This window comes from Eleutherodactylus coqui, chromosome 13 (assembly GCF_035609145.1).
Source record: "Eleutherodactylus coqui strain aEleCoq1 chromosome 13, aEleCoq1.hap1, whole genome shotgun sequence".
Taxonomy (NCBI): domain Eukaryota; kingdom Metazoa; phylum Chordata; class Amphibia; order Anura; family Eleutherodactylidae; genus Eleutherodactylus; species Eleutherodactylus coqui.
This window is the reverse complement of record NC_089849.1, coordinates 54188659-54260747: the sequence shown is the minus strand read 5'-3', so window position 1 is coordinate 54260747 and position 72089 is coordinate 54188659. Positions and strand designations below refer to the sequence as shown.

The 72089-nt window shown below is 44.8% G+C and overlaps 1 protein-coding gene across 3 annotated transcripts; it reads left to right on the top strand.

Moving 5' to 3' along the window:
- The first annotated feature begins 28998 nt into the window (after nucleotides 1–28998).
- On the top strand, nucleotides 28999–56383 carry TP53INP2 (tumor protein p53 inducible nuclear protein 2). Of its 3 annotated transcripts, none has more exons than XM_066588166.1 (4): nucleotides 28999–29123; nucleotides 44944–45163; nucleotides 49062–49371; nucleotides 51570–56383. In XM_066588166.1, exons 2-4 carry the CDS (start codon nucleotides 45046–45048, stop codon nucleotides 51817–51819), a joined length of 678 nt encoding a protein of 225 aa, XP_066444263.1. In that variant the 5' UTR covers nucleotides 28999–29123; nucleotides 44944–45045; the 3' UTR covers nucleotides 51820–56383. The 3 variants fall into 3 exon arrangements, with proteins under 3 accessions (XP_066444263.1, XP_066444262.1, XP_066444264.1); XM_066588165.1 differs by having other exon boundaries at nucleotides 44894–45163; XM_066588167.1 differs by lacking the exon at nucleotides 28999–29123 and adding an exon at nucleotides 35718–35760.
- Nucleotides 56384–72089: the final 15706 nt, after the last annotated feature.

Here is a 72089-nt window from a genome sequence, read left to right as displayed (position 1 = left end):
CTGCAGAGCCCAAGATGAAAAAAAAAAAATTGGAAAACTGCTCCCAGCTGCCACAACAGTAATGCACCCAGTCAGAAGCAGCCCTAAGAAGGACCGTTGGGGTACTTGTTGACAGGATTGTACACTACCACTGTCCCTGGCTGACCAGTACTGCCCCTATACTCTGTATAATTGACTGCAGACTGAGAATGCTATAGCTGTAATAGCCTGCACAGCCCGAGATGAAAAAATGGCAGGCAGCCAGAGGGAGGTTGATGCTAGTAAGTTGTAGGACCTGTGAGCTGTGGGTGGCGCTACAGTGCTGGCCGGGAGACAAGCTCTATGCATGCTGGGAGTTGTAAGTAACAGTCTGGTGCTGTGTTTACTGCAGAAGTGATGCATGTAAACCCAGCAGCAGATCGGCGGCTGCACGGGACGAAGAAGAGGGTCCAGCACAGCAGATAAAAGATGCAGATTGCCGCTACTTAGCAGTACCTCCTAGATTTCAGCATTTTTTGAATTTCCATTTTGTGCCCGAAAAAACCCTTTCAGCTACTCATAATGTTTAGATCAGAGCTGCAACCAAAATCCACAGCGGCAGGTCAGCTTATCATTGCTTTACTGTACATGCAGGGTGTTTCTTAGCTGCATTGCTCTCTGGGCAAAACCTGTTTGCATTTAAGCAATCTGCAAATACGGTAACTCTGCAACGTGTGTTGTATTTTGTTGTCTTGGAGAAGATGGGAGGGGCGGACTGAAGGAATGCGGCAGACTTCACAGACGTTTGTATGAACCCATTGACTTCAACTACTTGGCGAGAAACCAGAAATTTGCATTGGATTATAAAATGTCTCAATATTTCATTATTCTAAGAGCATGATTACACGGCAGAATTTGCACGCCTAATTTGGCACATATTTTGTGTCCTTATCCTCGGGTCCCGTTGATTTCAAAGGGAGATTCATAAATTAATTCACATGGCTGTAGATTTTCCACTGTGAATTTGAAATTTGCAGTACAGAAAAGAAGAGAACGGACATGAAACCATGGCAGGCGGCTGGCTACATATGGTTTAGCCACCTTGAATTGAGTTAAACTCGCGCTGAAATTTTTAGCATGTCAATCTGTCGGGTCGGCCTCGGATCTCTGCTACAACTTCTGCGGCAGATTTTTCCACCGGATTCTTTCAACATCCTCACATGGTCATAGACTACATTACTTGCCAATTTCTTTCTAAGTTAACCCTTTGCAATCCAATTTTGGATTCAGATTTTCCTAGGGGGTTTTCTCTTTCTGCCATTATACAATGGCACCATCTGCTGGCTAGAGCCAGTACTGCGGTATCGGACATGCTGGAGAGGCCCCCCGACAACAGAGCGGACAGTAATCTACAGTAAGAATACCCTGCCTGACGTCTTCCGACATCACAGCTGTACAGCCTTCAATCAGAATGTCTTCAGACGTCAGACAGTGGATTGGAAAGGGTTAAAGGGGTTGTCTCGCGGCAGCAAGTGGGGTTATACACTTCCGTATGGCCATATTAATGCACTTTGTAATATACATTGTGCATTAAATATGAGCCATACAGAAGTTATTCACTTACCTGCTCCGTTGCTAGCTTCCCCGTCGCCATGGTGCCGTCTAATTCTGCTGTCTTCTGGCGTTTTTAGACGCGCTTGCGCAGAAGGGTCTTCTGGCTTCTCTTCGGTCCGGCACGAGCGGCGTTCTGGCTCCGCCCCCTTTTACGCGTCATCGCGTAGCTCCGTCCCGTCACGTGTGCCGATTCCAGCCAATCAGGAGGCTGGAATCGGCAATGGAACGCACAGAGCCCATGGTGCACCATGGGAGAAGACCCGCGGTGCACCATGGGAGAAAACAGCAGTGCATCCCTGGGAAAGGACCGGCGGCCATCTTAGGCAGAAGATTTTTTAAAGTTCATATTTCGTCGGATCGGTGAGTAGCAAGCGGCTTAAAAACCGCTTTAAATTGCTATTTTATGCCAGGGGGGTGACAGGGGGAATGGGGTAATGTAAAATTTTAATGTTTGCCGCGAGACAACCCCTTTAAGATCAGTCATGTCCTAAATGTGGGCTGAGAGGAACTCATGATCTATGTCTATGCTGGATATGTCTCAAGATCCAGACGTTTTGTGAAGATGTTGTTAACAGTACATTGGTCTACCAAAAGTAATTGGACACCTCAGCAAGAATAAAAAGTAGTATATGTTCACCTATGTTAATACTTAGTGGGGCTCCTTTGGCCCTAAAGACATCAGATACTCTCCATGGCATACTTTCTACGAAGGTCTGATACACTTCAAAGTGGTAATACTCTGGATATGGGCAGTAATACCTCCAACAAGGCAACGCGCCTTGTCACAAATCGAATGCTGTTTTACGATTGGACTGGCTGCACTGAATCCGACTTAAAGGGGTGGTCTCGCGAAACCAAGTGGGGTTATACACTTCCGTATGGCCATATTAATGCACTTTGTAATATACATCGTGCATTAAATATGAGCCATACAGAAGTTATTCACTTACCTGCTCCGTTGCTAGCGTCCTCGTCTCCATGGTTCCGTCTAAATTCGCTGGCAGCTTGCTTTTTTAGACGCGCTTGCGCAGTCCGGTCTTCTCCTTTCAGCACGAGCCGATTCAGTGTGCTCCCCGCTACAGCTCTTCTGCGCATGCGCAGACGAGCTGTCACTGCTCGGGAGCGCGCTGGAGCGGCCATTCTGTACCATCCTTTGTTAGAGGAAGGTGCAGAAACTGGAGCTGCCGTCCCGAGAAGCCGCCCAGGTGTCCAGCTGTCCCGAGAAGCCGCCCAGGTAAGTGATGGGTCGGGGGTGATGTTCACTGACAGGTGAAGGCCCCGGAGCCCAGCGCTGGGCTCCGGGGCCTTCACCTGGGCTCCGGAACCTAGCGCTGGGCTCCGGGGCCTTCACCTGGGCTCCGGAACCTAGCGCGGGGCTCCGGGGCCTTCACCTGGGCTCCGGAACCTAGCGCTGGGCTCCGGGGCCTTCACCTGGGCTCTGGAACCTAGCGCGGGGCTCCGGGGCCTTCACCTGGGCTCCGGAACCTAGCGCGGGGCTCCGGGGCCTTCACCTGGGCTCCGGAACCTAGCGCGGGGCTCCGGGGCCTTCACCTGGGCTGAGGGTCTAGCGCTGGGGAGCCTGGAGCATAGCGCTGGGGAGCCGGGAGCGTAGCGCTGGGGAGCCGGGGGCTAGCGCTGGTTACCTGCTGCCTGGCGGTGGGTGACTGGTCGGCGGCTGCGGTGGGTCCGGTCGGCGGCTGCGGGGCGTCCGGTTGCCATGGAGACACAGCTGGCAGCGTCTCGGGAGCGCGCACGTCGGGCTGCAGCGAGCGACGGGGAAAGAGCCGGCGGCCATCTTGGGGAAACTTTTATAAGTTGCTGAAACGCTGGAACGGTAAGTACAAACCAGCTAGGAAAGTCATTTACAGGGGTAATTAGTAATGTATGTTTAATTAGGGGGACTGGGCAAAAAAAAAAAATCACTGCTTCCTCGAGACATCTCCTTTAAATACTACCGAACATCTCTGCAATTAACTGAAACATCAAGTCAGGAAATATGAACAGTATCCATCTTCTTTGAGGGCTCAGTCACACGGGCGTTTGTAACGGTCGTTTTTCTGCACGTCAAAAAATTTGCACTAGATAGAACCAATGCTTTTCCATGGCAGCGGTCACATGTGCGAATTTTACATGCCTGCGGCGAAAATTATAGGACACCAGTTTGCAGAACGCATCTAACTGCGCGTCCAGGGGTTTCACCTTGCGGTCAATGGGGCCGGCGGCAGCAGCGCCGACCCCATTGAGAACATATAGTGAAGATCATGATCCTCTGCCACAGCTGTCACAGCTGTGGTAGAGGAGAACAATGTTCTCCCATTGATTTCAATGGAGCCGGCAATACAGCCAGCTCCATTGAAAGCAATGGGCTGCCGGCAAGTGCTGCAGTGATTTTCGGGGAAGGACTTAAAATATAAGCCCTTCCCTGAAAACCATCCTAAAAATGAAATATTATCTATACTCACCTCTCTGCAGCTGCTGGGGCTCAGTCGCGTCCAGCCGGCTCTTCTCCTGCACTGCTCTGAGGAGTATTCAGCACGCGGGGATTTCAAAACCCCTGTCAGACGTTTGTGGGATGAATAGAGGGAAATACTAATGAACCCTAGTGAACATCTTTGGGACAAACTGGAACGCTGTGTCGTGAAATATGCATCCATCTTCTGTGAACTCCACCAGACATTTGGAGGATGAATGGAGGGAAATACCAGCTGATGTGTATCAGATATTAGTAGAAAGTATGCCACAGAGAGTATTTGATGTCAGTGGGGCCAAAGGAGCTTCACTAAGTTGTCCAATTACTTTTGGTAGTATAGTGTACATACAAAACATGCCCTATTAAGAGTCTTACTTGATCCCACAAATCTGTTGTATCCTTGGGGTAGTCTCATGGAAGGACATTTCAAAAAATATAAGTTTTCTACTATGCAAGGACATTTTATATTGAAAGACTGGATAATATAGGCTGCAACAACACAACAAATGTGGATAAAATATTCCAACTGTTATATGCTATTAGCAAAGGTGGTGTATATTAAGAGACAAGACCTTGGTGTACATGAAGACTATAAAATATATTGTTTATGGATTTTACAAATGACTAAAGTGATATACCAGTAAGGAAAAAAGAAAGGCACGAACCCACTGACTTCAGCGACTTGGCAGCAGCCAGACATTTGCACTGTACTTCTGCATGTGTACCACTTGTCGGTATTCGTACAGCAGTGGAATGTCCGCGGCCTCTGGCTTCAGTCTCCAGCTGCCTGTGGCCTTCCTAATGCTCGGGCTTTATTAAGCTGTTTCATTTCTTACTTAATCCTCCCAGTATTATGACTTGGTTTCAATTTTAACAAATGTCTTGCTGCGAGCTACATTTAGTAAAAAAATAGCAGTGAACGTCAAGAAGAGTCTGACAGAAGCTCTAGCAAATACAGTAAAGGTTACTTTTATTACACAGCATAATAATAATTAGTAAAAAAAACAAAAAAACTTTTACTAAAATCTGCTATAAAACAAGTAAGCGACTTTTCAGTGATCGGTTTCAATGTAAATCAACATTAGAATGGGAAAATTGTGTGATTTCAATGACTTTTAATAAGGCCTGGTCATCGGTGTTAGACTAGCCGGGGCCGAGATTTCTTAACATTGCCCACCTTGTGGGTTTTTCTTGTGCAATGATTTGGAGAGAATACCAAGAATAGTGTGATCCTATGGACGTAAACAACTCATGCGTCAGAGGAGGATGTTAGGAATCGTTCTGACAAACGTTCCGATGAACAGTTAAGCAAATTGCAGCCAAATGCAACGCTGGTGCTCCAACTGAGTCCAAATGTACAACTCATTGTTTTCTTAGTGCAGATGGGCCATAACAGCAGATAATCAATTTGAGTGCCATTGCTATCAAAGAAAAAGAGATAGACAAGACTCCAGTGGGCAAAAGAATGCTAACATTGGATCACGGAGCAGTGAAAAACCATCGCTTGGTGAAAACAATCCAGATATCTCATGCACTATTCTGATAGGAGAGGCAGAATTTGGTGCAAGCAGCATGAATTGATGAACCCTTCCTGTCAAGTTGTAGGGGTATCAATCCACCATCCAAAAGCAAATTCTAACAATCTTTATGTTACGACGCATTGCTGCATTCGCCACCTTGGCTTTATGAAATTGTCCCCAACCTATTCCCTGTCACCTCTGGCTATATTAGACATCCCCCTCCCCGTAAGGAGGATGTCAAAGCAATTTGGTTCTACCTGTTGTGAAAGCCTAATCAGTAGTTTGTTTGCTCTAATGGTTTCGTGGCTTCTGCTTGTTCCTGACTATTCTGACTTCTCCATCCCTGACCTCGACTGTTTATTAGACTATTTTCTCTGCCAGCTGTTGACTCTGACTCAGACAAGTTTATTATATTGCACCTCTTCTGCCAACCCTGACCTCTTGCTTGACTCCCATACTGAAGTTTATGCTGCCTACCCTGACCTCAGCTTGTCCACTGCTACGTCTCTGTTCACATCCTCGGGTACCGTGTCTTGATCTTGTGTATGGTCGTTGGCCACATAACTGAGACTACTAATGTGAAAAATTGCTTGGGGACCCTGCAGCAAAGACCAGATTCCAGTTGGAGGGGTAACGCGTGAATACCAGGGCATCCCTGGTGCTGCCTTCAAATTTAACCCAAAGCCAAATCAGTGTATTTCATAGTTTTTTCCGTATCTATTTTCTGACACTTTAGCATAGCATCGTAGTAACTTTAAGCTGCAAACGGGAATTAACAGTGCAAACACTTTAGGTAGTAGATGGAATTCAATGCTACAGGCACTTGACCTCGCTTTATGCTTTCACAATACAGGTAACTTGAAATGTCTTTCATACTTCAACATCACAGGTAATTCCAATAGCTTACAGGTTGCAGAATGTTGGAACAGTTTTGAATACTGAGGTCTCATAGTCTAGAACGCTCAGCGACACGGACTTGGAAATCTCTAACACTGTATCAGTTTGCTGGTCTTTTCAGAATCAAGTTCAATCTCACAACTACCTTATAAAGTGTTCTTGGTGAACAGTCTTGGTAAAGCAATTTTAAGTTTGTCACTTGCAACACACTTCCAACTCAACCGCCCTTACGGAATACAAGACTGTCATTTGAATTCTTGTACGCAGTCTCTTTAGTTGCTCTTAGCCCCTCAGTTTCTGGTTATTCTGTCTCTTTGGTGACTTTCCTGCTTTAATACTCCATGGATAAACAACTCGTCTCCCACTGGTTCGCTCTCACAGTCTCAATGTTGCTATTCTCTCTCTAGGACCTGGCAATCCAACAGGTTCCCGACCAACACCACTTCCACACTTCATAGTGCAAACAGTCCAAGCACACTTCGCTCTAGACAGGAGGCTCTAAGAATTTCTTCAGCTACTTTCTCAAGTTGGACCCAGCCTCTTCACATTCGGTAGGCATCACAGGGTTCCTCTCACAGCTCATGACTAGGCCGCACCCAATCCTCTTCTGGGACCTTGCACACAAACTTGTGCTCTTCACTCATGTGAGAAACAATAATCTTGCTTCTGCATCACACCCTACTTCTTATACCTTCACAGACATCTCCCTGAGGGGTTAAACAGATTTGTCATAAACAAGGCTACTGTGTCCATGTTTTGTAAGAGGGGTAGTGTTGTACTGCTGTTGCCAATTTTTTATTTTTTTGTTAAGATGAACAAACAGGTTTGTGTCTGTTGCTTTAAGATTGGGAGAGAGTGTAGCAAGCTGATCTCTGAGCAGGAACAAGAAAGAAGTGAGGCAAAGTGTGCGCGAGCAAGGAGGGGAAAGAACAGCAATGCTGTTGGTCCTGGAGCAGGGGATGTTCCCCAGAGTAGCCCTGTGCAGAAGGCTGCAGTCCTAGGGGCATAGAGCTCCTAGAAAAGAAATCTTACATAGTAACATATGCAGTGTCCCATAGGGTGACAAGGCACACGTTGAAGAGCTGGGAGGGTAGAGTGGTCACTTGTCATGGTGGCACTTACCACTCTCCCTCCTGGAGGGACACATGTAGCCTCGACCAGAGCAGTGCTGAGCCTCTTCTGGACAGCGCTAGGATAGGGATTCCTAATAAAAAGGGATAGCAGATTTCACGGGTGATGCCACCGTTCCGTTTCCCACCGGTATGATCCTCGGTGGTAAATAATGGAGCCGCAGATAAAAGTTACGTACCGTATATACCGGCGTATAAGGCGACGGGGCGTATAAGACGACCCCCCAACTGTCACCTTATACGCCGGTATTCAGTGGAGAAAAAAAAAAAAATTCATTACTCACCTGCCCCGGTGTTCTGTCGCGCTCCGGCAGGATGTCGCTCGCTCCGGCAGGCTGTCGCTCGCTCCTCGTCCCGGCGCAGCATAGCTTTCTGAATGCGGGGCTTGAAATCCCCGCTTCCAGAAAGCTAATACACACGCCGGCAGCCATGATAGCATTGAATGGCTGTGATTGGCTGAAGGCGCACGTGGCTTCAGCCAATCACACTATTCAATGATGTCATTGAATAGTGTGATTGGCTGAAGCCACGTGCGCTTTAGCCAATCACAGCCATTCAATGATGTCATGGCTGCCGGCGTGTGTATTAGCTTTCTGGAAGCGGGGATTTCAAGCCCCGCATTCAGAAAGCTATGCTGCGCCGGGACGAGGAGCGAGCGACAGCCTGCCGGAGCGAGCGACATCCTGCCGGAGCGCGACAGAACGCCGGGGCAGGTGAGTAATGAATTTTTTTTTTTTACACTTTTTTTTTTTTTGAATTACCGGCGTATAAGACGACCCCCGACTGCAGAGCAGATTTTTCGGGGTTCAAAAGTCGTCTTATACGCCGGTATATACGGTACCTCAGCTCCCTGGGAATGGTCAGGGCCTGGCAAAACTTTACTTAACATTTGTTCCAGCAAATGGTACAATTTACACAAATTGGCAGTGCAGGTAAAGAAGCAGACTTGAGTGTACCTCCACCCAGTGATCCCAGATTTCATGGCGGCCGGATGTGAAAAACAAATGGGTGTACTTCTATGCAGTGATCCCCTAGACCAGGATGGCTGCATAGGAAAAATAAGCACTGAGTACCTCTGCACTATGCCTGGCTGTATGCACCTGCTCTTGCTCATTCTCTCTCTCTCAAGGAACTCAGTCTGCCATGGTTGCGGTCACACAGGTAGCCGGGAACCGCTCTTCCTCCTCTATTCTTAACCACATGGGAGTTAAAGGTACCCCCATGTGGCAGGCACTTAGGAACCCAGAAGAATAGATAAATCTCTCTACAAAAAGCCCTTTCCCGCTCTCACACACTCCTATTTATATTCTCACTCATGCCATGTGACAAGACAAGTTGATATATCGCAAGCTTCACACACACTTTTGCAGACACTTAACTCTTCATTTACTGCAGCTGTGCAATACACATAACAGAATGAGAAGACACTTTTGCACAGTGCACCCACACAAGACACTGCGTGTATGACATTTATGGAGGGGTCCAGAATAGATTTACTGGGCCACTACACATACATAGTAACATAGTATGTTAGGCTGAAAGAAGACAATGTCCATCTAGTTCAGCCTGTTTCTACCCCCTTTGTTGATCCAGAGAAAGGCAAAAAAAACTCGCAATGAGGCGGAAGCCAGTTTAGCCTATTTGGGGTAAAAAATTCCTTCCCAACTCAATAATGGCAGTCAGAATAATCCGTGGATCAACGTTTAGCCGTCAGTTATCACAGCAGGAGGCACAGAGGAAAGTACAACCATGCAGAAACCTGTTTTGCTGTTCTCCCCACTCTCCATTGAGCCTACGAGGTATTTACCTCTGCAGAAGAAACTGCAGCGATATTTACCCGAGAAACGGGTAACGAGAAATAGATTAAAAGGACTAATTAATAATCCCCGGCAAATGTGTTATTCACAGACTTAACAATCGCTTAATGGGCCTAATCGCAACCTGGTAAACAGGAAGGACTTTATTCTACACGTTTTGGGACTCTAGTTGTTTGTTTCATAAAACCTGGGACTATAAAACAGGTTCTCTGAGATTCTTGATATACGGGAGTTCGAAAGACATTTACTGGCCCGATTTGGCCTTGTTTGTCTACACCATTATCTGGTGGGTACCTGCAGAGTTGGGGGAAGTACCCAGCCTTCACCCCTGTCATCCACTTCAGTTGGGATCAAACTATACAATGTCCAGTCAGGCTACAGAGATGCTATCTATTTGAGGTTAAAGGGAATGTGCCAAGTTATAAAGTTATCCCCTTTCCACATGGACCAACTGCTGGGATCCCCACCAATCCCAAGAACTGGGTTCCAGTTGGACAACTGTGGATGGACGTCATGATAAATTACTGTGATTACATATTTAGTAATGTCCATCTTTTTTTGCTATATGCACTGTAAACATATTATCGGACCCCTGCCAACTGTGGATGGACGCCATAACGAATTACTGTGGTTACTAGTTTAGTGGTGCTCAACTTTCTTTGTTATATGCATTGTAAACACATCATCGATCTTGCACTATATTCCAGATATCATATTATAAGATGCCCACATTGCGTCCTCTTATGCTTACTGACCGTCCTTCTTGTGTAACAGCACATTCCTAGCTCTATTTATCTCAGACAGACACAGGATATTTATCATGACTGATCCATGTAACATGAAGCTGCGTCTACATGCCCAGCTGGGCGGTAAGTTTGGGGTCACACCAACTTTACTATCAGTATAATGGTTAAACTGACAAAAACAGGGTGTGAAGAAGCAGTAAAGAGGAAGGAAAATGTCCTTTATACGTGTTTCTTCAGATATAATCTGTGATCACAGCCTGATGAAGAGGCCTAAGCAGTCTTGAAAGTTTCAGATATACTTTTTTCTGGTTAGATATCACCACTATAATACTTTAGTTTTTTTAATATAGGAGTAATAGTCTACCCCACTACTTCTGCTTAATTCCTATTAACTAATAAAAGTAAAATGTTTAAACTTGTTTTTTGGTATTAGCTGTTATCGTACGTCTCTTCAATAAGACTGCTCTATGGATATACGGTATCTGTGAACATTGAACAGCTGGTAAACAAAACTAATCCCCCTCCATCCCCAATCACTGTCCTCAAGATAAGTTCTCAAGGACTGAATTGTTACACCTTCAGTGTGACCCGCTATCTGTATAATTCCATTGGAAAACAAACTGAAATCTTTTAGGGTGGAATACCCACACCCTATCCAAATAAAACAACTAAATAATGTAGTTGCATAAATATGTACACCCTAGAACTAATACTTTGTTGGTGTACCCTTTGACAGCATTCAGTCTTTTTGGGTAGGTGTCTATCAGCATGGCACATCTTGACTTGGCAATCTTTGCCTACCTTTCCTTGCAAAAGCCCTCCAAATCTGTAAGATTGGGAGGGCCTCTCATGTGTAGCGCCCTCTTCAGGTCAACCCACAGATTTTCAATGTGATTCAGGCCTAGGCTCCATCTGAGCTATTCCAAAACTTTGATCTTCTTCTGGTGAAGCCATTCGTTCGTTGATTTGGAGGTATGCTTTGGGTTGTCCTACTGAAAGGTGAAATTCCTCTTCATCTTCAGCTTTTTAGCAGAGGTCTGAAGGTTTTTTGCCAAAATGGACTGATATCTGGAACTGTTCATAATTCCCTCCACCTTGACTAAAGGCTCAGTTCCAGCAGCAGAAAAACAACCCAAAGCATAATGCTGCCTCCACCATCTTCACTGCGGGTATGGTGGTCATTTGGTGATATGCAGTGTGCTTTGCGCCAAATATACCTTTTAGAATTATGGTCACAAAGTTTCCCCTTGGTCTCATCAGACCATAACATGTTCTCCCACATACTTTTGGCAGACTTGATGTAGGTTTTGGCAAAATAAAGCTGGGTTTGGATGCTTTTCTCTGTTAGAACAGGCTTCCGTCTTGCCCCCTACCCTACAGCCCAGACATATGAAGAATACGGGAGATGGTTGTCACATTCTCTACACCAGGGGCCCCGAACCACCGGGCCGCGGATCGGGGCCGGGCCGTTGGGTGTTTAGCGCCTGTCCGCGCCACCGCCGGGAACTTTTGCTCTAAACACAAGGCCCGCGGGCCGATTCCGACCCGCTGCCTTGTGTTATGTGTGCGGACGCCGCTCACCACTGAAGCGATTACCAGCAGGGGCGCCGCAGCTCCCCGCTGGTAATCGTGCTGATCCTGGTGCACACTGATGTGTGCAGCCCGGAACGCTTCCTCCCCGAGTCCCCTGTTCATTAGTTCCGCAGGAGAGGACTCGGGGTGGAAGCGTTCCGGGCTACACACTGACGTCAGGGCAAGCAGAGAGAGAGCGACGCTGACAGCAGGGAGGAGGTAAGTATATGGGTTGGGGGGCTGCTTATTACTGGGGGTGGGGGCTGCCTATTACTGGGGGTGGGGGCTGCCTATTACTGGGGGTGGGGGCTGCCTATTACTGGGGAAGGGGCTGCCTATTACTGCCGGGGGCTGGTTATTACTGGGGGGGACCTGCTTATTACTGGGGGGGTTGCTTACTGGGGGGGATATTTATTACAGGGGAAGGGGCTTCTTATTACTGGGGGGGTTGGTTATTACTGGGGGTGAGGGGTGGGGGCTACTTATTACAGGGGAAGGGGCTGCCTATCACTGGGGGGGGGCTGCCTATTACTGGGGGGCTGCCTATTACTGGGGGGGCCTGCTTATTACTGGGGGGGCTGGTTATTACTGGGGGGGCTGCCTATTACTGGGGGGACCTGCTTATTACTGGGGGGGGGGGCTGGTTATTACTGGGGGGGCTGCCTATTACTGGGGGGGACCTGCCTACTACTGGGGGGGTTGCTTACTGGGGTGGCTGCTTATTAGTGGGGGGGGGATATTTATCACAGGGGAAGGGGCTTCCTATTACTGGGGGGGTTGGTTATTACTGGGGGTGAGGGGTAGGGGCTACTTATTACAGGGGAAGGAGCTGCCTATTACTGGGGGGGGGCTGCCTATTATGCAGGGCTGGTTATTACAGGGGGGGTGCCTATTACAGGGGCAGGGGCTGCCTATTACAGGGGCAGGGGCTGCCTATTACAGGGGAAGGGGCTGCCTATTACTGGGGAAGGGGCTGCCTATTACTGCCGGGGGCTGGTTATTACTGGGGGGGACCTGCTTATTACTGGGGGGGTTGCTTACTGGGGGGGGGATATTTATTACAGGGGAAGGGGCTTATTACTGGGGGGGTTGGTTATTACTGGGGGTGAGGGGTGGGGGCTACTTATTACAGGGGAAGGGGCTGCCTATCACTGGGGGGGGCTGCCTATTATGCGGGGCTGCCTATTACTGGGGGGCTGCCTATTACTGGGGGGACCTGCTTATTACTGGGGGGGCTGCTTATTACTGGGGGGTGGGGGCTACTTGTAACAGGGGAAGGGGCTGGCTATTACTGGGGGCGGGGCTGTCTATTACTGGGGGGGCTGCCTATTACTGGGGGGAGAACTGCTTATTAAGGGAGGGGGCCTGCTTATTAAGGGGGGGACCTGCTTATTACGGGGGGGGGACCTGCTTATTATTGGGGGGACCTGCTTATTACTGGGGGGGACCTGCTTATTACTGGGGGTGGGAGCTACTCATTACAGGGGGAGGGGCTGCTAATTACTGAGAGGTGGGGGCTGTCTATTACTGGGGGGGAGATAAATGATATTCTGCCCTATGTGTGTGCTGGGGAGGGGGGGATAGATTATATACTGCCCTATGTGTGTGCTGCCAGGCAGGGGGGGGGGTATATATTATACTGCCCTATGTGTGTACTGCCAGGACATTCTAAATGTTATAATTAAATAAGTATGCACTAAACTCCAACCCCCTTCATAACCCCGCCCCATATAACCAAAGCCCCGCCCATGTCCCGCCCAACCCTGCCGGGCCTTGTAAAAATGGTCTTGCTTGAAGCCGGTTCCTGGTGCCAAAAAGGTTGGGGACCACTGCTCTACACAACTAGGACTTGCCAGAAATTCCTGCAGCTCCTTTAATGTTGCTGTAGGCCTCTTGGCAGCCTCCGGACTGATTTCCTTCTATTTTTTCATCAATTTTTGAGGGACGTCCAGTTCTTGATAATGTCACTGTTGTGCCAAATTTAATCCCCTTCTAGATGACAGTCTTCACTGTGTTCCATGGTATATGTAATGCCTTGGAAGTTTTTTGTTCCCCTTCTCCTTAGTTATACCTTTCAACAATCAGATCCCTTTGATGTGCTGTAAGCTCTTTACGGCTTTTGCTGAAAAATGCAACTTAGAAAATGTCAGGGAAATCAAAGTGAACTTTATATGGAGTAAATCAGAATCCCTGTAAATAATGGGAGCGGAGTACTGACTACTATTTATCATGAGGTTAAATGTGATTGGCTAATTCTGAATACAGCCACACACCCAAATATAAGAGGCTGTTAACACTTATGCAACCACATTATTTTAGTTCTATTTTTCCACTATGAATGATTTCGGTTTGTTTTTTAATGAAATTGTACCGATAACGGGTCACATTGAAGGTGGAAATAAATCTGAAATGATTCATCTCTGTTGGATTTTTTAACATGACAAAAACCTGGCATTTTAACAGGGGTGTGTAGACTTTTCATATCCCCTGTATGCCTGCCTTTGCAACCCTAAAGTCCATGAACAAGAGTGGTGCTGCTTCTGGAAAAAGGGCCGTATTGATATTGAGCGTCACCACAAATTGTATTAACTTTTGAATATACTAATGCAGTATTTGCATTTCAATGACAACTTCAGTTTTGTTTCCAGGATTGTCGTGTTTCACCCAGATTACAGTTCCATAACAACCAGTCGACTTTTGCATATTTGTTCTGGTCCACACAGGACTGGATGTGTTCCAGAATCTGCCAAGGACTTATTTGACATTGTTACTGACATTAAAGTATATGATTAACTCAGCTGGTTGTAAAAGACACTTGAGTGGTGGGGATTATGTGCTACTCCACACTATGTAGTAGGTATGAAAAATAATGTTCATTTTCCTTCTGGAAGCCTCTATGTTTCTGCAGAATTTTGCTTGTTCCGAGGCAGGCAGGTAGGCTCTTCTCTAGGGGTGGATTGGGAACCAAAAATGTCCCTGGAAAAATAATCTAAAAGTGGTCTCACGTTGCAGGTGGGTCCAAACTACTAGGCGGTGAGGCCAACACAAGTAGATGGGGTTATCAAAATCTTATGTATCGCCACATTGATAGTAGGTTGGGCCTAGGAAGATAGTATAGAAAATGTATAAGTTTGTGGTACTGGTCTTTTAAATTATGTTGCCTTTCCCCTTCCTTGTTGCCTGTGTCTGTACCTTCCCCACATGAGACTGGGATCTGTAGCAGGTGCTCCATCTTGCATCAACCCTAATTCAGCCGCAGCGGGTCCTGGCATCTGCCCAAATGCTGAAGCCAACCTGCCTGACTGGTAGACCGGCCCATCAGGATTTTCCTTGTAGAGCCTATGGCCTACCCACCCCTACACTTCCCTCTCTAGAAGTGCAGAAGGGAAATATCTACCCAGGATGAAGCATAAGGATCTATGTATGTGATTGTATAGTGGATCTGAATTCTGCACATCTGTAATACGGCGTCAATAATTGTAAGAGGGGCACTATTGTTGCCAATTTTTCTTGTTTTTGTTAAGCTTGGCAAACAGACTGTTAGTGTCTCTTATTTTAAGAAGGGGAGGAACTCAGCAAGCTGGTCTCTGAGCAGGAACAGGAAGCGAGGCAGAATGTGAGCAAGGGGGGCAGGGACAACAGCAACGCTGTTGGTCCTGGAGCAGAGGATACTCCCCAGAGCAGTCCGGTGCAGGAAGCTGCATCTTACAGGCTCAGAGCTCCTGCCCAACCACGTTAGTTTGTTACATAAACAAGAGACCATAATCGTTCAGATTTGTACGATTCGGCATAAATCTGAACGATCATTGTTTCATGTAAAAGAGCCCTAAGGACTCTTTTACATGAAACACAGTGGTTTAAAGAAGCTGAAAAAATTCTGCCTATTGATTTACGGATTTTTACATGGTTTTCAGATTTATTCAAGGATTTTGATGTAGATTTGATGCGAATTTGCAAGTTTCTATCAAAGTGAATGAAATACTTGCTAAGTGACACCTTTTTTTTCTGCAAAGCAAATTTCCAATCCATATCAGAAAGATCGTAGTCATACAAAGAACAAAGTGCAATTCCTATTGAACTTAATGGAAGACAGATTGGAAAACGTATCTGGTGTGGATTTTAGTGTTGAACACTTGTGGATTCCATGCAAAAAGCAGTTGTCTGGAGGAGACCCAAGTCTCTGCTGAATACCCAGACCCTGTAATCTGGTAATTCCCTGCTAATAGATAGCACATTATGCTTATCAGCTGTTCTGTGTGATTTCACCTTTCACACACATTTCTTAGTCTCCCAGTGACGAACTTTCTGGCATGGTCACCTTGACCACTTTTTTTTTATAGAAATATCTGACATATTATAATACAATATTATTGCACACTTTGCCTCCATATATTACTGGTGATACAACTGCCTGCGGGGGTCTGGAGAATTCCATAATAAATATTTACAAGAGGAAAGAACTCCTGGTTTCTAATCAGTCTTTGCTTTATGTGTCCACTGAAGCCTGCAGAATGGCCCAGCAGGATTAGCCTGGTTTACAGCAATATTCAGGTACATAACCTGTTCTTTTCAATGAAGTACTATTTGGCATTGTGAACTGAATGTGTGCAGATGCTGCGGGTGGGGGAATCGTGACACAGATTCTGGCCACTCTCACACAGGTGTATTGTCATTGCAAGTCACGTGCGACACTCTATGCCAATAGTCCATTGATTTGTATGGCGCCACTCACACCAGCGTTTGCTTCTTGTGCGGACCACGCGAGTATTAAGTTTTGGACTGTAACCTTTTATTTGGAGTAAACAAGCTCTACCGACCGTTCCCAGTTTTGCTCATAAAGTTATCCCTGTGTGTGTACTTTTTAATTTTCAACATCCGGATTCATTGCAGAGGACGGAACGGCGGCGTCATGAGTGACGAGGACTTAAGGTGAACCACCTACTGGTTTACCCTGTGAAACTCCCCCATGCTACCCCCAGGGGAGGAGATGGTAGAGCCCCGTGACAAGACCCGCTATTTAATGGATTGAATCTTTTTCTGGTGTGCACACCAATCTGTTGGAGGCCGACCTCACTTACAATTTGTCGCTTGTAAATTGTCACTACCATCGGCCCAGGCTAGTTCAAATTCAGGAGGACGACTCTAACTCTGTTTTCTTGAATCATTATTGCAGTTATGATATCCCATTGGGTTTGGAAATAGCATGGTCTTTGGTGGCTCCAGACAGTAGGCAGTCTCCATTTCCTTATTCTAGAGCTTGCTGTTCTCTCCAAGCTGTCCCTTTTCTCTCACGGTCTCTGGGGTTCCCACTGCTTCCTCTTCCTGCTGCACCCTACAGTCTCCAGCAGCTCTCTCTGCAGCCTATCTGCCTTTTTCTGGCAGCTCTTAGCTGTCGCCGGTGGTGGTGCAATGAAGGCCTAGGATGGCGTAGCAGCTGACAGACAGGCAGAGGCGGTACAGTCTAATCAAATAAACATGTTTACGCTCCAGAGCAAAGTTTGTGATTCTTTAACGTTATGTAATAACTCGGCATCAACTCTCTTAAAGCTACAGTATCTACTACGACACAAAATATACTTTTTCGCCACTCGGCGCCCCTCGCTGACATATACATCCCTGGTACATCTCTTTCCTTCACTTCTTCCTGGCAGCAGGCAGGTAGATGACTTCCCACATAATTATCAGTGTCTTTTGCAACTTCTCTAGTTTGCAGCATAACTGCTACATGCATCATCTTCTAGCCATAGGCCCCGACCTCACATGCTCCATAGGAACAGCAGCCTTTCTCGCAGGCTCCTATAATATGCCATAGTCATCACATACAGCCAGAGGTCATCCACACATTACTCTATTATCGCTCTATGACATGTGCCTTACTGTGCCATCACACATCCTTCATCCAAGACACATCCTATACATTACACTTCAGCACAACACTTTACATCCTAAACATATTCAATTAACCCTCGCAAAGCCTTGCTTGCCATGACTGCAGCTCCATGAGTTCATTATCCCCCACCCCGGCCAAAGATATAATCTTACGGAGTCCCGGGGGTAGCAGTACACATTTTACTGCTCATTTGTGCTTCTTTCTTTGTCTGCATCGTAGCTGATTTGCAAAAGTCTCGCAGACGTCTCCCGCTTCTCCCATACCCTGTCAGGGGGACTTCACCCCAAGAGTTCAGTCAATCTCCCATCTTCGGCCCCTAGGTTGTCAGTGCCCTTGGTCTCTCTCTCTCTGGACAACTCACCAGTGTGAGGATCTACCCGCTGTGAAGCCCCTCAATGGCTGCCACCACATTATATCCAGTTCGGTGTCTGTCTCTTTCTCTTCTCTGCTGTGACAACGCTCTAAAAGCTTATATAATAGGTGCCTACAGTGCAAGAAAATTCTCCCGGGCTTGGGGAGATGGGCAGAGCCCTAACCCCCCCACTTTACTTATCATTGGACCACCCATCTGGACTGTGACATGCTAATCACATCACCGCCGGGATTATCAAGGGAGCGGAACCCCCCTACTACAGCCAGTGTCTTTGACTGGCGGAGGAGGGACTACTCTGCACAGCACTGCAGCGTTGGTTCCTCCGTTGCGAACTATACCTGGCCACGCCCTCTGTCCCCCTCTTCCGTCTGCTTCTCGGAGTGGGCAGAGCTTAAAGGGGTTGTCCCGCGAAACAAAGTTGGGGTATACACTTCTGTATGGCCATATTAATGCACTTTGTAATGTACATTGTGCATTAATTATGAGCCATACAGAAGTTATTCACTTACCTGTTCCGTTGCTAGCGTCCCCGTCTCCATGGTGCCGTCTAATTTTCATCGTCTAATCGCCCGATTAGACGCGCTTGCGCAGTCCGGTCTTCTCCGTGTTGAATGGGGCTGCTCGTGCTGGAGAGCGGCTCCTCGTAGCTCCGCCCCGTCACGTGTGCCGATTCCAGCCAATCAGGAGGCTGGAATCGGCAATGGACCGCACAGAAGACCTGCGGTCCACCGAGGGTGAAGATCCCGGCGGCCATCTTCGCAAGGTAAGTAAGAAGTCACCGGAGCGTGGGGATTCGGGTAAGTACTATCCGTTTTTTTTTTTCAACACATGCATCGGGTTTTGTCTCACGCCGAACGGGGGGGCTATTGAAAAAAAAAAAACCCGTTTCGGCGCGGGACAACCCCTTTAACTTTGTAGCTGTCGGTTGCTCCTTAACCAGCAGCACCTCAACTCTATTACACAGTCCCTGTACTCTGCTGGTGGCGCAGCAGAAATTTCTTGTATGTGCCAAGCATCAGCAAATTCGCTCTACACCAGAGAGCATGCTCAGTTTCACTTTTGGTGCATGCGGTAATTTGGTGCGATTTTTGGCACATCTTCTGTCCAATTAAACGCGTCAGGGAGAACATTCCCCATACTACTCCGACCACCTGGTAATTCAGTTGCCAGATAGTAATGGTCCTTGTGTGTTCTTGCTCTTCAGACGACCATACTTGCATGCGCTTCTGCGTGCGTAAAATATGCATACGTAATGTGTAGAGAATAGAACTAATTGATATCAATGGGTTCATTCTCATGAACGTTTTGTGTGTGCACAGAAAAATAAGACTGGCTCTACCTTTCTGCATATTGCGCAGCAAAGGCCCCCATAGAAGTCTATGGGAGGTGCAGGAATGTGCACGTAAATGTGCAATACGCTGCGCAATTCTGTGATAAACACAACACATCTGGACCTCATTAGGCTAAATAGCCTTTTAAATCAGAAGAGGGGTGTTTTGCGCACGCATAAGAGCAGGTCCTGCGTTCGCAAAAAGTATAGTATTATGTGCCAATATGCACCCAAATATACCTCGTTCACGGTGCAAATGCGTTGCACTGAAATGTGCGCAATTGCAAATACGGTCATCTGTAGAAGCCCTCAGACTGCTAAAATTTCCGTTGCAGATCTTGTGCACTTTTTGGATGAGAGCTACTTAAGCCTCATTCACTTTGCTGCTACTGTAAATGCTGCAGATTTCCCATGCAGAAATTCAGCATGGTAAATCTTTAGCGTTTAGACCCCGGGGGGACGTATTCTTACCGCACACTTAGTATACAGGTCAATCCGGCTTAATAACATCCAAAGATTTCCTATATATTTGCTTCAACCATAAACTGTGATTTACTTACATGATTCATGCTCTTCTAGTTCAAGCAGGAGTGAAATAACTAAAAAGTTAAATGGATATCGGAGATCAGCGTGACTGATGAAAACAGAAACGTGAGGCCGAAGAATACAATATAATGATGGATTAGAAGTCTACTTGGTGAATGTTTAATGTATACCTTTAATTATGACTCCTCCAGGGCAGATGTCACATTCCTATAGAACGTATACGTGTTGGTGACTTATAGCACCAGCACGCCGGGTGAACCACATTGTAAACATATTACATAACTGCGCGGCTTGTGTATTTCAATTTTTAATTGATCCATCAAATATGTGAAGCAGGAAATGAGGAAGTGGGGTGACAGTGGCAAGAAATATGCATAGGATATAGGGAAGGATTGCGCCATTCAACTCAAACATGTGACTTTTATATGTTTTCATTTAGTTTAAGATACTGAAATTAATTTATGAGGTTTTCCGGACTGATGAACTAGCTTCCGGATAGGCTACCAATAGTTGACCTACGTGGATCCACCGCTTGCAATTCCCGCTGATCACATTGTATAGCAATTGCGCCTCGTATAGCAGCTCAGTCCTATTCACTTAAATGGGACTGAGCTAGTCTTGTACCATGTGATGGATGAATGTGACATCAGAAGCCTGAGAAGAGGTCATAGTGCTCACCCGAATGTGCGGCCTGAATAGCGGAGATCCCAAGCGGTAGGCACAGCTGATCAAAAAAGTTGCGCTAAGGCGTGCACAATTGTGCTTATGCTTGTGTGAAGCCGCCTTTAAGGCCCCTTTTACACTGAACGATTATATCGCTCAGATTCTCACTGGATCACGGGAATCTGAACAATATAGTCGTAGACGCTATCAGGGACTGAACGACGCTAGATAATCCGCTCATTGTTTAGTCCCTAGAGGCATAAAAATCAAACAACGATCAGACTTTACTGTGGATGGAGGCTGGCATGCGGAAGTGATCTGCGGTCACACAGGAAATTGCGCGGAAGTGATTATTGCTGGGACGGCTTTCTGACAATTAACTGCCCAACAGTTGTCCTGCATAAAAGGACCATTAAGGAACTTGTACTTTTGAGGTCTAGTGAAAAGATGCAATAAGAGAGTGAAACAGGTACAGAGACAAGCCAAAAAAGAGTAACTAGCAACAAAACTGTATAGGCCATATAATACAGAGAATAAAGCTAAGCTCACTTCTGCGTTGGGGGATTCAGTTTTCTTGCTCCATTATGGGAAGAGGTAAGGGGGATCCCCTGGCCGAACGGACCCATTTTATGATGAAATGGAATGATGCCGAATGGACGTCATTGACTATAATGGATTCTTTATGGTTTCCGTTCAGCTGTCAGTCATTTTGCAGGATGAAAAAGTTCTGCATTTCATGCCCAATCTGCAACGGAGGCTCCGAACACTGATGTGAACATAATCTAAGTAGAACAGAAAACCACATGAACCACAGTCCCCTGTAACTGCAGTATATGTTCTGCATAACAGTCATCACATTGCAGAGGAGATGTTTTCTTTCCATTTTCTATGTCAAGGCAGCAGACCTGAGGGGTGAGTGATCCCACCTGACCAGAATAGGGGGTCATGCTCACAGCCATAGGGTTGTAATATGGCGCTCTTACAAGTGTATGAACCCTGACTGTACCTCTCTATGCCTCCAACGTTATATGGTGGGGCAGAAGGTTTTCTGTTGGATTCCATATGAACCTGATAAAACCTTATGGCGTGCTCCATTGCACTTCATATGTACGGAGTAATCCCCCTCTAAAAGCATTATTTATAAGGGAGAACATTTTTGTGCATACAGCACCTGAGTGAGCCTGAAGGCAGCTTCCAGAGGCCGTGCGGCACCCTGCAGCCTCTGTGCACTGACTGCCATACAGGCTCTATGAACATGGCTCCACCGCATGATAGAGCCTTAAACGTGAAGATAGACCCCATTCATGATGACTTTTCATCCTTAAAGGGGGCCAAACATGGCCAAGATTGGGACAACATTTATTACGAAGTGGTGGGGATGACTGAAACAGACGAGTTCTTCTGACTTATGCTGTTTCCATAAGTCCCATGGAAGTTAATAAAGTTACACAAACAGCATAGCAAACTACTGTGTTTCTGCAGCTTCTGAGTTAGGCCGTATTTACATGGCAGATAGCGAGTTGGGCCCAACATTCTAGCATCGCACAGCACACGGACACTACACCAGTGTGCTATCCGATGTGCGAGACATCGCACATTGCAAGTCCTGTTGTTGTGCATGAATCACACGAAAATAGGAACGGCAACATTATTTTCATCGCGCACTAGCAGTGCTAGAGTACATAAAATGCCCATGTAAATTGACCTATCGGAAACAATGGGTTAATATATTACGCGAGTACTCGGTTGTGTAAAGTTGGTCTTAAGGAAGTAGTGTAACTTACTGTGTTACGCTTCTTGGGTAACTCCTATTGACTTTTATGTGAGTTACAAAATGGCGCAGCACAGAGCACTCGATGGTTTGGGTCTTTCCGACCACCCGTGACCACTGCATTTAAAGTGGGCAGGAGTGTAGTGGCCCTAACTCAAGATAGAGGTGGGACCTGGACCTATCCGACTTTTAGGACATACCCTGTTTATTAGCTATAACTGAGATAGGAATACGCCTTTAAGATGCTGATGCATCATTTTCCTGTGCCTTATTATCAGTCAAGCCATGAGGGACAATACTACAGATCAATTATTACATGCATCTCTCCGCAGCAAAACGCGGGTGGAGCTGCGCTGATTGTGGTCGGCACCGGGACTTGTCACTTCCATGCTTGTAATAGCAGCCTTAGGCTGGGTTCACACGAGGCGTAATTGCCGTGGAATGTCCATGCAGACTTTCTGCACGGTCATCCCACCCACGGCTTTTTATTCCGGGATTAGCCAGCAAAGTGGACGAGATTTACAAAAATCTTGTCCACACGCTGCGTCCCATCTGTTGCGGGCAAGCCACGCTGAAATTAACGTGCCGCGTGGAATTCAAAGCATGTCAATTCTTTCCCTGTGTGAAATTCTGACCATCTCACGCAAGTTTCACGCATGATAGAGAATCAGAAGTGTTTCCCATTGGCTTAATGTACTACCATGTAATGTACAGAGAAACGTTTAACTATTTCTAAGCTGAGTGAAACAGAAATGTACATGCCTTGCATAGCACAGAAAAATTCCACCCATGTGAAAGGGCCCCACGTGGACTTGAATTTGCGATTGTTCGATCACTTATACAATATAATGCACTACTTCAGTATTGCAGTATGTTGTATTTCTGTTGTAGAGTATTTTGTATTTCTTTGGTACTTCTGAAGGCATTCCATTAAGACGTGCCACGGCATCCATGTGCTGTGTATTTTATTTGGTTGTGTCCATTTTGAGTAAGCTGCTAATGTTATCAATGTTTTAATATTAAATTATCAGTGGATTGCTTGAAATGTCATAATGAATATGGGTGATTAACAAGACACTGACTTAGCAATTACAATTCAAATTACAACACTGTCATACACCTACCAGAAAATAAATTGCAGCTTTTAAGTAAGCTGTGTAAGACACAAGCATGTCCTGTCACATGTTTACTAGAATCATGTGTAGCCATGTGATCAAGACTGCAGCAACGGTATTCGTCGAGTCTTGGTCCCTGGATGTGGACTATCCAAGTAGGAGTAGGTGGTCTAGTACCCTGCCTCGGTACAAGACCGGACAGTGTTGGATTTCTGTCTAATAACTGATCAGACTGTTGAGTCAGTGCCCGGGGTCTTTGGTTTCTAGACTGTAAGATCTTCTTTAATGAGAGTTTATTTTCATTCATGATTAGGGTTGAGCGAACCGACCCAGTAGAACCCTGTTTCAGGGTGAACTTTTCTAAAAGTTTCGTTCGGCAAAAAACCCAAACTATTGCTATTCGTAAACTTCTACTTAAAACAGGGTTCTAATAGTTTGGCTCACTTAACACTAGAACTGAACATTGGTGTATATTATAACACTTTAGGAGCCATAAAAGCCTGTATAAGGTCGGTTTCACATCTGCGTTGGAACCTCTGGTCAAAGGGTTTTGTTGCAGATCCGGTTGGAGATTTTGTTGTAGATCCGGTCTGAGGTTCTGTTGCAGATCTGGCTGGAAATACCGGATGAAAAAGAGCTTCATGCATTGCTGCTTCTTCTGTCCAAAAGCAGGGCAGCTGAGTGGTAAGCAGGTGGACTCCATCATAGTCAATGGGGTCTGTCTGTTGCTGTTCAGTTCCGTCCAGAGACTGAGCCGTTCAGTCACGGGGATTCCCCTTTCCTGCTTCCTTAACGGAGCAGGAAAGCAGAACCCGAGTGCCGATCTCAAACCCCCCTAACTCTCGGAGTATTATAAAGGGCTTTTACGGCTCTCAGACAGTGTTGTACACCAGTTTTAGGGGTACTGGTGAACTTCCGGTTCGATTTGAACTAATTCGGACCAAGCCAAACTTTTTGCAAAAGTTCATTGAACCAGTAAAACCGAACTTTTCCAAAGTTCTCCCATCACTAGATGTTTATAAAACATTCTGACTCATTGTCAGTGTGATGAAGAAACTGCTGGTTTGATACGGAGTAACTTCAAGGAAGTGTTTCATCAGCCTTCATTGTACAAACACTATCTGCTCCTCATTTTTGCTTCTCGCCTGTATGTCAGTGGCTGGGCAATACCGTACAGCCTTTAGGTCAGATCTAACCAAAGATGCGCTGATAAATAAATCACACCTGGTTCCATAATGTTTGCTTCTACTGCTCCTCAAGTGCATTTTTGCTCATGTCTAGTTTTGAAGCCTTATTCACAGTTGGTAGATTTGTTTTTAAGGGAGCAATATAAAACAAAGAATCAGGGATCATCCTTGGCACACAGTGCCTGGTGCATGGAGTCCTTATTATGGAGCCCTAGGCAGTCCATTCTAGTGCCTTCATGAGGCATCATATTTCCCCATACAATAAGTTATAGGAGAGAATATCTACAGAATAAGGACCTATATACACGGGCATATTTGCTGTCCGTGTATTTCATGGACAGCACACTGACCCATTATAACCAATTAGTCTATACACATGGGCGCTTTTTCACATTGACCGATGATCCGTGTGAAAAAATCGCAGCATGTCCTCGGGCGCAACTCGCATATGCCCCTGTGAGTGCTACACCTCCAGACTACCACTTACTCCGTATTGCCTTTTGGAGAGAAGGTGCACCGTTACAGTCATGGTGCCATCCTTCAGTTGACTACTGCTGGAATCTTTTGGGCACTAATGCTATTCTGTCAGGACTGAATATAGCCATTCACAAAAGACAGTCGCTTTAAATTATTGCTTTCAGCTATTAACCTAGTAATATACCAGGAGAGCAAAGACACCACAATGAGGTTCTACAGTATAATGTAGGCACGACTGATAGCAGCCTACCAGCATTCTGTATAAAAGACAATATTGCTCAATGGTCTCCAATCTTGTGTAGTTTTGCAATGGCTGAAGAACATCAGGTCGGAGACCACCGAAGCAAGTGACGAATTAGGTATTTTAAAGGGCGTCTATCACTAAATAACTGGATGAAAGTGAAGTTGCGCCGCGCACCAGGTTACTTTTCGCAGCTAAATGGTGTTGAGGAGCTTTCTAGACTGAAAAGCAGACAGTTCTGGTATCTGCATGAAGAACTAATAAACTAATATAACTGCATTCCACTTGACCAGTTAGGGCATATGGCCATGATAAGGGGCATAACTATAGAGGGTGCAGGGGATGCGGTTACACCCGGGCCCAGAAGCCTTAGGGGGCCCATAAGGCCTCTCTTCTCCATATTGGGAGCCCAGTACTATGAATAAAGCATAATAGTTGGGGGCCCTGTTACAGGTTTTGCACTGGGGCCCAGAAGCTTCAAGTTACGCCTCTGGTCATGATATACCACATGGTAGGTGGCACTGCTACTGGAGACCTTCCTCTATGAGCAGGGAGCAGCGAACAAAAAGTTGCTCTTGCTGTGATGGACCTTGCCTGATCATCGTTATTCTCCTGCAGGGTTTATGCTCTGCAAACAAAATTATTCCCATTAGTAAATATAAATATTCTCATAGTACACATGAACGTTTGAAAACAGAGCTGAGGAAACCCATGAGCCCAACACCATTTGCTGCATTTTTCACTTGTCAGGGTGTTTTTGGGACATTCATTGTAATAAAGGATCTGTCAATGTATCTGGGTGGTTCACATCTGTGGCAGTAGCTCTGATCAGAGGGTCCAGCATGAAATGCACAAAGGATTTTTTCGTCTGGTAAAATACTGGGCAGGTGGACAGGAACTGATTGGACCCCATTATAGTCAAGGGGTCTGTTCGGTTCCATCATAAGGTGGAACCGTTCAGCCAGGGGATTCTGTTGTCCTGCTCTCATAAAGGACCAGAAAAGTAAAATCCTCAACACAAATATAAATGGGCCCATAAAATGTCTCCAGGGGTTCCTCTCCTAGATGGGGTGGCATTGTAGGATGCCCTATATGTAGGATAATGGACATGATGTGTTTACTGCAATCTATATGGCCGCTGGTTTCACACATAGTCCTCTCTGCATGTTTTATGTAGCCCTTTTGCTAGTAATTTTTCAACTTTTTGGGGGCAAAAACTCTATCCAGATTTTTTTTGGTAGATCAGTAGGAAATATGAAGTCTTAGTGCAGTGCAGGCTGGGGTATGATGCAACAAATTTTTAAGGAACGCACAGAAATTTGGCGCATCTTTAGGCAGTCTGTATACCAGAAATGCAAATCAGCAGCAGCTCGTAGCTGGTGTAGATCTGCACCATAATTTAGCAAATTTCTCAGGCCATGGGTGGTAAGCCTGCTTTTTACAAGACTGGTGAGGATCCAAAAGCCACATATTTTTATACAAATACAATTTACAAAATTTGCATCTTTTTTACACCAAAATTCTAGTGCATGGCTGTCAGAATCCCCCCACCCCTTAGGTTATCTGTAGTGATTTTGTAGCAAAATCTTTTTCGTAAATGGGAAAAATTGGCTTCTACCTCATTGGTTTTTTTTTGCCTTCCTCTGGATCAACATTGGAGGGGTAATAAGCTGAACTAGATGGACATGTGTCTTTTTTCGGCCTAACATATTATCTTACTATATCACTTTTCCTCTATTTGGGTGTGTTGTTTTGGGTACAAATGCAGCTTGCTCCAAGGGTGCTTTCACGCGGGCGGAATATTTCCACAGGATACAAAGGAATTTACGGTCCTGCGGAAAATTTTGTCACAAAAAAAACCACATGACTTTTGATGCAGAATTGAATATGGCAGAATTCTGCCGACAATTCTGCTTCAAAATCTGCACTTAGCTGTGCGAATTTTGATGTCGATTTCCACGACAGCAAATTCTGTACAGTCCCGTTGAAGTATTGGTGTCCATGTGAAAGTTTTTTTCCCCAGCATTCTCTCTAAACTTTTCTATAGGAAAAAAAAATCCCACCAGGGATAACATCTGCATGGAGCTTATAGGTTCTCCCTATGTTTCCTTGGAGTTCCTCCAGGTACTCTGCTTTCTTCCCACACTCCCGAAACTAATACTAGAACTTAGGTCTTATTTAATTGGATGACTGTGATATGAGTCCAAGAAACTTTTTTTCCTGCGATTGCAATGCATTTTGCGACAGACACATTACATTACTGCATATGCGACTTTCACTTATGTTGTTTCTGTCATAACAATAGAACAATCTCATCGCACACGCATGAAACCTGCATCTACATGAAAGTATCTCTGAATCCCCACACGTAAGTAAGATGGGCATTTTTTCCCTCCTATAGGAACTAATGGGAGATTCCAAAACAGAATCACCCAAAATCAAGACATGCTGCGATTTTTCTGTCTCAGACCATCGGTCCCAGTAAAGAATCGCTGATGCAAACACATTGGAATGAATGTGTTATTATCATGTGTAAGTTCTGTCCATATTGCTGTCGGATGGAAGTCATGTGTGAAACTCACCCGTGTACATATGGCCTTGGACGGTATTCTCGTGCGAGTTCTGTTTGTGTCCAAAATGGTTGGAACTTACACGGAAAATTAATCTATTCATTCGAATGGGTTCAATCACATGGTGATTTTTCATTAAGACCGATGGTCTGAGTTTGAAAAGTATCTGCATGCCCTATTTTTGTGCGAGTCTCACACGAGAATGGGACATGTAATGCGTGGTGTCCTGCACATCGCACAGCACTGGGATGGGGTGTCCATGTGCTGTGCAATGCGAATTACGCCCAAAAATCCCAGGCAACACTTGGTTGTCGGCCAGCTTCACGAGAATGTATTTGAGCACATAGCAGTGAATATATCCCATTGATATCAATGGATTCAGAAGGATGTGCATATTTTGCGTACGCATTTTGACTGCGCAAAAAAAAAATATGCGTGAGCAATACGCAAAGAGATGCGTGAACCACTGTGTAATTGTGGTGGGTAAAGAACACATCTAGAACCAATTAGCCATTCCAATCGGTGCGTGTGCTTACCGCGCACAAATGAACATGAACGCCAATACGAGCAAAAATGCCTCGCCCATAACACAAAAACGTTGTGCTAAGGCACACGCAATCGTACTTGCTTCTGTGTGAAGCCGACTGTGAACGCCAATGGGGACATCAAGTGCTGAGGAATATTTATATGCCATATAAAGGTGGAAAACAAATAAAAAATGCCATGTACAAAATAAAAGACTAAAAAAATACAAGACATTCATCTCTTTTTTTTCCCAAGTCACAAGAAAGGCACAAAAAAACTGAAGAAAACCCACCAATAATAATACTAATACTTTTAGAATAAGATGCTGCTGATTCTTCTAATATCAGAGCTCCCCATCAGAATGGAGGGCTTATAACTAATTCTTTGTTTTCAGCCATGGAAAAAAAAGAAGTTGCTGTGTGCAGAGGTCACCCCTGGGAGCCAAACCTACTGTACAGAGGAGTTCGCTCCACCACTATGACGTCACCACACTTCAGCTCCTCCTCCTCCCTCCCCTCCCCAGTGTAAACTGCAGAACGTGATGTCACGGTGGAGGCGGGGCTCCGGGTGACGTAGCTGTCAGCTGTTGAAGCCGTTCTAATGATTGAGCCGGCAGAGCCTGTCTTGTGTGCAGTCCGGTGCATCTACCTCAACTGGCCTTCTGTATAGCGAGCTGGACCTTGTGTGTCTGTATACACTGACTGCTGCACGGTAAGCTGGACGGGGAGCCAGGAGCCTAGAGATGGGGCTGGGGCTGATCAGATCAGACCAGACAGGGAGAATTACATCTGAACTTTACATTGTGGTCTGTTATATAATTGCATGTCTTAATGTTGTATATACACTACTGATGGCTCCATCAAGGGTTAATCTTGGATACAGGATTGCTGGAAGGGGTTAATACTATCATCCCAGAGTCATCCTAGACCTTTGTGCTGGGTAGTCTTCTAGATTAGTATTTATTAATGATTTTGCACATCTATCTATCGTGTGTATGTATGTATGTATGTATGTATGTATGTATGTATGTGTGTATATATATATATTATACACACCCTCTCCTTGACTATGGCACCTGATGACCTACAGAGGCTCAGATGATGGGTTTTCTTTCTTTTCTTTTTTTTTACATTTCCCTTTTTGTTACAATGTATCCCCCAGCTGTGATGTCACTTGCTGAGCACCAGATGATGTCATAGGTAACAATGGATGGGGAAGAGAAGGGGGACATCTTTGTATTTGGTGTATTTGTCTAAATGCAGAGAACAATGATGAAGAATATTTCAGTTTATTCTCTGTCATTATCTTCTCTGTAGGTTGGTGATTCTTTATTTGCACCCCCGGGCTGTCAGTGGGCTCTTTGTTTATTCCCTAAGCCTGCCCTATTGTGTTTCTGTCCTGCTCCCTTCTTCCTTGTCCCTGTAGTTGATCATCTTTCCTCCATCTGTGCTTCTCTCCTCCTCTTTATCCTCTCCAGGGTTGGGCTCTGCTTCTCAGCTGTTTGTATCCCACTCCCCATCATCCTCACAAATTGTTCCCCCCTCCCATCTTTCCTCCTAGCAGGGAAGAGGTTAGCCGGTTCCTAATTTACCAGGAGGACACTAATGTCCCTGGAACGTAATCACCAAAGCCTTCCCTCCCTTCCTTCTCCCCAAGCTTGGTCTGTCAGTATGCAAATATATAATCCAAGTCTGTTTAAAAGCCCCAGGATGCTTTCTGCAAGGGGGTGGGGTGTCATCTGCGGGAGAAATCTGCTTGAAATTTCAGTCCTTCTATGGAAATCTACAATACGGTCAGGTGGATCCCAGCCGGAGTCTAATTCTGCATAGTCTTTTTGCATTGTACATGAAGGTGGATACTTTTATTCCAGATGCAAAGGGTTAATTGCAGCTCCCTCAGGCGCTCTCATTTATGCTCCTTAGAGATTACAGCCTATGACATTTAATTAATGCATGATGCTCGTGGCAAATATTTAGGTCACTTCTCATGAAACGCGTTGCGTGAACGATGGCTGGATTCATTTTTTTATTAATATGATGCTTATTCATCAGTCGGTTAAGTTGTAAACATTGGACTAGGAAAAAAGTTAGAGGAGGGGCTAATTAAATCAGTAGGAGGAGCCCTAATGTGTGTGGAATAAACATCCATCATGGTGGGAGAACATATGGGACCACTTAGGAGGCGGCAGACTTTTCTATATAGAGTAGATCCGTTCAGCAGCAGCTATAAACAGGATCCACCTTCCTTCTATTCCACATGGAAGAATCCGGTGACGTGTGCGTCATTTGCATATGACATTGAACGTCATGCTGTCTGTGCCTGTCCTCCACTGAACTTGCAGGATGTGCTGAGAATAACCCTGCTGCTCCTCTAAATAAAGCTGTTTACTTTTCCTACTCTGCTTGAGCAGCGGGCTTGACTTTGTTGGGGTTAGTCCTCAAGTACACACGTCCCACGGTGTCGGTAAAGGGCTGTCATGTAGTAGGACACCAGTACTTATCTGGCTTGCAAGTTGGAGCTTGTATTATGGGGGAAGTTCATCTCGGTGGTCTTTATTTGGTCTTCCGTAGATCGGGATCAGCTGGGAGGGTTTCAAGTTGTCCTGATATATTTATCATCTGTGTAATGAGTCTTATCGTGTAATATAAGTGCAGTTAGTAGCGGAAGGGTTAATCCTCTCATCCGTATCGGTTAATATAGTCATTGCATTCCTTTCTTGCAAAGCAAATATCTCAAGAAAGGTGGACTGTGGTTAAGGTGTTGACATAGGGGAGGCCAATATCCTTACTTCTTCTTGGTTACTCCGGAACCACCTATAACCAAGTGAGCTGTGCTTGTGTACAGTCCGGAGGCTGTGGATGGTATATACAGATTATTGGTGTTCTTAAAGGAGTTGTCTGGCCTTATGTAAATAAAATGTAATTACTGGATGATGACAAGTTTTGCAACTTTCCTAAGTTCGTTGTGCTTTTTATTCTTTTCTTGTTTTCTGTAAATGTTTACATTTAGAAGCTGATTGGTCGGCAGTGTTGACTGAGGAGTAGTCACACAGCTCCCACCTGCACTGATATATTGTAACAGCGCTATCATTCTATAGTAAGAGGATTTTCTAAAGTGATACATTATGTTTATTTTTAAGGGACAGTGTAACAAAAAGAGGGTGCAATACACACATAAGGGGTCCGATTCCTTCTACTGTTTATATTATGTCCCAACAAGTAAGAGTATTGTGTTTTACTGTAGCTTTAAGAGGGGCAGGAACTAGTAGCGGCTCTCTGAGTGGGAAAGGGCAGACCAAGAATCGGAAGGGTTGGTGATTGGCTATGCTGTTTGAAATAGGGCTGTTCTGTCAGGTTGTAGTAATTCGGCCTTATCCGGTACAAAGTCCTCCAACGCACGAAAAAACTGAGTCTGCCGCTGCCCCGTGTTCTCCTCCTTATGACAACAATCGTTTACCTGGAAACGATACAGAACTTTAGGCCTAACGTCCACTGGCAGATTTGTGTTGCGGAATCCGTAGTGGGCGTTCCGCTCTGGATTCCGCAGCAATAAGCCTCCAAAGCATGCCATGGCAAAAATATCCTTCATGTCCACAAGTGGAAACCAATTGCTGCGGTACCCACATGGACATCTTCTATTGAACTCAATGGAAGCTGTCCAATCTGCAGCTCGACCGCAATTGACATTGCGGACGGGTGCGGATTCCACAGGAAAGTAGGAGTCTGAAAAAGAGAAAACTCTACTGCCATGTGTGGCGGCCGGCGCTTCCGCACACATCCACAATACAGTAAATAGAAGACCCGGAAAGGTAAGCGGGGTCCTCGGCTGTGGGCAGGGTCAGATTCCACTACGGGCTCCTGCATGCGGAATCTGACCCGCCTGTGGACATGAGACCTAGCTCCTAGTTACTGGGTTAGGACTTTGTGGAGCCAACTACAAGGGCACAAGACAAAGGGTGACTTTCCACTTGCGTTTTTTTAATGCGAATGTTAATGGGACTTACTAATGTTAAAAACGTATCACAAGTTGGTGCTTTGAGATTTTTGTGCGATGCATTTTCACATTAGAAAGTCCCATTGCTATTCGCAAAAAAAAAAATGCAAGTGGGTAGGAGCCCTTATAAAGATCTTTGAGAAACCTGACACATGGGTATAGGACTTATAGCAAATACCACTGAAGTGCACCCTTCTTAATAGCTGACCGCTGAAGGTCAAGAGAGAACCAGAAATGAGAATTAAATAGTTATATTCATGTCTTGTGTTCATTAAAGTTTGTTATTAAAAGCAGGGATGTCGGCTCCAGGATCTTATTGGCGATCGCCACCAGCCGAGCTAATTTCTAGATCTGGCCCTCCCCTAAGCCGGTATGGCCGGAGCTAGGCCACAAGTCTTTGTTAGCACCCGGCCAGAATATGTGGATAAGAGCACAATGGTCACTTTGAAAGAATTGGGCCTGGTGGCCCCGGGGTTGGGACGGTTCATTCCATCCCGAACCAAATCCCAACTGTCTCCAGAGCCTAGGCAAGACCCTAAGCCTGAAACCAGGGTCTTCTTACACACAAAGTAGATGTATAAACAACTGGTACAGAAGAGATGATCATGACCTTACAATCTACAAGGGAAGGAGACAGTAGATGAAGGTAGAAGCTGCCTATAGGGTAGTATTGGAGTTATTGTAGGGTGTACAATTTTATGAAGGTGTGGGTTTTCATGTTGCTTTTGAAGGTTTCAAAGGTTGTGAAGAGTCTGATGTTTTGTAGTAGAGCATTGCAGAGTACAAGGGACACACAGAGGAGATCTTGGAGGTACTTGAATGAGGAGCAGATAAGACGAGCCGTGCAGGAGATCAGGTAAGGACTAGAGATTATGAGTGGGGAGATATTAGGTCAGAGATGTACAGGATGTGGACGGCCTTGTATGCCTTTTTAACCTGAATCCACTGTGTAGTGGGTAACAAGTAATGGGATAGGCAGAGGAGTAACATGGGAATAGGTAGATTAGCTGGTGGGAGGTGGGTACAAGAGCATTAGATTCAATTTACATATAGCTCAATGCACAATGCTTTATTACTATTGCATATAGTAGCATTATAGGGAGAATATGGTGCCCCATGGAAGTACCATACAGTGCCCACAAGTCTGTAACATAGAGGGAATCCAGATGCTCCCATACGTGGTCAATGGACAAGATCCACAAGACTGGACCACCCCTTGACTATAATATGAGTATACTGTCTGACAACCAATCTGTCAGAAATCAGTGCTGATGGACACCCATTTCTGTTCTTGAAGGGGTTGTCTAATGGCACTTATTTTTTTCTACAGGCTAGTAAAATAAAGGAGCTATACTCGCTTGTTCTGTGCCCTCACCAAACTGGTCTCCAGATGCTTCAGTCCCCACCGAATTCTGCACACGTCCGAGTAGTGTGGTCACTTTCCATCTGCACTCATGTCTGCTGCGTCCAGTCGCTGGTCTCAGAAGTACCAGTGTTGACTAAATGTCTCTCTTTGAACACCATTGCATTTGTCTGATGTCAGTAGGTTCCTCTGCTGCTAGATTTCAAGGTATATCTTTATGGGGGTTGCAAAACATTTTATCTCATGCCATTACTCTACATGGAGTGCTCAGGGCTGCATGCAAGTTATGTACCATATCTCCTATCTATATCTCTCACCACACATAAGGGCCAAGGTCTTATGTTTTTCGTTTTATGGTCCTTAGTCTCACTTACAATGCATATAATAAGTCTACACACCCCTGATAAAATGCTAGGTTTCTGTCATGTTAAAAAAATTTGACAAAGACGAATAATTTCAGATTTATTTCCACCTTCGCTATGACCTGTTTTCTGTTCAATTCTATCGAAAAACAAAGGATGGTGGAGGCAGCATTATACTGCAGGGCTGTTTTTCTGCTGCTGGAACTGGGGCTTTAGTATGAACAGTTCCAAATATCAGCCCAATTTGGCACAAAACCTTCAGGTTTCTACTAAAAAGGCGAAGAGAAATGTCACCTTTTCAGCACGACAACCCAAAGCATACCTCCAGATCAACAAAAGAATGGCTTCGACACAAGAAGATCAACGTTTTGGAATGGCCCAGTCGCAGCCCAGACCTGAGTCCCATTGAAGATCTGTGGGTAGACCTGAAGAGGGAGCTCCATGAGATGTCCTTATAATCTGACAGATTTGGAAGACTTTTGCAAGGAAGAGTGGGCGAAGATTGCCATGCTGTTTGACACTTGCTCAAAAAGACTGAATGCTGTCAAAAAGTCAAAGGGTACGTCAACCAAATATTAGTTTGAGGCTTTATTCAAGTGGGCGCAAATAGGCCGTTTTTTTCACGGCCAGCTGATATACGCTGCCCATCTGATGCATTGGTTTCTAATGATTAAGTTCAGATGACCGTTTTTGCAGTGAGTAAAAACGGCCGTCCGGAAAAGATAGCACATACAGTATGCATTCCCATCAGCCGTTTTTATGCAGGCCCGAAAAGATAGTTCTGGACTTATCTTTTTGGCTAAAATATGGTGGCTGGTCCCATAGACTCCTATTGGTACCTATGAAAGCTGCCGGTAAGGGAGTAGGGAGGGAGTTTAGCAGCATCTCTGCTAAACTCCCTCCCCGTCTCCGCCCCTTGTCGGCTATTTGCAAAGGGAGGAGGCAGCAGATTAACACACTAGCTCCCGCCGCATCCCACACCCTCCTATTGCTGTCAGCCAGCAAAAGGCGGAGAGGGGGAGGGAGTTTAGCAGAGCTAAACTCTCTCTCCCAGCCCGACAGTATCCCAGGCTTGGCGTATACTTGCTGCATCCGCGCCATCTAAATAGGCGCATAAAAACGGGAGATGCAGCTGTAAATTTGTCATGGCTGCTTCTCATCCATGTGGCTTTGGCCTCGTTACAGCGCCCGTCTGAAAGAGCCCTTAGGGTGTGTATATTTATGCAACCACATTTTTTTTCGCCCCCATTCTAAAGATTGCAGTTTGGTTTTTCAATGCAATCATGCTGATAAGGGGTCACAATAAAGATGGAAATCTGAAATGTGTCTTATATTCAACCCCCCCCCCCCCCCCCCCTCCACACACACACACCATATCCTGGCAAAAGCCTGGCATTTTAACAGGGGTGTGTAGACTTTTTATATCCCCTGTATGTGATCCGTTCATATAGCACTGCCACAGGTATACCGGCAGATATATAATGGTAGTTGGATGGAGGTGTGACACCTTTGGCTGACCGGCCTTGTGCTGTGACGTGGCATAGCGTGCCCTTTAGCTTGTCTCCACGCTGGACGTTTCCTTCTTGGCCAGAGGACATGCAGAGTAATGCGGCTCCAGCCGTGTTGTCAGGTAGAAGGTTACTAGTGAACCGTGGACTGTATTTTTAGATGTTCCTAGGGGGAGCTTTATTAAGACTTGTGTTTCATAAGTGACTGTTAAACTGAGGTTCGTTAAAGTGAAATGCGCCGGTTTATTAAGAGGTGCACTTGGCTTAGAGTGTTCTAAAGAAAGAAAAATGAAATCTAGATTTGGGCTACAGTTTGCTTCCTTTTCTGTCTTTACTAGTGATAAAGCTGTCGGAAATTTGCTGGGCCTGCACCTCCCTGTTAACCCCGACCTCTTTTCTTGTCCCCTTTCAAAAGTGCTGAGAGGCGAGAAAAGTTGCAAATTTTAGCACAACTATAGCATATAACAAAGTTTGTGACTTGAAAAAAAAAATTGGTCTACACTTTAAAATACACGGAGGGTTAATCCAGGGCCAGCTATGTTGTGTGTGGACACAACACAGATAAATGTTTGCTCAGCATGCAGTATTGTGCACTAGACCTACTTTTATAATACCTTCCAACTTCTGAGCAACACTTACGTGGCACGCGAGCTCTCGACTGCACATTTTTAGGCCATCCTTCTTTTGTAGTAAGCCATGCGCTTTTTTTTAATTTTTTTTTAAAATTTTTTTAATGCTCTCATCATTGTGCCCCCCATTGACCCCCAAGTTTCTACTATTAAGAGGTACTAGTATACCACTTAATAGTGGTAGAAACCAGCTCTACACAGTGATAGTAATTGCAGTGCAGTTACCTCCAGTGATCACGGGTGACCTCTACTCTGATGGGGAAGAAAAAATAAATGTTTCCAATTTGTACTCAGACTGCCATGTCCAGCCACGACTCATCTCATCCCGTCCCTACCGCCTATGAACCTCTCAGTAACTACCTTTCGTATTAGTGCCCCCTTTCTGTGGCCCCAGGTACAGTTCTTCCCTTCTACACTCCCCCGGTCCTTAACCTCTATCATTTAGTAGAGCATGCGCTACATGTTCTACCTTTTCCCTCACACAGATGGGTTATGTATATGAGCTCTGCCATTCGGCTCCGGATACCCTGTGCGCAGAGCAGGAAAAATTGGGAGGAGTCTATGTACAGAGCGCTACTGTGTGAGGGATGAAGATAGAAGGTGCGGTGTACATTCTACTAATTGGTAGAAAGGGAGGCGGTGGGACATGCCTCCTGCCTCCCAGGATGGCGGGACAACCATCAAAGTCTGCCAGATCTGAGACAGTTGCAATGCATGCGTTTATTATTTCAGTTTCTGCCTCTTTACATAGGACCTGTATGCAGATCAGGAGGCGGCCAGATTGGGGAATTGGAGTAAATTGTCACACTTACGTTTTGAGTAGAGCTAGGCCGTTGGTTCTTAAGGCGCCCATACACACACCTTCAATAGTTCTTCACCAAATGTCCGACTCGCTCATACAGATGAACACTCGGTTCCGCTAGGCGTTTAGGCTCTTTCAATGGGAGGAAGGAGGTAAGCTGCTGTAAGACACCCCTGGCAGCAGGTATTTCCATGAAGAATAATGGATCAGGATTTGAAATTCCACATAACGATCCTTTTTTTTTCCCCCACAACGTTATTTGTCGGGAAAAAGTCAAGAGACCGCTAACTGTCATACATGTGATAGTTGTAAGATCAGCAAGTTTGGATGCCTTTTCCCTAATGAGCCTAGAGGCCTTTGGTTTGTGATGCATGTAGTGCAGAGGTCGAGTGCAATTGTTTGCCACCAGGCTGTACTCTCAGACGCTACTCTTATATCTCCATTGTGCGCGGTTGTGGAACCTCACCGACTATATATATTTAGGCGAGGGGTTATGTTATTGCTAGCTATATTGTACGTTCATAGATTCTAAACTTCGCCTGTCCCCGTACGCAGAGTTTTCCGTTTTATCGAGGCTATTGACCTGCAACATCATGGAAGCTTGATAGGCAGCACTTATGTGGCTTGAGCCAATACGTTCACAGAATGGCCTCCACACTGTTGAGTTATTATTGTATTGCAGTTGCATCATGACTTTTTTTTCTTAAAGTAGTTCTTGGAAACGTTCCTAGAATTGCTTTTATGTAAAAAACATGTCACATTACATGCATTTGCACATGCAAAAACACTGTAGTGCAGTCAACAACCAGGCAAATGTTTCGGCTTTTGTTCTTCTACACGAAAAACCACAATGTGCAAATAAGCACCTCTGAATCATTGCTCTGCCCAGATTCTGCATGTATTTATGGGCTTTTCTGGTTGCCATAGTGTCCTTGCTGGAGTCAAGGGCCGTATTCGAGGCCTGGTAATGGGACAGATTGACCACCACTGGTCCAGAAGTTCCAAACACTGAGGGAAAACTGTTCTTATCACTAAGCAACTGGAAATAGATCAGATTTGCGCACAAACCATCCAGACCAGCAAATGACTGTGAATATTTTTTATTATTCGACAACCCCTTTTGTATGGGCATCCTTTGTGTCCCAGCTCTGTACTTGCGTCTATGAGCCAGAGTCGAAAGTTGCGCAAGCAGGAGTCATTCTGTAGTCCATTCATCCATGTAGTAGATGGTCTTTCATTTGGATGCCCACATGTAATACTACAATTCCCCTATAGGGTCCACTACAAGGAAAATGAGCAACCAACAGCAACTTCCCCTGGCGCCAGACCTACAGCAGTCAGCCTATGCCCCCAGGAGCTCTTATACTAAAGGGGTTTTCAGGGACGTTTATATTGGTGACCTATTCGTAGGATAAGTCATCAATATCAGTTCGGTGGGAGTCTGACTCCTAGCACCCCCACTGATCAGTTGTTTGAAAGGGCCATGGGGCTAAGGCTAGTGTTCTAGTCTCTTTACTGTATATTAGGCACAACATTGTATATTGTCTAGTCGCAATAGTCCCTGGTATTGCAGTTCAATCCTATTCACTTGAATGGGTCTGGGCTGCAGAAAGGCTACATAATCCATGTATGTAACATCATAGGCTAGAGATGAGGCTGCAGTGCTTTATCTAAGCACCACAGCCTCTTCAAATAGCTGAGCAGTTGGACCCCATTAATTTCTTATTGATGCCCTATTCTAAGGATAAGTCATCAGTATTTAGAGGGGTTGTCCAAGATAAAATGTCTTTGTAAAAATGGATCCCCCCATGTGAAAAAATAATACAGAGCTTATACTCACCTCTCCAAGTCCCCCATCGGTGGCTCTGGGTTTCCTCGCTAGTGTAATGCTTACAGGCTGCTGCAGCCAATGACAAGAGCTCAGCGATCGATTGCTGAACTCTTGTCATTGGCTGCAGCAGCCTGTGGCTAGCACGCTGCTGGAGCGTATAGGCATTAAATCAGTGAGGAGACCAGGAGCCACCAACGAGGAACTTGCGGGGAGAGGCGAGTATAAAGCTCTTTGTTATTTTTTTTCACATGGGAAGGGGGACAGTTGTATCTGAGACAACTCTTTTAAATCTTGGATAACTCCTTCAAGGGTTGGTTTGTAATGAGACTACACCTTTTGAGCTGAGCATGAATAGACTTGAGACGGCTGACTGATATCCCATCCTAGAGTACCATCTATCTGCAGGCTCAATTTCGATTGCTAGACCGTTTTGGTACCACTGAACTCTTCAGCAAAGGATGCGTCAGGTTAAAACCCAACCTGATCTTTTTTTCTCATGAAGACCGATGTTTGGGGAACATAAGGTGGGCATCATAGCCGTTAAATTGCGGAAAGGCCCACCGATTAAAAAAAAAATAAATAAAAATATTACGTCTGTGGCTAGCTTTAGTCTTCCGTACATATCAGCCTGCTAAACAGGGAACTTGACCAGGTCTGTATATTTGTGATTCTCCTGTAAGGTGAGCCCAGCCTGAGAATAGAACAAACTGTCCAAGCCTCCTGGGTCAAATGAATACCGTATGGTAAATATCATTACAGCCTGATGTTCTGCAGACTGCGGCAGGGGGCCGAGATGAAATATATGCTGAACGGAGCGCGATAATCTGGTCAGGAGAGTCGGGTGACTGCTTTATTGGGAGGTTTCTGTGCCAGTCACAGCTCAGACAGTAAGGAGATTAGTGTGGCTTGCTCTTTGCTCTAAATGAAAAGCTACCAATGTTCTGTGTTCATGGAGCGGAGCGAAATTAGGTGACATATTGTAGTATTTACAGTATATGATCTCGCTGGTTGCTTGCATATATTCATGTATACTCTGACCTTGTAGTATATATGCTGCTGAAGAAGTCCTTCAATAGTAGAGCTCAAATGTATTTATGTAGATCATTTCCACAATTGGCATTAAACACTTTTTTTTGAGTTATTCCAGGAAGCACTCATAGATTTCGGTTAGAGATGTAGCATTGTTAACTGGTGGTAATCACATGGGATGGAGATATTCATCAGATCTCTTGAGTTTGCTAGTTTTCTATGTTCTTCTACAAGTATGAGGACTGCAGCAATCCTCCTGAAGCGCCCTACAATAGAGTTTATTGTTAAAGCGTGTCGGTCGTTTCAGATGACCTTTTAGAATAATCTGGTGTGCGTGCGCATATATGAGGAACAGTACTATATCTTGCCAATATATAGCATTTATCACTATTTTTTTCCCCTCTGGAGCAAGCTGTATCTAAGGCCTCATGCCCACGGGCGTATTTTCTATCCATATTATTTTTTATAGAGCGTATACAACACCATTGGTGCATTCAAATTTGCGTTTTAAACAAGACTTTTATTATATATTTTTTTGAGGGGGGTGAGATAGGAATGTAGTGGCCCAAAGTCTATATATCTGGCCCCTCCATAACTGTCATACATGTCATGTCTGTTATCTGGATGCACTGTGCAAATTGTCTTGTTTCTAGTTATGCGTATTGCACAGCTGCAGCATGTAAGAGGTTAATGTCTGTGTGGCTGGGATATGTCTGGAAAATGTATCAAACTGTCTTGTCACTTGGGTAAGCAAGATATAAATATGAGTGCAAGCCAAAAGGTGTAGGTCTTGAGGATTCCATTGCTTCAACAGTAGAGTGTGGAGGGAGAGTGCCGGCCACATGGGGGTACCTTCAACCCTCATGGGGTGACAAATGAAGGCTGAGGAAAGGTATCCTGATGTTCCCGTCCCAGGACCCCTGCCTTGAGTTAGTGGAAGTAAGGAGCCTGCTGTGCAGTGTTCAAGCTACTAACCGCAAATGAGTGTCAGCAGAGTTCTTCCCAACTCCGGTGTGTCTGTTCAGGATCGGAGCCTTAGGCCGCCTGCAGACGAGCGGGTCGGATCCGGCAGCGAGAAATCTCGCCGCGCGATCCGACCCCAGAGCCTGCAGGGGCGAGCGCGTACTCACCCGCGCCTGGCGGCCCCGGCTCTTTGATGTGCCGGCTGCCGCGCAGCCGGCGCATGCGCAGACCGGAGCCGGCGGCCAGGTGAGTGCGTGCTCCGCACAAAATTAGAACATGCCGCGGTTTGTTTGCCGCGCGAGATTTCGCGCGGCCAAACCGCGGCCGTCTGCATAGGAGTGCGTATTGTAATGCACTCCTATGCAGACTTTCAGCGGCGGAAATCCCGCGGCGGGATTTCCGCTCGTCTGCAGGCGGCCTTACAGATAACTCAACCTGTAGGCCCGGTGTCATCCTGTGTCCAGGAGCGCGGAGTTATACACATAACTAGGACTGTAGGCCCAGTGTCATCCTGTGTTCTCCTCCCTGACCTTGCTGAAGTTGTTTCTTCCTACGCTGGTGTGTGAAAGTTGCCTCAAAGAAGTAAAGTTCCAGTCACTGCCTGTTCCCAGTGATTGAGGTATTCATCATAACCGTGTGTGGACTCTATTATTTTCCGCCGGACAACCAACGGTGTGAAGGTACGGCGGCGTCAAAAAACACTTGAATCTGCATTGCTGCTTTCTAGGGGTGCCTTTGCACAAAAATTGCAAAGCACAAACTTACTGGTGGAGACAAGAGTGACAGCCTGGTGACGCCCCCTGTACCTGATTGGCTGCAGAGATGGCTCCCCTGCAGGTCCTGGCAGGCCAGTATTCTTCTCCTGTCCTGGGTTGCGCGACCCTGATGGAAGCCCCCCGCTGCTGGTGTAACTCTCCCTGGCCCTTCTCCTCTGCTGCTGCTCCCGGTCTGCGTTCCTGGCAGGCTAGTATTTTTCCGCTGTCCCGGCTCCCGGCCCCTGATAGAAGGTCCCTGCTGGTGGTGTCGCTGTCCCGGCTCCCTCCTGTCTCAGCTACCCGGCCCTGATGGAAGGTCCCCACTGGTGGTGTCACTGTTCCAGCTTCTGGCCCTGATAGAAGGTCCTCGCTGGTGGTGTCACTGTTCATGGCCCTTCCCCACTGCTGCAGCAGCTCCTGGTGTGCGTGTGCTCTCGAACCCTTCCCCGGCCACAAACTTTGGTTCCCGCTGTGGGTGTCTCTTCCCTGGCCCTTACACCGTGCTGCTGCTGATGGCCACTGTCTGTCTCCCTTCTCTATGTACCAGCAGCAGTGGCGGCAGCCTGAGATCCACAGTATGATGGCAGCGGCAGCAGACACACAGTTGGAGCAACAGATTGCTGCATCGTCTGTAGAGATTTTTGCCTGTTCCGGAGGGTTAGGGTTGGGGATTGTTTTGCTGTTAGGCTTACATTATTATCTGTCAAAGCTTCCATGTTACAGCTGTAATGTGGAAGTATTTACAACTAATGATGTAAGGCTAACAGGAAAACAACCCCTAACCCTAACTGTCCACGGCAGCCAAATATCTACACACACTGTGCTGCTAGGACCTTAGACATGTTAGCCAATCTGGAGCTAGGGGTGTGACAGAGGTGTTCCTGCATCCAAGCCCTGTCAAACCCCTAGCTTCCGGTGGCATCAAGATACAATAATAACCTTTTATTGAAGTTTTTTTTTTTTTTACACTATCTTTTAGTTTCTCAAGAGGATTTGAAGATGTGATCGTTCAATCGCTAGTAGAATGCACTACATAAGTAATGCAGTGCACTATCCTAAGACTATGACCGCAGCCTATTATACTGTGACAGAGACAGGACCTAATGGGCTGATTTATAAGGCAGATACAGAGGCCATTGTTAGGCCTCCGGCTCTCATGGGTACCTATTGGTACCTTGCAATCACACTGTGGGGTGATAGAAAGAGCCCGTTCACCCTATCATCTGCTTGCATGATGCGGCTACTTGTCATTGTGACATGTAAGGGGTTAAACTGCCAGAATCTGATGTTTCTCCTCACCTAGCTATTAGAGCAGGAGCCTGGCTGTTCGTAATCAGCCAAGCCACTGTCTTAAAAAGATGTTTGTGCATGTTTAAAGCCCATTCGTACCCACCGTAAAAAAGCGTATTGGCATACACTAAGGGGTTAAATGAATAAAATACAAGTTCTATTAAATCTTTCCCCATAAAACTATATATCAGTCTGCTCAGCACCTCCTGCTCTATAACATGATGCCGGCAGTTTGGACGGCATGTTCGAGCTGGCAGACTCCCTTTAAGGGTATGTCTGTCACCACAGTGTTGACTGATTCCAGGTAGCAACCAGCAGAAATGACTTATTGGTTGTGATAAGTGCTTTAAAATATCATTGTAGCTCATTGACAAACTATGATTTAATCATTGGTTCATTTTGTGCTTTTATGCTGGGCAATTATCTTAATAAACCTTGAGGTATGAAGGAATGCTACTCGTCTAAGCTGGTCTCTTTAAAGCAATGTATCTGAATTATGGATTATATGTATGAGCTGCGGTGTTGAATGGCATTGTGAATGCAGAGCCCTCTAATCACAGTGATGGAAACAGTTACAACATGCAAAGATTGGCCAAGAAAATAACAGTTTGCAGTACAAGGGAGGGCACTTGGCATACATTAGAAACTAGAAGTTGTCTGAAAGTGGGGCATCATGTAGAGCAGTGTTCCCCAACATGTGACCCTCTTGTAAAACTACTCACAGAACACGCTTAGATTCTCGGTGTATTATGTCTAAGTATAGTTTTTGATTTTTGTCTATTGTTTTTGCATTTACTAAAGTGTTCCTGTATCTGCTGCTATTAAATACAAGATCACACCGCACTGTTGTCTATAGAGTTTTATTGAGATACATTTCTGTTCTGAACAGCTGACAGGAAGGGTTCATCGATTCATGCTGCTTGTGTCAAATTCTGACCTTCACATGAGCATGGTGTTCAGAAATCCAGACTGTTTTCCACCACTCTGTGATCCAATTTTAGCTCTGTTTTGTTCACTGTAGCCTCACCTTCCTGTTTCTCTTAGACAGCAATGGTTCTCAAACCGGTCATCTACAGCCTGTATGATATGTTGTGTGTTTGGACATATTCGTTGGAACAGGAGTGTTGTACATGCTGCAATTTGCCAAACTATGCCCCACCTGCTCATCAGAATGATACTTGACATCCAACTCTGACCCTTTTTGTTGATGGGTTGTTTACATCCTAAGGATTCCCTTCCGCTGGATGTTTTTCCTCGATCACACTATTCTCATTATACTCTTCATACTATTACTAGAATATCCAACAAGGTTGGCAGTAAAGTCCTGGCCTTGGCTAGTCTAGTACCCATGACCAGGTGATGGCGAACTCACTAAAAATGTTTGATGGGCCTGGGCACCTTTTTCTTGAGCCATACAAGATTATATGTTCTAATCACTTATGACTTCAGAAGGATCGGTGATCGAGGGATTATTCTGATTACCAGATTGGAGTTGGGAAGGACTTTTCTTTTTTTCCTTTTTAAATGGGGAAAATTGGCTTCTACCTCATTGTTTGTTTATTTTTTTACCTTTCTCGGGGGCGCGGGGTGTAATGGGCTGAACTGGATGGACATATGTCTTTTTGTGGCCTAACATACTATGTTAGAAGTAACTTTGATTGCTCCATTTTCCCATTTTAATGCGGATTCATATTGACACTGATTCCCAAAGAAACCTGATCATTTGATTTTATGTTGCTCTGTTCACTAGGAAGTGGGACCAGCTGGGGTCATGGGTCTAATTTCAATAAAGGGAAGCTGCAATCACAAAAGGGCCAGTGTTTGATAAAGAGCATTCAGTGTATATCTGCAGTGGCTATTATTGGGCACCCAACACCACAACCATAGTCCTATTAACCAAAAGAAGCGTTGCGTGTCTTCTATGGTCGGCTGTTACGGTTGTGTCTCTCATTGCAGGGCTATTTTATCCAAGCCATACAGAAGCCTCATGTTTACAAATCCTCCAGTAGGACACTGCTGACCCCGCCACACGACATCGCCCGCCTGTTTACACCGCCTCCAACTTCCACTCCTACAACCTCCAGCAATCTTCAAGGTTCACTTCAGCCATGTTCCAACGCTTCACCCGACTGTTCTTCAGCGAGGGACCAGCCAGTGATCCCATAGAACCAAAAGTCTTTGTATCGGAGGAGGAAGATGACGGTTGGTTGATCATTGACATCCCAGGTAAGGAATGGAATGTAACAGGATTATTTATCCACAGCCTAATTTCTACTGCTTAGCATTTCCACCGTTAGTGCAATTAACATTCCTTGAGTCATTCTCCAGAGGTCTGCCTTAAATTTAGCTCTGGACCCGGTGTGTGTGCTCTCAGCCGCATGCTATTTTGTTATGGAAAAAGTCCTGGCAGGGTTTCATTTAAAGACGCAGCGGCCCGTATTCCTTAGGTTGCCACAGACCTTACAGGAAGTAGCAATAGTTTCCACTGTTTGCTGAATATTTCTCAAGTATTTCCACAATCTCTGCTTCATTACACCACACATTTCAATAGAACCACATTAACAAATTCAATAAGTGCAAATGCCTGCAGAATGTAAAGGAGGTCGGCAAATATTTTGCAGGTTAAATCTGCAAAACAATTAAGATGATTACTTTACGTACTTTTGTAACATTTTCTATTTCTTTGAATGGGTGGCCGTCATGCAATTAAAGGGAACCCATCACCAGGTTCATGCTGCCTGAACCATGGGCAGCATGAACCCACGATAGGTATGTATAGTGCGCTCATGTATGTTTTTTATTCTGAGAAGCTGTGGCATTTCAGAAATAAACATATTTTGAAGTTTGACTATATCTGCGCTCCGAGTCACGGAGATGGGCCGCACCGATTAGTCGCTCTCTCCCCTGTTTATAGGGAGAGAGCTGTCACTTTGTATGATGTAAGCAGGGAGAAGCCATATCGGCCCACCTCCTGAGTCTCGGAGCTCTGTTTCAGTCAAACTGTGTTTATTCCAAAACATTGCAGCGTTTTATAATAAAACATCCGTGGGGCCACGTGCATATCTGTCCCGGGTTCATGCTGCCCATGATTCGGTCTAGCATTAATGTGGTGACCGGTTTCCTTTAAAGTGTGGCAGAAAATAAATAGCACAAGCTAGTATCTGCAAAGTTACTCAATGTTGTATTTAGATTTAAATGGATTTTTCAGGATTAAAGTATTGCTGCCCTATCCTCAGGATTGGTGTTCAATAAGGTCATTGGGTCTTCAATACGATCATTGGGAGGGGTGCCTTTGGGTAACCTGCCGATCAGCTGCTTGAAGGGGCTGTAGCTCTCTAGAGAATGCAGCCCTCACCTATCTGGTATGCAATGTGATATAACCTTCCTGCATCTCCGCCCCATTTAGAAGGTACTCCATGTATGAAAACTGTGCCTGGTATACAATGAAGAGATTGAAGCGCTCGCCTGACTGTCATACCGTCTTCAAACAGCTGATTGGCGTGGGTGCTGGAAGTCAAACCCCAACCAGTTTGATATTAATGACCTATCCCAAGGATAAGTTAGCAATATTTTGGTCCCACAAAACCCCTTTAAAGGGTTAAAATTGAAGAATTGCATTCTGAATAACTAACACCAGGGGGCAGTGTTTTAGGCTAAATAATGTAGGACTGATATATGTATACATAGTCTTACTTTTTGAGTCTAAAAATCAGTCTGCTTATGGTTACACAGACAACAATATTGAAGTTATATTCAGAACACGTTCTAAGAGAATCCGTGCAGTGACTATTCAAAACCAGTGGAGAAAAAGGGCGCATCAGCATGTTAAGCAGCTTGTTCAGCTCTGCTCCATATTAGTGCTTTAAATCTATGCAAACTCTGTCATGTGGTATGGGACTGCAGTCACTGCGATCAGATTACTATCTGCCTGAGCTGCAGAACTTGCCATATGCTAATAGCCTGTATTTAAAGGGACAGTAAAGTTAAAAAATAAGCCACATATTCCAGCCACACCATGACATCCTTCTATTTTAATTGCTGTATCTCCTGTGTCACGGTCCAAAAAATCCAAAGCATCTATACGTGCTCCAAAGGGCATCTATCCCCCCTAGTACAGACCAGGAATGATCTCTAGTTATGTCTAACATCTTGATAATGGCTCCATTTTTCTGATACAGAACTCCAAGTCCCCCGGATAAGTAGTGGAAAGAGAACGTACCTGCTGCCAGTGGAAGGATATTTAAGCTTACTGCCTTTCTGATTCTCTTTCATTATGGAGTTCATTGTACACTGAAAGATCACTGCATTAGGAGCACCTATTCAACAATGACTTGGTCCACCTTTTTCGGTGACGTTTAGATGTTGGGGAACAGATTCCACAAGGTGCCAAACATTCTCCATACTCAACTTGCCCCATGCCCACTGCAACAGCTTATTCAGTGGGTACACGTATTGAGGATAAGTGGGGGCAGATCTCACAGCCTTCTCCGGCACATCCCAAACATGTTCAATGGGGGTTACAATCCTGTGAGTTTGGGGGCCAAGACAGTGTTAAGATGTCATTGTCGTGCTCTTCCAACTATCTCCTAGTGATCTGAACTCGATTACACAATGTTGTCCTGTTAAAGTCTCCCTGTGGTCAGGGAAGACTTCCTGAAGACATGGGCACAGATAGTCAGCTAACGGGTCCCTGTAGTGTTCACCATTCAAGGATTGTGGTATGATGACGAACGACCCTAGGCCATGCCAAGAAAACGCTACCCAAACCATGACACCGCCAACACCACCCGCCAGCTAAACCCCAACCTTGCATGCATGGGATACGGCTTCATGCTGTTTACACCAGATACAGACCTGGCCATTCATATGGTTCAGCAGGAAATGGGACTCCTCACTCCAGCCTCTAACTGCCTCCTGCCATGTTTCCAAGGTTCATTAATGTCTTTCCTCGGCTCATGCATGCCGTTGTTGGTTATTACATGGGGTCATCAGTGGCACCCTTGTCTGTCTTTGCCTCTTGAACCCCAGTCAACACAAGACACCCTGCATGGTTGTTGTGGAAATTTGTCTAACTTCCCCACTGTTGGGTTAGGTGGTCCACCGTTGCATATCATTGCTGAGATACCAGATGTGCCACTCAATGCTTGCCTCTAGAATCAACAATACATCATCTGACAGTGTGATCTTCTGTCCGATGACTGTCCATGGTTCAACCAGTTTTGATACACTCTTGATATTGTGTTTCGGGAACTGCCAACTGCAACTGTTTCAGAAATACTGGCATCGCACCTCCGGGCACCAACAATCTGCCCAGTCACTCAAGTCACGACGGTTACTCATGACTGGGCCATCACGTGGTACCGGGTTACTGATCACAAGATGTCATGTCAACCGTTCCTAATGCAGTGATCATTCAGTGTATGATAGTATACAATTACCTCCCTCTAGTGGTGGCTGCAGGCAGGCAGAATTTTATTTTTGAATGCTAAGCTTTAGATTTGAAACCCTGTATCAGGGAAGCAAAGCTCTGACTAATATAAAGAAAAGTGTTCTATGCAGTATTTGGTGGAGGCCAAAGCATATCTGTGGATAGTATAATATGTGCAATTGCTTAATGCACAGCTGTTCGAAGAATTGCTTTTGCTAATTCTTTCTTGCCCTTCCAAAGGTTAACGAACTGTTTTATTATAATAGCTCGGGTGTCTACAAACAAAGGCTGATGGGTGAAAAGAATAAGCAAAAACAATTCGGTTAATGTTCGCATTAGTCAATTGCGCGCACTTAACATTTACCTCCAAACAAGAGGCTATGATATCCGATATGCAAATACAGATGTAGCAAATACTAACTTGACACTTAAGGGGTTAAATGCAGAATTACAGCAAACTTTCAATTGACAATTCACACAACCAAAAGTTAACGTTTGCTATAACGGTGTATATAACCCATAAAGCACCAAGTTAATATTTGACTACACCTTTATGACTTATGTAATGGTTTTAGTAACTAATAACTTCCCCATCCTTTCTCCTATCCCCCACCCCTTCTTTTTTAACACTGTATGTGTGTGGTCCTCCATTTTTCTTTCCACTCCTCTAACTTGATCCCTTTTTGGCCATATCAGATAGCTACACCTTAACCTCAAGCGGGGAAGATGTGGCAGAAGGCCAAACGGACAGCATTGACTCCAGCCCACTGCCACACTCCCTGGGTGAGCGGATTGGTTGGTCCATTCCCCCCCACTCACCCCAATCGATGGACGAGAGCTGGTTCGTTACCCCTCCCCCCTGTTTCACTGCAGAGGGTCCTGGTCACAATGCCGTGGGAAGCAGTCCGCTGGAAGACCTCCTGATCGAGCACCCCAGCATGTCGGTGTACATCACCAGTGGCAGCATCGTAGTGGAACGAGACACCAATGAGATAACCAGAGACAGGTGTGTAATACACATTTACGATCATATGTATTGGGATGAGTGTTCGAGGAAGAGTTTATAAAATCGGAGTGAAAATGAAGGTACACTGGTGGTCATAAGTTTGTGAACCCTTAAGAATTTTATATAGTACTGCTTAGATTTGACCTAAACTACATTGGATTGTCATACAAGTCCTACAAGTAGCTAAAGAGAACCAAATCAAACAAATGAGTCAAAAATATTAGACTTGTATATAGTCATATATTTATTAAGAAAAATGATCTAATATTTCATATCTGTGAGTAGCAAAAGTATGTGAACCTTTGCTTTCAGTATCTGGTGTGACCCCCTTCTGCAGCAATAACTGCATCCAAACGTTTCTAGTAATTGCTGATTAGTCCTGCACGTGGCCTGCTGTCCGTATCTGCCATAGCATATGATCACTAGCAATAGTGATAATACATTGCAGTGCAGACGGATTGCAATGTGTTATCATAGCAATCCTATGATCGTGGGTTCAAGACCTCTATAGGGACAAAAAATGTGTTTAAAAATGCACATTTGGTATCGCCACGTATGTAATAAATTGAATACATTGTTTATCCTGCACAGTAAAAATTGTTTTTAAAAACAACCGAAAAAAATTGAGTTAAAATGCTTATTTTGTTCATTTTTTGCCTCCCAAAAATGCAATACAAATAATCAGGCAACACTGCATGTACCCTTAAATTAGTACCAATAAAAACTACAGCCCGTCACGCAAAAAAACAAGCCCTCACAGAGGACAGTCAATGGAAAAATAAAGTTTATTTAAGAGTAATTTCATTAAAAAAAAGGGGAGGGGGGCTACTCACTGTGCAAAAGAAAAAGTTTCCCTTGTCTTTTATGTTGCGTTATTGACGCTGTAAAAAACAATAACCGAAATAAAATATTTTTTTCTCTCCCTCCAAATAACTTTTATAAAAGTTAGGGTGGATTCCGCCTCCTCTCCGCCCCTCTGCACTATTTGCAATGGGGAGAGGTGGGAAGGGGGCAGAGCTAATGCTAGGGACTTAGCTCCTTTCGTTGCAAATAGTGCAGAGGGGCGGAGAGGGGGTGGATAGGGGGCGGGAGCTCAGTTCCTGCTCCTGGCTCTTCCACCCCACCCCCCCCCTGCAGATGAGGACACCGTATATCGGCTCGGCGTGAAAACCGAGCTGATATACAGTCATCTGAATCCAGCCTTATACAATACCTTATATGTATCCAAAAAGTGGTACCATTTAAAAAAAAAAAAAAAAACAGCTTGCCACGCAAAATAACAGACCTCATGTAACCACGTTGGGAGAAACATACAAAAAAGTTATGGCTTTTGAAAATTTGAGACGAAAATCACTAAAAACTCATCGTGTACTTAAGCCCAAAGTAGGCTGTATCCTTAAGGGGTTAAATAAAGTAGGTTCCTACTCGCCCCTGAGTTGAAAACACCTGACTCTAGTTTCACCTTCAAATTATCTCCTAAGGCCGCCTGCAGACGAGCGGGTCGGATCCGGCAGCGAGAATTCTCGCCGCGGGACCCAACCCGAGAGCCTGCAGGGACGAGCGCGTACTCACCCGCGCCTGGCGGCCCCGGCTCTTTCATGTGCCGGCTGCCGCGCAGTCGGCGCATGCGCAGACCGGAGCCGGCGGCCGGGTGAGTGCGAGCCCCGCACAAAAATAGGACATGCCGCGGTTTGTTTGCCCCGCGAGATTTTGCGCGGCCAAACCGCGGCCGTCTGCATAGGAGTGCGTATTGTAATGCACTCCTATGCAAACTTTCAGTGGCGGAAATCCCGCGGGAAATACCGCCGTGGGATTTCCGCCCGTGTGCAGGCGGCCTTTAAAGGTTCACATACTTTTCCACTCAGATGTGATATTGGACAATTTTTCTTAATGCATGACCAAGTTTAATATTTTTGACTTTTTAAAAAATTTTTGATTCTCTTTACCTACTTGTAAGACTTGTGTGAAAATCTGATGTAGTTGTAGGTCAAACATAAGCAGAAAGTTCTGAAGGGTTCACAAACTTTCAGGCACCACTGTACTTTTTCCTATATATATTTTGTAGGGATGGGTTGATCGTTTAGAGATAGATATAAAAACTAATTGAAGAAATGGATGGAGTAAGCAGGATGCAGGACAGGAATGGTGTTGGAGGTATCATTACTAACTTTACTTTCTATGTCTGCCCCGGTCTTCAGGTCACCGTCCAGAACCAGAGTGGAGCGTCGCACACCCCACCATGCCACCTCCGTTACTGCCAAAGCCGCTATTTTAGGAAAAGTAGGTCAAGTCTCAAGGATCCAACGCGCCAAAGCTATGGTGGATAAGCGCAAGCACGGACGTAAAAATCTACAAAGGCAGAATCTGGCACGGGAGTTCCAGGGTCGCAATACAGTGCGGCACCGCAATTATCTGTGCCAACCAAGGCAGCGCCAGTGCAACCACTGAACTTCTTTTAGCTTGTTTACATGAACACGGGCATTATCTCTACCCAGTAATCTCCTGTCCTGCCTCGTGGGTTGGCAATACCGTCTCTCACCTCTTCTTCTTTACTTTCACCCTAAGCACAAGACCACCAGCCCCTTCTTGTCTTCTGGTAGTAAACATACCCCAGTAACAGGGAGTGCTGTAAGTACATAGAATTTCTAGTGTCCTTATTAAGGGAAAGGTAACCTTCACAGTTGGTTGAGAAGTTACCGGAAACCTTGAGAGGCAATATATTTATTTCTTTTGTTCTCACGTTGATTGTCTAACCTCGTAGTCTTGTCCTACAACATGTATTATGGTTTATGCTTTGCAGAAATAGAACCCCTAAACTCTAGTGGCCAAAGGTTTGGCATGTTGCAATACGGAAGGGTAATTGTGACCCCAGAAGATCACTAGGACTATATGAATGTCTATTAGATGAGACCTTTAACATCCAGTTACAAGGAGGTCTTTACGAGAAACTATATTATTGTCATCTATTAGTCACCACAACTAATGGGCGGAGTCACCGGTAATACAATGGTCATTAGATTTACCAATATATTTGACAAATCAAGTTACCCCTCTCTTCTGGTCTCTAGACACTGAGTACATAGGTTATGGCATGCAATAATATACATTAGGTTGGTAAAAAGCAAAAATCTATAGTGCATTTCCAACATGTACACTACATTGGGGCAGATCTACTATTGAAATGCGCCAGTTTTCTAGTGCTAATTGCACCAAAAAACGGTCTTAAAGGCTTTGCAATACATTTGTAATGTGTTTTTAGATACTTTTTTTTGCCAAGTCTAAAACGGGGGTGTGGCTCTATGGGGAAGGGCGTGGCCTAAGTGTGACTTTTCACATCAAAATGCACCACAATTCTGGTGCAAAGCAGAAAACCAAGCCAATGAATAGGTGGTATAACTAGAAAGTCCTAAAATTCAACAGATTCATCATTCAGCAGGGCCAACGTGATTAATCTGGTGCATTTTAAGACTGTCTAGTCTTCGTCTGCACTGTCTGATTAGAAGACATTATTAGTAAATCTGCCCCATTGAGTCTCTAATGTGTTCTCTTCACTTGCCAGAGGGACCTGCAATGCTTGAAATCAGCAGAAAGGGGGTGCAGGTTGACAATGGCAAGTGGATGTAGATAAATGGGAGAGGAGAGATTGGAATATGGGAACGAAAGGAGATCTGATGAGATTATTAGGATGTAACGGTGATAAGGAAGAGATATGATGGGTGAGGAAGGTTACTATTCAGACTGATCTAATTCAAAAACAGTGGAACAAAACAAAAAACTTTTTTTTTTTTTTTTTTAACTCTTATGACCGTTTGTTGCTTTTCGAGACATGAAGAATTGGTTTAACCCATATATTAGTACACATGTATTATTTATAGCTCTATATTCATATTTTTGTGTGTATTGTAATACAAAGAAAGGGATTGACCAGAATTAGGGCTTAGAACCTGTCCCTTCCCTCCTCTCTCATGGGCTTTGTCTGGTATTTGCTTGAATGGGACTCCGCTGTAGTACTTTACACAGCCACTGGACAAGAGTGCTGCTGCGTCTGAGAGGGAGGGGGAGCGGGGCTATTTTCTAATCCTATACAAGCTTTTACGGGTTGTATTACCATTACTTGAATTAAGTGACCTGGTGATTAAACGTGGTTATTTGGGCAGTAAATTGTGAGTGCCACACAAGCCGATCCCCTGATGGTGCCATTCTACTGGTGCCCAGTCCTCTGCTAGTCTTCAATTCCTTCTGCAACAATCCAGCAATGACATCACTGACATCAGTGACCTCTATAGCCAATCACCAGCTCACTTTGGCCAGTGATTATCTGCAGCGGTCACATAGACCTGTGCTGGGCTGTAGCTGCAAGTGAAAACCAGCAGGGAACCAGGCACCATCAGAATTAGGAATAGCCGGGGATCGAGTGCGGGGAGTAGGGCTTTTTTAATGTTTTTGCAGCACTCGGCTGTTTTCCAAAAACCTTTTTGCCCCGATAACCTCTTTAATCTCAGTACAATTTCTAGGGTGAGTAACTCCTTTCCTGTTGTTGACCATCAGTCTTTTATAGCAGCCTTAGGCCAGTTTCAATCAGCTGTATTATGGACGAGAGTCCAGGACAACCATGGGTCTAGCGATGTGAACTCACACAACATAGACCCACGATAGGGCCAGAACATTCAACTATAATCTGCTCATCTGAAACTGGCCTTACTAACATGGGTGAGAGAATAACGCTTGAGCATTGCATGTCCCTCATGTACTCAGTGTGGGTAACTTGATTTTAGAACAATGATGTTGGGGTCCCTCTAGACTGGACGATTGACGGGTGATTAGTCTCCTGGCGGTCATCCCAACGATTATTGCTGACACAAGAACAGTAATCCTTCAGCGAACGAAGGCGGAACAGGCCTGAGAACTTTTCCATCCCGCACTCCCCCATTCACCATAAACGGGCCGTCATTCAGAGATGCCAGAATACACTGGCCAATCATTGTTTGATTTTTATGCCTGCCCAAACTGAATTGCTTGACCCTAGAGGAAAACGCCAGTGTCTTCTCTGCACCCAGTTGTGTGTTCAGACACCCGCTACCCACCCCAGCCAATCAGGCTTGCCGTTAGTGACTCTATAAGATGCCCCGTTATCTGCCATGACGGAGTTGCAGACTACTCATCGAATTCATATATATACAACATGGTACAATTAACCTTCTAACAACTGTTAACCCTTGTGGGCGCACTAGCCCAGAGACGGTATAGAGGACAACGTTATGTCTGAACAAATGTTTATCTTGGTAGTGACTTACCCCGTCTACCTACCCGACAGACTTGTATATAATCACTTCAAAGGTGCTTACTAGAGTAACTTTCTCTAACGGCGTGTACATATTTTAGAACACTATGAAGCATGTGTGAGTCTATGACGACAGTGTTTTCACAAATGGGAATATGCACGATTGGTGTGATGATCCATTAGATGCCTCACAGCTACCAGATAGATGTTTTGCTTCATTTTCTTTTATAATGGACTTCCAGATGAATGACGTGTCAACCAGTTTTGGAAGGCTTGTGTGCATGTGTGAAGAAATGTATATTTCTATGTGGACTCAGGGACCCTATCAGCTAGTGAGGAAGCGATCTGGATGTGCATGTTAAATGAAATATACCTATTCCCACCCCCCCCCCCCCCCTACTCACGGTGCAGGCAGCCATTTTGTGTGCTTGGCTATTTTTCTATCAATTCTGTTGGAAGTAATGACTTCACCGATGACTGAGAAGTCTACATGTTGCCTATGCCCTCAAAATCACTGCCTTGGGTGTGTAGGCTACAGGTCCACGTTATAGTAGATATCAACCATATTGGGATTGTTGAGCTGTATTTGGCTCACTCGTTTCAGTGGCAGATGTTTTGCTAACCCCCTCTGACACTGAAAGGGCGGCCATTTTCTCAAGGAAGATCATACTTTTCTCCATCTATTTTCTTATGGTTGTTTAAATGTGTTACTTACATCTTCATATACACGTTCTGTATGAGTGATAATCCAAAACGCCCTATAAAATGGGCAACGTTCCATCACGGCCTAAACATGGTCTTACATTCAAGACTGTGTTGTGGACTACGTGTCTTCTTCAGGCCGGGTCCACACATGCAATTGTGTTACGGTTTCAACTTTTTATGAGTTAACTCTGAATGGATCCAGAAGAGACAGATAAAAGTAAAATGTTCTTTCTCCTCTCTTTTGAAGTCCATTCTCAAAAAAAAAAAAAGTGCAAATGTAACTCCTAACACAACCGTGTAGCGTGTGAACCCAGCATTAGTAAGGTTTAAAGAACTACAACGGGGAATCAACCTGAAAGTTTATAAAGTTATTTCATGTTGCAGAAGATTATGGTAATCAGATCTGATGAGACCATTGTTCTATATTTAATGCCCTGAACTGTAATAACTTTATAATAGGATTGGACTTTTTTTTAAAGAGTTAAGAATTTTCTGGGTTTTATGTGACTAAAGCTTAACTATTGTATGATGGCGTTTTGCAACTTGTTAATATTTCTGATCATATCCACTTCTTACCATTTTGAGGATCTCTACTTTCTATTAGTGAATGGAAACAAGAGTAGAGTCCCAGATAAAGTGCTGCTCACACAGCTGCATGGGTTGAGAGACCTCTGATACACCTAAAGACAATTTATATCCAAAACATAGAAGTTGGCTATAGAGGGTGATTCAAAAGGCAGGGCCACATGGAATATCTCCTGAAGGAATCATAGAATGGTAGAGTTGGAAGGGACCTCCAGGGTCATCGGGTCCAACCCCCTGCTCAGTGCAGGATCACTAAATCACCCCAGACAGATGTCTGTCCAGCCTCTGTTTAAAGACTTACATTGAAGGAGAACTTGCCACCTCCTGTGGTAACCTGTTCCACTCATTGATTACCCTCACTGTCAAAGTTTTTTTTCTTTTTTTTTTTAGAAAGGAAAGGAGATACAAGTAGGAAACTTTGTAGAACATTTAGATGGGGGGGGGGGGGGGGGGGGGACTTTCTTTCGGCACTATGGTGGTGCCTGACAGCAAGCTTGGTGGTAGCAATAAACTTAAATCATAAGCCCTTTTCCATGGATGCTCCTTGCTGAATGTAAAAGGGAATTCAATGGAAAAGGGGTCATCTAAATGAAAAAAAAGTGAAATGGCTGGGCATGCAATAAAATAAGGGGCTCAACATGACATCATCCATAGCTCAAAAATGATTGTAGGTATAAAAATACCTACCTAGATGCAGTCATTTTTTCCTACAACAATATCAATTATCCTTAAATCATGTATCCCATGACCACCTTTCCATTGAACTTTCTTGAGCTAAATCCAAGATGACTACCACCAAGATGGCCACAGTCATATCCTAGTGCCAAAGAGTTTTCCCCCACCCAATTAAGTGTTCTACAAAGTGTTCCTCCTTGTATCTGTTTTCATACAGAAGATATTCGGGGTGGCCCTGACCTTTGAATCATCTTGTATATTAGACGTTAGCTCAGTAGCCAACATTTAGTTTGTGTTTTATCTGCTTACAGAAATGTTGTCATTTTTCTATTCTGCTAAAGAAGCCAATTTTGCAAAAAATGCAACAAATATGGCTGCACTTCCTCTTATCACCTTTTGAAACAGTTTTCAATAACTGATGGTAACACTGTCACAGTTAGGGCTCACTCACCTGGGTCTATGTGTCACCAATATTTTTCAAGCGCGTAATACACGGTGCCAAATGCCCATTGCTCACTCTTGGGCCACTCACACCTGCAGGTTTTTTATTTGTTTTTTGTTTTTTACACGTGTGAAAAAAATACAGCATGACCTATTTTGGTGCGTATTACACACCAATATACGCTATGGGGATTTCATATACTCAGCAATTATGCATATACATGCACAATTGCTGTGTACTACATTTTTGGATGTGCATGTAATAAGTGGGCCATATACGCCCCTTATTGATTATGTTGACCTGCTGCTGTTAGCAGAAAAGCTACTTCAAAAGGTGACAATCAATATGGCTGCACTTCCTGTTGGCTTTTTGGTGGAAATAACAGCCACAATAAAATTGGAACATGCCAATATCTCTGTAAGTAAATGAATTGGTATTACTGAACATTAGCAGCACCTCTAGCTTCATATGTAGTAATATATGGGCTATTTTATGTTTTTGGATGGAAGTCCTCAAGAAGTTGTAGACCTTGGTGAACAGCACAATTTCAAGACCACTCTTCAGCCTCTGAATATTCAGTTTAAAGGTCTTTTCATTCACTTGATCTGCCCATGTAAACGTGCCGCCACTCACCCAAGCAATTAGCAAACTTCTCTTTTTAGGTGGCAGCAAAAACCAGCTGTAATGGCAGCACGTTGTGAGGGATAGGGACATAGAACTGTCAAAAAGTTTGCAGAGCTTAATTATACAATAGCTACACCTTTAAGAAAACCCCATTAATGTTAAGTTCTGAAGCGAATATGTCGCAATTGTTTGATTATTGCATCGAGATCATTACGTTCTGGTTTAATGCAGAGACGTTTAATTCTAATCAACGGATAGAAGCTAGAGGTGAGCGAGCACACTCACTAAGGGCAATTACTCGAGCACGTATTGTCCTTAGCGAGTACCTGCCCGCTTGGAAGAAAAGCTTCGGGTGCCGGCAGGGAGTGGCGGGGGGGGAATGGAGGGGAGATCTCTCTCCCTCTCCGCTCACTCCCGCAACTCACCGCACACCAGCGCCGGCACCCGAATCTTTTCTTCCAAGCGGGCAGGTACTCGCTAAGGACAATACTTGCTCAAGTAATTGCCCTTAGCGAGTATGCTCGCTCATCTCTAATAGCAGCGCTTCTCTAATACCAACCGCTGAATATTATACTGAAGAGGGATGCGGCTTTTTATCCGCGTTACATTATTTTCTATGGGCATATTTACACAATTGTTTGTTTTTTTAGCCTCTTATTTGGCAATTTTTTTTTTTAGTGCCTCCAAAAAAATGCTATTCGAGAACAGTAGGAAAACCTTGGCAAAAAGTCTGCAAATTACAGAGGCTTAAAAACTTCAGCAGTGCGAATGTTGCCTGTAATTGTTACAAAGTTGTTATACTGTGTCCATATGAGTACAACTCATGGGTGGCAATATTGCTTCCTCCCACATCTGCTATTGGACTAACCTAGAATATAGATGCCGCTATAGAACCAAATCCCCTCTCCCTTAAAAAAAAATTAAGACAGTAACTAAAAAAAGAAGAAAAAAAGAAATAAAACAAAGAAAATGAATAGTTTAAAAATATTTCTAGTTATGTGTAACTTCTAATTATCAATCCTTCTGTGTTGTCTATAAATCAATACTTCAAAAATAAGTAATGTAATACCGTACAACCATACCGTACTATACTCGATAAACATAGTTAATTCAATAGAACGCAGTGTGATTTCCATCACAAGGCTATTTACTGCATGTCCAGTAAAAGTTTGACACTTGCTCTTCAGGTTCCTTTTACTTTATTTAATACATCACAGCTTGTAGTCTGGTGCTAAGGAGCAAGTATGGAGCAACTGAGCCTATGTTATGTTGTAATGCTAATCTCAACTAGACTGAACCTACACATTAAATCCTAACTTCACTGTACTTGCTGCATCCACGTAGCAGTGTTAGGCCGCTTTCACGTCTGCATTGGAACCGCCGGTTGGAGGTTCCGCTGCGGATCCGGTTCAAAATACCGGATGAAGAAACACTGCATGCAGCACTGTTTCTTCCGCCAGTTTTCTTGAGCAGAAACTGAATGGACCTCATTATAGTCAATGGGGTCCATTTGGTGCTGTTCTGTTCCGTCCTGAGATGGAGCCGTACGGCTGCGGGGATTCCCCTTTCCTGCTTCCCGGCCAGAGCAGGAAAGCGGAATTCCCAAGTGCAGGTGTGAAACTACCCTACATACCATTGTATAATCTGCTTATTTCTCTTTTTGTAGACCCCCACCACTACGTTGACTGAGTGGCTAACCACCATGTGCTGAACCGGGCACTAGAAGTTTCATGGGTTATGCAATATACATTATTGCCGGTCCATGCAATTCAGAGAAATGGCACAATGTTAAGTTCTCTTAAGTATTTACTGAAACAGTCATGTCAGGATCGTTGACACTTCCTCTCTAAAAAAAATTACACTGTGTATAATTATTGCGGATGGACATTTGAGTACAGCATAGGCACATGTGTGACAGTTGCAGATCTCAAAATATAGTGATACATCCAAGCCCCAGCATACACAAACATCAAGGCAGCTTAGTTCCACAAAAAAGTAATTCAACCCTTTAGAATTACCTGGATTCCTTCATCTGAAAGTTATTTGCATCAAGGCATGGATTACACTAAGCAATCTTTCGTGAGAACAGATTTGTCAGAAACCAGGCTCTGTGTGCCTTTATTTAATGGCTAAGCACCTCCGAAACACAGATTTGTGAACTCTCTTCTGTAATTGAAACATCTTTTTTCCAATTCACTCTTGGAGAAGTCATTAACATGGAGGTTCACTTACTTTTTTGCTCAATAAAAGACATGTACAGTAAAGCGGTTGATCCATGAGCTTGGTTAGCGTGTGTTGATTGTGATCTAGATTACAATCAGACTCCAGTTCATCGGTAATCAATGCAGAAATCCAGGTGATTCCAAAGGGTTCACTTTTATTTTTCTTGCAACTATATATGCCTAATGGAACTTTCACAAGGGCTGGGATATTCCGCAGGGCACTGGGGAATATTTTGCCCAAAATCCACACGTCTAAATTGATGCAGAATTGAAAATTGCATAATTCAACTGGCAATTCCACATTTAGGCTTAATTCGCACGAGCGTATATCGGTTGCATTTTCATGGCCGGCCGATGCACGCTGCCCATCTGATGCATTGGTTTCCAATGCATCAGTTCAGATGGGCTTTTTGATGTGTAAAAACGGTCGACCAGCAAAGAAAGCGCATAGGGTGTGCATTCGGGCGGCCATTTTTACGCCGGCCAGGAAAGCTAGTTCTGGACCTATCTTTTCCGGCCAGTCCCACAGACTCCTATGGGAGCTTCCGGAAAAGGGAGGTGTGAGGGAGTTTAGCAGCGTTTCTGCTAAACTCCCTCCCCTTCTCTGCCCCTTTCAGTACATGTAAAGCCAACCTTAGATCGGCAAATTTTGGTGCGGATGTTGACAGCGGAATATTCTGCAGCATCTTGTGAAGACAACCTAAGTGACTCTAAACCCGTCCCTCCCTAGATAGTTTAGGGTTACCTTCCCAACTGTCATTGTATATGCTGAACACCCACAAGGCATCTACATTTACAAGCCATTTAAGGACCTTGCACTTAAAACACTATAATCTGATTTATACTCACTGCTTTAATTCATGGACTGTTTTTGTCATTATTGGCAAGCTTGCGTTTCAGCACAATTATAATTAACATCATTTGATGCAGCAGGATCCAAAGTAAACAGGCAGTCATCTGCTATTTTAATGACGAGTTAATGAGGAGCGAGAATAGACATTTAACCAGTACGGATCTAGATTAGGTTCATGGTTGTAGACGGAAGGCAAAGTGTCAGAGTGCAGCCATGTTCTGCAACATCTGAGGGTGGTGCCGGCCTACTATTCCATGGCCCACCCTACACTAAGGAACCCCATCGGTTTTCACCTGTCCCCCCCCAAAATGTCAGTAATAAAGCTTCCAACATTTAAGAGCTGTGGGCCTTTTAAAAACTATAGGGTGTTATTGCCCATGACAAGCAATCGCAGTACAGTTTCCATTATTTCAGAGCATTTTAAAGCGGTCTTCCCCTATCGGCCATGATGGGAATCCTCCTCTATATGTCATGGCTCGAAGTACAGCAACACCTGAACGAATGGGTTGCGCTACATTATTTCCATAACACCCATTCTCTTCTAGGCCGCTTTCAGACAAGTATATTTTTGCTCCATATTAGGGAACTGTACTACAGAACTAATGTTAATCTATAGGGTTAATCACACGGCCATATTGTTTTTACAATCGTTCATCTATTTTTTGGGGTATTTGTCTCTGCCTTTGTATTCTTTTCTATGAGGACAATATGGATCTGTATTTGCCCAATAAAAGAGAATAAAAATGCAGAGGCCGTTATGGGTGAAGAATTGCTGACCTGCGGATGTAACGTATTTTGAAACACGTCCGTAATACAGGTCGGTATTATGGATATGATTTTATATGCTAGTCTAAAACCTATGGGAGTTACAGAAACGGCCTACTCTGCTGTTTCCATACTTTCAATCCCCCTCGGCCACTGCATACACCCAAGCCAGGGGTGGTGAGACTTAGATGTGGGTCCCACCTAATGGATATACCATAAAAGAGACACACAGTCATCAATTTTGGGTCCCATAAAGAAAATTACGTGACTCAAAGGCGAGGGAACAGGCAGTCTGGGGAGGCTTACCGGGCGCGTCTCCCACTCATCTCTATTGGAGGTGCTGCTGGCATGCGCTGAAACAGGGCACTTAATGAGTATGAAAGATAACTCCTCCCCCCACCCCCCCACCCTATTCCCTCAACTTCTTGGGCCCCATAACTTTATGAGGCTCTAAGGTGATGACTGTGTCCCTACAAGAGATAAACACTGAGCTCTGATTGCTTCTTACCTGCAACAAAACCAACTTTATTTTGGGGCAAAATTAGGTTTATTGGCTCCCAGTAAATATGTAGACAGTATTAAAACAAAATGATCTTCAGCCCCCAAAGTTGCCATCGTCACTGTGCATAAATCAGATGAATGCTGACTTCTATATTGAAAGCGCCGACGGCCACCACTGTATCATGAGTCTTGTGTGTCTGATGCACCATTTCTATATGTCTGCCACTTACAAAGTCCTAGACAGTCACTGTACTTGTGGCATCAATGGAGACTCTAGAGAATATCAGTTTGACGGTGCTGTTCAATGTAACAATCTATCAAATGTATTTGCACCAGGTTAGCGTATAATCCTGGTGTTGTATTTTGGGTGCTAGTTTTGATACTTTGTGTGTGCTAAGAACTAGATCATAATTCAAAAATGTAAAAAAAAAAAAAAAGTTGCAATGATAGTTTTGTGTGGTGACATGATCTGCAGCAATATGAAAGCCAGTGGTGTGCAAACTGCGGCCATCCAACTGTGGGGAAACGGCAACTTCCATCCAGACTGGACGGCCGCAGGCGACTGGCGATATCAAGTACACTGTATATAGTAGTGGGATTAATCCGTACATCCTTGCAGTATATACGATGCATGTGCCTTTAGTTTTGGTTTTTGTTTTTTTGCATGGATTTTCAGTGACCGGTCTTTATGTAGGCTGGGTGAACGTTTGCCGTTCTCCAGTGAGAGCATTGTGTGCGTCCTTTTTTGAGATGTGAGCAGATGTTTTAAAATACTTTGACGCCCTTAACAGGGCAACAAACCAGCAAATCGGCAGAGAGAGCCGAGGAGCGAGAGAGGTTAGAAGTGGGGGTATGGGGCGGGGGTATAGTGGAGACAACCAGTGTGTGAAATAGGGAGCTGCCCTGTAACTACCAAGTCCATCATTTGTAGGTATGGATCTCACCATTTTAAGAGATGCATCCACATCTGTCCACCACTGCAGCAATGGCCCAATCCTTTAAAGGGGTTGTAAATTATCAATGGCTTAACTGGAGTATTAGCCTTCAATAGTAGGTTGGCAGGAGTCCATCACTCATAACCACTGGTGATCAGCTGTTCATTTGGCCGGTGCACTGAGCCGATCTGATTTCTGAATGAAGCAGACAGCAATGTTCTCGCTGCAGTGGCCAGACTTGGTATTGCAGGCAAAGTTTCAATTCACTTCAATGCTTCAATACCAAGCCTGGCCACTGCAATGGGAATGGAGCGGTCTGCTTCCTGCTGAAATCTGCTCAGTGATCAGCTAAGCTGATCAGTGAAAAATCCCTGCCAATCTAGTATTGATAACCTGTCCTGGGGACAGGCCATCAATAGTTTACAACTGGACAACCTCTTTAAGAATCAGGTAATCAGTCTGTATCTGCTTGACCTATTCTGTGCTTCTGGCATGTTCCATTCACTACTTGGGCAGTTGAGAATCCTGCTGCACTACAATAGTATAAATTCGTGAAGTTGGATTGCCTTTTAAAGACTTTAAGACTCCCCACTGTTACATCAGTCTCATTCCCTCCATTATCAGTGTATTCCTAGATGCTGTCTATTGCCCGAAGCCTTTTAACCTGTCCCCCTCTATTAGAGCTCTCTCTGCCCTCAGTAGTGTATGTGTGTAATTGATAATCTGTTAATAAGCATAGTGCAATTAGACATGTATTAAATTCATCCCCAAATGTCAGGGGGGTGAAGCCTTTTAACCCATTCTATGCCTTACAACAAAACATCTTACAAAGATCAGAAGAAAATGGGGTTCTGCCAGGCGCTGTAATAGTGAGATAGCTATCGTCTAGCCGTTCTGTCTTGCCTGTGTAGTGACCTCCTTCCGCCGAAGAGGGTCATAAATGAGTTAATAAGCGGATATATGGAACCCTTGAAGAAAAATGCACTTGCGTGACAGCTAAAGGGTTACGTCGTGGGGTTTGTCTCGTCCCTCCTAGAGGGAATAGCGTTGAATTTTAACTATAGTGCGTTTGCTATTGTGAGAGTTTGGGCGATAATGTGTTATCAGTAGCGGGTACAGACTGAGTATAGCTTCTATATCTTTGGATGGCTGTATGTGGTTTAATATATTTTATTTGTATTTTATTTTTTTGAGGTGAGTCTGTTAAATTGTAACATGTCATTGACTAAAAAAAAATTATAAAAGGATAAAATGCAAAGAATTAAAATACTACTTACTGCTGCGCCTTGTCTGTTTATTGCCGTGTCATCAACTTGCACCGCACTTACAGTGGGTATATTGTGTACCTGTGGGGTCAGTAGAATGTACAGAGTCTGGCTTATAAAGAAATTATACATAAGGGAAAAGTAATTCAATGCAGAATCTCTAGCACATTTCCCTTCATATGGACTTGGGGAAAGTTTTGAAATGTCTCATAAATATATGTTCATCTCAGCCCCAGGTTATCAAAAACACTGATAAAAGAAGAACTTTTAATTCAAGTTCGTGAATAAGTGATAAGCAAAAAAAAAAAAAGGGGGTAGAGCAGTTCCTCTCCACCTGATCCAATAGTCATAGATTACAAGGTGGTGCAGGGAAGGAGGAACTGGCTTCAGCAGCGGCCACAGGGAATCAAAAAGTTGCTAAAATCTTCTAAACACTGCAGCAATTAAGGGCGCATTCAGGCCGGCCGATATACGCTGTCCCTCTCTGCAGGGGGGGGGGAGGCTGGAAGAGCCGGGAGCAGTGCTCTGAGCTCCCGCCCCCTCTGTCTCCCCTCCACCCCCCTGCACTATTTTCAACGAGGAGAGGCAGGACGAGGGCGGAGCTAATTCTCGAAATTTAGCCCTGCCCTCGTCCCGCCTTCTCTGATTGCAAATCGTGCAAGTAGAGCATGTGCGCTTGCCCTGCTTATTTGCGTGCACACAAAAAAAGCACGCATGCTCCCTTTAATATCAATGAGCAATTAAATTTAATATGTGCTAATTGGTACATAATACCCCCTAACATAGGAGATGCTGCATTTTTTTTGGCACAAAAAACACACATGACCGAACCCATTGAAAGCAATAGGTTCTATTCACTGCATATTACACGTGCAAATACGCAGACACATGCATTTGCGTGAATAAACCCTGAGGGCCAAGTTTTTTTTTTCGGGTTCAAAACGCGTAAGCGCATTACTGTTTTATCTTAAAGGGGTTGTCCCGCGGCAGCAAGTGGGTCTATACACTTCTGTATGGCCATATTAATGCACTTTGTAATGTACATTGTGCATTAATTATGAGCCATACAGAAGTTATAAAAAGTTTTTTACTTACCTGCTCCGTTGCTAGCGTCCTCGTTCCCATGGAGCCGACTAATTTTCGCCCTCCGATGGCCAAATTAGCCGCGCTTGCGCAGTCCGGGTCTTCTGCTCTCTTCAATGGAGCCGCTCGTGCAGAATGCCGGCTCCGTGTAGCTCCGCCCCGTCACGTGCCGATTCCAGCCAATCAGGAGGCTGGAATCGGCAATGGACCGCACAGAAGAGCTGCGGTCCACGGAGGGAGCAGACCCCGGTGGCCATCTTCAGCAGGTAAGTATGAAGACGCCGGACCGCCGGGATTCAGGTAAGCGCTGAGCGGTTTGTTTTTTTAACCCCTGCATCGGGGTTGTCTCGTGCCGAACGGGGGGGGGGGGGGTTAAAAAAAAACCCGTTTCGGCGCGGGACAACCCCTTTAAGCTCCTCTACTCGCTGTAAATTTATTAAGATGGAAGAATAAAAGTTAAGTTTTAGTTATTTGCTGGAGTGCTGAAAGATTTTTGCAACTTTTGTTATTTTTCTACACACGCCTTTTATGCAAAACCAATAAAGGGGTTGTACAAGCCATGAAGAAGAGCGGTGCTGCATTGAAGTGAATGGGTTGGAGCTTTGGTACACAAGTGTACATGTTACAAAGCCTTAGATTGAAGCCATGCTTGCAGCAGTAAACACTTCATAGGGAATACAAAAAACTATAACTGAGCTCTCAAAATCTTAACAATTAGGTCACGGACTACATTGCAAATCTCCACTGTGGATATTACCCTGCTCATTGAAAAGGATGAATGCCACCGAAAATCATTGACATGCTGCAGCTTTAATCCCTCCCACTTATAAATTCACATTGCTGCTACCTGCGCTCTGTGCAGCAGCAACATAAATTTCCATTCTGCTGTCAGTGGGAAATCGTACTTAGCTCCGCCCCCATCCCACCCACTCCCATTGCAAACAGCCGGAGTGAAGGAGATTGTGAGTCGGCGAAGGGGAGGCAACTGCATGGTGGCCTCGGCGTATATGGGCCAGGTTGTCAGAACAGGTGCACAAATGTTAGATTTGTGTGCCTATTCACGTGTCTTTATGGCGCGAGCAGGCGCATGTAAGAACGCCCACATTTGTGGGAAAGAGCCCTTATAGGGACACATGCCAGATTTAAAAAAAAATTAGCCTGGTCATTAAGGCACAAACAGTCTTGGTCTTGAAGAAGTTAAAATCTGCAACGCATGTCAATTCTGCTGAAGCTTACGGCTTGGATTTTTTCCGCACCATGTGGATGAAGTTTGTGAAAATCTCATCTGCAGGGCTTGTTCTATAAAAACTGTGAATTTTAGGTGGAAAATCTGCATCATTTCTGCTATGTGCGAATATACACTTAGGATTCCAAGAGTCCTTGGTGGGGTGGTTTTGGACAGGATTGGGGGGGGGGGGGGGGGGTTCGCTGCCATTTTTAATAAAACTACATCTTTTCTTTGATTACAAAAATTATGCAAAAAAAAGCTATCATAAAAACTATTCCTGTAAATATACCCATAGTATCAAATATTCTAAATTTGCCACCTTACCTGACATCATCTGCCCCGAATACAACATGGGTGATAACAGAATCAAAAATCCAAAGCCAGGTCTGTGCAGACTAATTCTATAAAATCTCTTTCTAGGGATTGAGCTACGATAAAAGTATGGCTGCCAGCAGCGCCCACTAGGGGGAGCCCACTACATTCACATTGCTGCAGCGTATGCTGAACTGCATTATAAATCTGTATGGATTAAGCACCATGTGCCTGTCTGTAACACGGGGGGAAGTTCACTGGCAAATTTAACAATTTAGTAGCTTAATGATGATTTTGATGCTTGCATAAAACAAACAATTATCATTAGTCGTTGTCTCACCTTTAAAGGGTGGGCCATAGTGTAAGGGGTATCTATGCATTTAGTGGTTGTTTCTAGGTCCCATCCAGAGACAAAGAAGTCCATCACAATTCCCCAAGCCTACTGATGACATGCTCCAGGCACACTGGGGGATTATTACTGGTAAACCACTCTCCCTCAGGGCCGCATGCCCCCAATTCCTTCATAGGATACATGCCCCATTGACAAATATAGTGCAGCAGTCTGAACAGCCGCGATAGACAGTAGTGTCTTCATAAATACAGTATTTCAATGTATTTACACCAGAAAATTGGCAAAAGTACACTGAAATCTTCCTCTTGAGTTTCAAACAACAAAGAGATTTCTAAGCATAAGGAACATGAATAAGAAACGACATTAACGTGCATTAAAAGTTATAAACTCAATCTCCATCCAAACACGGATTTAGAAATTCAGCTCTCATTACTGAAAAATCCTCAATTCTAAGGTAATCCGGTCTGGTCCCTACAGGTAGGACAGTGCTAGTAAGTATGCTATGAGGCTGGAGACCACAAGGACATCTTCTCCTAGAATACTTGGGCAGAAGGGAAATCAAAAATTAACCAAAACTACATTTTTTAAAATGGAAATTAACAATAAAGTGACCATCTGGATTTGGGTAAAGTTCATCCATGCAGAGAGCAGGTGTTACATTACCTGCAGTTGTTCTCTGCCACCCCTCCAATCCACCAGTTCTGGACCCCACCTTCTACTGTCCAAGATGCAACTTTCTAACTAACTACTACATACTGTGCACTTCTTTCTAAACACCAGTGCTGAACACATGAACAGCTCTAGCCAATCAGAGAACAGATATAGTGCACTACCAATGCACTGTGGGGATTAGGTAGTCTTAAAGGGGTTGTCCCGCGCCAAAACAGGTTTGGTTTTTTTTTCAATAGGCCCCCCCGTTCGGCGTGAGACACACAAGGGATGGGTTTAAAAAAAAACAGTTTAGTACTTACCCGAATCCCCGCTCTGCGACGACTTCTTTCTTACCTTAGCAAGATGGCCGCCGGGATCTTCACCCACGATGCACCGCGGGTCTTCTCCCATGGTGCACCGTGGGCTCTGTGCGGTCCATTGCCGATTCCAGCCTCCTGATTGGCTGGAATCGGCACACGTGACGGGGCGGAGCTACGAGGACCAGCTCTCCGGCACGAGCGGCCCCATTCACCAGGGAGAAGACCGGACTGCGCAAGCGCGTCTAATCGGGCAATTAGACGCTGAAATTAGACGGCACCATGGCGACGGGGACGCTAGCAACGGAACAGGTAAGTGAATAACTTCTGTATGGCTCATATTTAATGCACGATGTACATTACAAAGTGCATTAATATGGCCATACAGAAGTGCTGAACCCCACCTTCTTTCGCAGGACAACCCCTTTAAGATTGCGTCGGCCATCTTGGACTGCCAAAAATCGGGACTTGGAATAGATGGATCATAAACACGGAAGTTAAGAATAACAGCGGCAGGTTAAATTACCCTTCTGGACTTGGGACGGAATTTTGATTGAAAACTGGAGGGTCACTTTAAAGGGTCTTTCCCACAGAAATGTATAGCATATCTACAGTATGAAATGCCATAAAGATCTAAGGACTCACATCTGGGACCTCATCGTATTAGGAGAAGGTGGACTTCAAGTGCTGGAGTGACCACAGCCACTGGAGCAGGTAAGTGAAGCATGTGACGTGTCTAAATGAACAATAGTATTGGAAAAGCCCTTTTAGGGTTTTACATTCACACGTTGCAGAATTTAAAGGGGTTTTCAGAACGCACACTCAGGATAGGTCATCAATAGTTAATCACCAGGGACCCGATGCTTGGGACCCACGGTGATCAGCTAACGACCCAGTCCTCCCATCAGTGCAGCAGGGTGGATGCGTGTCACAGGGTTCAGGAGAGGAAGTGACATAGCTGCTTTAACTTCCATTGAAATCAACGAGAGCTGAAGCAGCTATTACACTTCCGCCTCCGACACGGAGATCGCCATAGAAGTGTAATAGCTGCTTCAGCTCTCATTGATTTTAATGGGGGTAAAGTCAGCTTTGGCAGTTTCTCTCCAGTCCCCTCTGACGCACATCTTGCTTGCTGTACTGACAGCTCATCACCGGGGATCCCGAGCGGCGGATCCCTGGCGATTAACTGATAATGACCTAGCCAGAAGATAGCGCCATCAATATTTTTCACCTGGAAAACCCTTTTAAATCTGCAGAATATCAATTTAGGTCTCCATCACACAGGCGATACAAGCACTGGCTGTGATTGGCTAAGTGTCAGCCAATCAGAGGTAGCGCTTCCAGAAGGTGGGGATTTTTCAATCCCTGGCCAGAAGAAATGAAGGAGAATAGGGACGGGGACCCGAGGAGAAGGTGCGGCCGGACTGACAGCACTTCTAAGGTGATGTATATTTTTTTTTCCTGCAGCTAGGGCTTAGATTAGACTTTGACAGTAGGCTTTCCTCCAGTCATAGTTGCATCGCAGCGCACGTAAATTGCGTTTTCGTGCGATGCAACAGAGCGGAAGGCTCCATAGGGAAACATGGGCCTGCAAGGTTTTTGTGTCGGGATGTCACATGCTACAAAACATTGCATGTGTGAATTAACCCATAGGAAAGCATGGGCTTCCCATACATGTGATTTGTAGCAGTGCGGCTTTGTCACCCGTGTGAACGAGGCCTCATGCTGCAGATTTTCACCTCATCAAATAATGGGATGAAACCAGCACCATAATCCGTATGCAACACATGCAGATTCTGACTCGGACACACAGCAAAATCTGCTGCAGAAGTTCTGCAATGTGTGAAGATACCTAGAAGGTCCGTTCACAAGTAGCCGATTTGCTGCAAATCTGCTGTAGATTTCACCCCTTCAATTTGGACTCAACTGAAAAGGTTTAAATCTACTGCAGATCCACAACACAATTCACGCCAAATCAGCTGCGTGTGAACGCACCCTAAATGGGCAATATTCTTTCCCCTAAACACCACATCTATAGATGTTATATGGGCACACAAACCAGAGGCCACAACGTTTCAATAAGAAAAAAAAACATTTAATTTTAAAACATTCACATATTTGTTACAAACGTTTCCACTGGTCCAATTCTACAACAAATTAACCATATGATTGTTAAAATTATGTACAACATTTCAGTCTGCTATTAAACTCTGCTATATAAATACAGTACTCTGACAACACAAAACAGGTGCTGCAAAAACCAAAGGAAGGGACTGGCGGGTAGAACCGTTGTCACCAATCACCTTTATACCGTGTGCTCCACACAATCTACATCCTATATACAATATCGCAGCTGTGGAACTGCAACTCCCAGTATACCAACCTGAGGATACGCTGGGAGTTACACTTGCACAACAGTTGGAGGACCATGACTATCAATGTATGTCTTATGGTCTTAATGGGCAATGAACCAAATATACTGAGGCCATAGAACATTGCATCTAATAATCTTCATCCTATCAGTGAACGTATGAATGATTATGATGCAGGAGGCATAAAATCAGAAAGTCTCTTTCACGCCTGCTGTATGACTTCCCCACAAGTAAGGTGCATAAATACATCCAGTTACCTAATATATGACTGATGGTTCGTGCTTGAGAAAATGGTTTCTGAATGATCACAAATTTACAATAGGAATGGATTATTCCTGTGCTCATTTATAAGTTAGTCTCATCTGTACAAAGCAATTAATAAGCATGTGCTGAGGTCTTGTTGCTTGGACCCAGCAATTAGCTGTTATTGGCTCATAGTCTCTGCAGCGCTACTGAAACCGATGGCAGCCATTGTTGGGAGGCGAAAGGTCTTAAAGGGTCTTCCCTACAACAAAGGCAACCTATCACCGGATGGTTCGGCATCTAAGTGTTATTCTGAAACGCCGTGGCGCTTGACTGAGCATGGAGCTCCGAGTCATAGAGGCGAGCCATGCTGGCCTTTCCCCATTAGCAGCACATTGACGGACCGACCGTTCCTAGCTGTCTGTCTACATGATGCACGTGGGAAAAGGCCAGCGTGACCCGCCTCTTTGACTCGGAGCTCCGTTCCAAATCAAACTTTAAAATGTATTTATTCTGAAACGCTTCATCATTTCAGAACACCACATGGGGGCAATGGGCACAGCGAACAGGGTGACAGGTTCCCTTTAACACCTAAAAGTCTGATCAGCTAGGGTCTGACCACTAGGATGTGTGCAGTCATGCGTCATTAGACTATATGTGACTTATGTGGGGAAACAACTGGATAAGTTGACTTTTTGCAATGAAGAGTGACAGCAAATGCATGGGCAACTCTCTGTGGGAAACCTGGGGGCGAGCACTCCCATTTTCCACATGGTTAGAGCCAGTGATCACATAGTTATGCGAGAGAGTGCTAAAAAACAGAAAAATGGTGCAACCATTTTATGGAAATACACACCGGGTCTAGGATGGACCTGACTTCTCCTTTATTAGTTTAAAACCCCCAAATGATGCGTTTCAGGCATGCAGAGTGCAATTCTTGCAGCCTCTTTTCTGCTATGGGCACAACTATGCCTGCCCAAACAGGAAGAGTTATGTACCCTCCAGCGTTTCTGAGAAAGGGGTCTGCGTCTTCATAACGCACCATTTACTGGTTTTAAACCTATTTACGTGAAGTCAGGTTTATCCTGGACTCCGTACATATTTCTATAAAGCATAGCGCCGTTTCCCAGTTTGTTTGTACTTTTTCACATCCGCTCCAATTCGGTGGCATTTCTTGGGCTGGCAGCACTTTTCCATTAGCACTTCTACCCCCTTGAGTCGCCAAATCTCTTAAGGGGACTGCTGCACCGCGCCTTTTAATACATTTTTCTCAGGGCAGCTCCACCTGATCTTCGGTGCTCCTTTCG

Coding starts and splice junctions, on each gene's coding strand:
- TP53INP2 (XM_066588166.1), top strand. CDS start 45,046: ATGTTCCAACGCTTCACCCGACTGTTCTTCAGCGAGGGACCAGCCAGT. Junction 45,164..49,061: donor GTTGATCATTGACATCCCAG/GTAAGGAATGGA, acceptor TGGCCATATCAG/ATAGCTACACCTTAACCTCA. Junction 49,372..51,569: donor AATGAGATAACCAGAGACAG/GTGTGTAATACA, acceptor CCCGGTCTTCAG/GTCACCGTCCAGAACCAGAG.